The following is a 72,089-nucleotide window of genomic DNA, read 5'->3' on the forward strand; positions in this document are numbered from 1 at the left end:
TATCTCCCTTAAATTTAAAAACACACTTGCAGGGGAAAATAAAGCCAAAACAAAGCTACCAAACTAGTAACAGCCAGACACATCAGCAGAAAATGCTTTCTCTTTGATTGAGTTCCTTTAGCTACATCAGGAAACATTTGGACTTTCAGTCCTAGAAATAAAACACCTCTATTATGAAAGAACAATTTCTAAATGAAATCCTGATCTCACTCAATTTCAAATTTTACTATTAGAGTACAAGACAATTATTTCTTCTGAAGATATTGCAAGAAGTGTAGATAGATGTGATAATTCTAATAGGGGTATAGAATCATCTTTCTCTTGTGTAGCTTTATGGTTTATAGGCAAATAATAAGTCTTTGAAACTGGAGAGAGAAAATTTTCTGAGACGTTCAAATTTTCCATAAAGTATCTGCGCAGCATCTCCAAGGGGGATACCAATTTATTTTAGGAAAATGTATTATCGTACTGTTTTTATGATAGATAACTTTTCCAGATTCTCCAATTTAATTTGCAAAAACAAATGACCAGAAGAAATAACTCTCACCAAATTTTGTAAGGCTGTCTCTTTAGTTTCCAATTGTTCCATTCTTGCTAAAATTCCCACTATACAAGAATGTGAATCTTGAACTATAAGGGATAACTCCTGATAGTGCAAAGTAAATTGTGTCACTTGAAGAGAAAGCTTCATAATGACTTCCCAAATGAGGTCTAAAGTAATATTCTGGGGTTTAATTAAAGATAAAGAAAGTACCTCTGTTTTAGAAGCTCCCTCCATAAAAGGCATAGGAGAGGAAAAATCAACTGGCAACCCCGCTGCCTCTGCACAGCAAGGAGATTCTCCAGATCAATGCTCCTCTATTAAGGTGTCTCCCAGCGCCAACTCAGCTGGCTCTGCGATGTCATCTGCTCATGACAGAACACCTCCATTTCCGTCAATACTGGTCACAAAGACCCCAGGTTGAGGATGCCGATAGCACTGCTCCAGATGAAATGAAAGCCCCAAGTCACGGACTACAGCTAATGAAGAATCACCCAGCAAACTATCCAGCAACTGTTCTACAGAGCAAAACTGAGAGTCCCAGCTCCAGAGAAGGTGTTTATCCATTGGGCCCTTCGGTGTTGAGGTAGCTGACAAATCTGGGGTCACTCAAGCTTTGCCCTTTCTCTTGCCAATGGAAGAAAAAGAAAACAAAGAAAAGGTAAGAATGCCAACTATTATAGGCAACAGGGAGTCCACAGAGCAGTTTCCTTTAGCATGTGGCCATCTTGAAACCACCCTTCTGACTAGTATTTAATACAGACACACAAACACACTAAATAACATTCCCTCAATAGTTTACTTCTCCCCAAAGAGTTTAAGTTCTAATATTTCCCAAAATAATACTTACCGATTTTCTTCAGCTACCTGCAAGGTGATCCTCTCCTCTCAGTGTTCCACAAGATCTAATATGATGCTACCAATCAGCTCACAAGGCTCACAAATGTACTTAATTTTTTCTATTTGTGGAAAACAGAATGAGCTAATTCACTTGCTCTCACTCCTTTTTCTGATCCCAACTGGTATTTTTCTCTCTATCCTGAAAATTAATTACCTGAAATATCCTCTATGCTATTACTAGTTAATCTCCTCCTTAAACTTTACTTGATTCTATAGTATTTAATTTATCTAAATTGCTTCCTTGTGATACTCTGACAACCACCCCTCAGTAGAGGTGGGTGGGAGTTGGAGGTGGATGTAGGTCTATGCCTTCTTTCTAAAACTAAGTAGAAAAAATGCCTAAGAAACAAATAAAAAAAAAAAGGCCTGCCATGACATGCTTAATACTGGCCTGTGCATGCACACGCATGTAAGTGATCCCATGAGCAAGATGGCAGTCGGCAGCGCCCACACTGTCCTGGGAATGCCAGGGAGGTCGGCAGTAGCTGGCGGAGGCCGCCACTTTCCCCAGTGATGTCAGGGCTGCATAAAAGGAGATGAGCATTAGTGGTCGCAGCCATCTGCGACTGACGAGCGTAACACTTTCATTTGGATGTATCACCAAAAATCAACAAGTCCTTTGGAGCCCATTAATTGAGTGAATCTACTGGCAATGTATTTTATTTGAAAGGAAACCCCTTTATTTTTTTCCAGATATGATTCAGCAACCATGTTGAAGCACTCTCTTATGATAATTCTACCTTCTGCAAGAGATGGTAATACAGTTAGAAATCTCAACAAAACTGTCAGTTTATTACAATTAGGAGCATAGATAGAGGATAATGTGAACACCTGGTTAAGAGAATTCCCCTTTATGATAATATATCTAGTGAAAATCTGGAGATCTATAGGCAGATTAAAAGTGAATATAGGAAGCTTTTTTTTCTACCAAAAAGCAGTTTTTTGCTACTCAGTTGAAGATGGTGTTAAATCTTCTTTTTGACCTTTTTAGGGTAGGTAATAGATTACTACAACCTACAAAAAGGGAACAGTTGACTACTGATATTTCCCAACAGATGTATGCTGTTTTTTTAAGGAAAAAGATGAGAAAAGCAATGCTATTACTGGTCAGCAAGTTGTCCTGGGAGGTATGGAATGGGGGGAGACCCCTGGAAGTGGGAATCCTTTGATTCTGTCTCCACATTGAAGTTTGGGAATTTTTGTTATCTCAGCTAAAACATCTAAATGTGATTTAGATCCCTGTTGAATTGGGGTGATGGTAGCTTTAGAGAGTTAAGTTTTGCTGATTGTTATTAAAGTGGTGAATTTATCATTTATGGAAGGGGTAGTACTTGGGATTTTTAAAACATTTCTGGTATACCCATTGAAGAAAACGTCTAGTCTTTCCATTGATATGCCTACTACCTATAGACCCATTTCAAATTTGATTTTGTTTGGGAAATACTTGAAAAAGTAGTTCATGTCCAGCTTAAAGATTTTTTGGAAGATCAAGCAGTCTTACATCTTAACCAAAGTTGTTTAAGGAGAAATGTAGCATCAATACTGTTTTGGTCTTGGCTAATGATTTCCTTTTAAAGTCCAATGACTCTGTTATGGATGTGATTGCTATTTTTTTAGATCTCTCTTCGGCATTTGACCTGGTAAACCATTTTTTATTACTTGGCAGGTTAAAGGCATTGGGATTAGGGGGAACAGTGTTTGACTGGTTTTCTTCCTTTCTTTCTTGTCAGGAGCAACAGATTATGATTGGTGATAATTCCTCAGAGTAGGTTCAAACTTCAGTTGGGATTTCTCAAGGGTCAACTTTGTCTCCCATGCTTTTCAATATTTATTTACAACCTTTATTTTATCTTTTGTATATGTTTAATATTATGTTTAGGGTATTCACAGATGACATTCAACTTAACTTTTTGGTCTCTGAGAATCTTGAGGATATTTTGGAGTCAATTTCTTTTTGTCTTTTTCAAGTAAAAAATTGGTTGGTAGAAAATGCATTGATGCTTAATGTAGGTAAATCAGAATTACTTTGTGTTAGAAAAAAAAAACAAAAAACCCCTCAACCAAGAGATTTGACTGCTATTTCAGTGGGAGGGGATGTATACAATTTCAGGATTGTGTTCAGAATTTGGGATTTTATATGGATTCCTCCCTCTCTTGTCAACAACAGTTGAAGTCAATTTTGTCAGTAGAGTATGTGAAGTTATGTGAATTACATCAACTTAGACCTTTATTAGAGCAAGCAGATTTCAGGGCTGTCATTCAAGCATTTGTCCTAGCAACATTGGATTATGGGAATTCTGTTTATTTTGAAGTTGCCAATTCATTATTAAGAGAAATATAGTTGGAGAACTTCCCTGCTAGGTTAGTAAAACAGGCCCCAAAACATGATCATATTTCTCCATTGTCTTATCAGCTCTACTGGTTGCCAGTGGAGCAGAGGGTCAAATGTAAGGTGTTATTGTTGAATCTTTAAGTCTTTAAGGGGAAAGGCTCCATCTTTTTTGACAAAGTTATTCAAGGTTTAAATGCCTAATAGAATGTTATGTTCAGTAGATAAACATTATCTTGAATTACCATGTGCTAAGGCAGTTCATTTGCAAAAAACAAACTGGTGCTGCATTTCCAATGCTGGAGTCGTGCTCTGAGACAACTTGGCACCTGAACTACAAGCTATTTCCAATTACAAACTATTTTGGAAAACTTTAAAAACTTGTCTTTTCAAGGAGACATTCCAGTGAGTAATCAGATAGTGACAAGAGGCATGTTTTGTATGATTTTAGTTGTTTTAAGTGTTAAATGGATGCAATTTTATTGTTTTATGTTTAATTGTAAACTGCTTCAAGGAGAGGGTAATAGATGCCTGGAATGCCCTTCCGGAGGAGATGGTGAAAACTAGGGATGTGCAGAGTAAAAGTTTATGTTTATAAGTCCATAAGTCGAAAGGGGGTCCCATTTGCGGTCAATATGGACATATGGAGAATTCCATAAGTTGAGTCTATGTCCATACGTGCAAATAAAAATTTAAACCCCTCACCCTCCTTAATCCCCCCCCCCCAAGACTTACCAAAACTCCCTGGTGGTACAGCAGGGAGTCAGGACACCATTTCTGACCTCCTTTGCGAGGAGCACGTGACATCGGCGTCACGTCGGAGTGACGCGGCGTCACGTGATTCCCCGCGCGATCGCTCCGGGGGACCCTCGTTGCACCCAAAAGGAACTTTTGGCCAGCTTGGGGGGGTCAGGAGGCCCCCCCAAGCTGGCCAACTCAAACATTGCTCTCTGCTTCAACAGCAAGGTATAACAGGGAATTGGATACAAACAGCAACCAATGAGGGCCCTGATTTTTATCGTCTGGGAAACATATAAGCATGAGGTAACCTACATGGAACAGCACAAACTACCAAAAGCTTACTGGAAAGACTGGTCAGGAGGCCCCCCCAAGCTGGCCAAACGTTCCTTTTGGGTGCAACGAGGGTCCCCCGGAGCGATCGCGCGGGGAATCACGTGACGCCTCGTCACTCCGACGTGACGCCGACGTCACGTGCTCCTCGCAAAGGAGCAGAAATGGCATCCTGACTCCCTGCTGTACCACCAGGGAGTTTTGGTAAGTCTTGGGGGGGGATTAAGGAGGGTGAGGGGTTTACATTTTTATTTAGGACCAACAATCGCGATTTCCAACTTATTCAACATAGCTATGTTGAATAAGTTGGAAATCCGATCGTTTTCGCCTCATCACTTTTTTAAGTTAAAAAAAAAAATAAGTTGCGTTTTACATTTAAGTTCAAAATGAATGCACACCCCTAGTGAAAACCAAACCACTGAAAGAATTCAAAAGGGCATGGGATAAATACTGTGGAACCCTAAAGGCTAAAGGATAAAATGAAGAAGAAAAGAGTCCATGGAGTAACTGCATGGAGTAACTTGATGGTGCAATGGTTATTACCCTTAAACAATAAGACTTGATACTATTAATGCAACTCCATCATTGCTCTCTGCTTCAATGGCAGGAGGAAAAGGGGAATTGGATTCATTTAGCAACTAAGGGCCCTGTCTTTTACGGTCTATGGAAACAAGCATGGGGGTATCTTGCTGATGTGGTGGTTACTACACTTACCCAATAACACTATTACTTTGATGCAACTCAAACATTGCTCTCTGCTTGAACAGCAAGGTATAACAGGGAATTGGATACAAACAGCAACCAATGAGGGCCCTGATTTTTATCGTCTGGGAAACATATAAGCATGAGGTAACCTACATGGAACAGCACAAACTACCATAAGCTTACTGGAAAGACTGGATAGACCATTTGGTCTATGTTTCTATGTTTCTATACACTTGCTTGCTGTCTGTCCAAACCATTGGCCTGTTCCTTGTATTTCCAGTCTGTTGTCTATCCTGACTATGGCATGTTCCTCGATTCTTGCTCATCCCACTGCCCTAGGGACCCACCTAAGTCCTGTCAACTACAAGAACCCAAGGGCTTAATCTGTGGGGGAGGTGGCTTATTATAAGCAAAGCTTCAGTCTGTCCTGCTTCAGGATGCTTTTGTCAGCTGTCGGTGTAGGCCTAGTAAGTTTGCCTACGAGGCTGTGTCAACTACACCACAGCATTAAGGGCTCACTCCCATGCCATTCATCACAATTTTCCTTTTTATCATAGATACATTTTTAAAAGTTAAATGCTACCACAGTAGATTTCTTTAGTGGCCTCTCTCCAGTTATTAAATCAAATTTGATCATGCTGTGATCACTAATGCCAAGTGGCCCCAACAATGTTACTTCTCACACCAAATTATTTTTTCCTTCAAGGACTCGGTCTAAAATAGATTCTCCTCTTGTTGGTTTTTGTACCAGCTGTTCCATGAAGCAAAAATTCCATCATTCCTCCACACACAGGACATCATTGTCAGTAACAAACACTGATTCTCCTAAGCATGTACACACGTCTCTTCCCAGCTTTTAAAGGGACTGCGGCAGGAAAGTCTATGCAGTCCCTAGTGATAACATCATGCTAGCTTCCCTATATAAGAGAAGCTCTTCAGAAGCAACCTGCTTCAGGAACAGGTCTAGCTACTAGGGATGTGAATCGGGCTTCGGACGATTGAAAATATCGTCGATATTTTCAAAATCGTCAGAAATCGGGAGCTCCCCTGAAACGATAGGAAAACCCCACGATATTGATTGTGGGGGTTCTCTTATCATTTTGGGGGAGGGCGGGAAAAACGGCACACAAAAATAACCCCTAAACCCACCCCAACCCTTTAAAACTAATCCCTTTGCTTCCCTCACCCTCCCAACCTCCCAAAAAACATTTTACAGGTACCTGGTGGTCCAGTGGGGGTCCCGGGAGCGATCTCCCGCTCCCGGGCCGTTGGCTGCCACTAATCAAAATGGCGCCGATGGCCCTTTGCCCCTACCATGTGACAGGGTATCCGTGTCATTGGCCGGCCCCTGTCACATGGTAGGAGCACTGGATGGCCCGTGCCATGTTTAAAGATGGCGCCGGCCATCCAGTGCTCCTGGAGGCGCCGTGCTCCTTTGGCGCGCCAGCGTCACACGCCAAAGGAGCACAACAAAAGGGCATGCCCCTTTGTACGCCCCTTCATACACCTGAGGTAGACTGAAAGAAAAGGAACATCAAAACACATAACCAAATCAACGCATGATGGAATCGTTAAGAGGAAGGGATGGATTGTCAACACAACCCATTGAAATCTGCATCAACAAAGGTAAGTACAGCAACAAATACAAATACTTGAGAAAATCAAAAAAAAGTTACAAATCATTAGCTAATAGGGAAACCAACTTAAGTAATCTCATCCAAGTAAAAAGACTAAAAATCCAATCACATTAAGTCTGAATAAACTGTTAACTTTAACTTTCATTCTAGTAAATGCTCAATCTATAACAAAGAAATTCCCAATAGTAACTGACCTACAATATGACATCAAACCAAGTTTCATCACTATCACCGGATCGTGGTTAAAAAAATTTGACATTATCCTAAAAAATCAAATAGCACACAGAAATTATGATGTATTTTCAATCCCCAGGATAAATAAACGAGGAGGTGGCCTAGTTATAATTATTGAAAAAAAATTCAAGTGTAAATTGATTCCAACAACACCCCCTCGAAACCATGAAATTGCATTATTTGATACGGAACACACTAAAATATGCCTTATTTATTGCCCCCCAGCCTACTTGACCTAAACATATCCCCGCTAATCGAATATTTAACAATAAACCTAAACACTTCCAAACCAACCATCGCGCTGGGAGATTTTAACCTTCACATGGACGTGTATCCTTTAGCAAATATATGCCAGACACTAAACGATATGATGGCAGCACTGGGATTCACTTTAATTACAGATAAACCTACACACAAAGCAGGGCATGCACTTGACCTGACATCAACCATACATCAACCATAGCTTCCTTGAACACATGAACACTAATTATAGTCAAATTCCATGGTCAGACCATTCCCTAATTCAGTCCACTATTAAATGCATAAAGCCAAAAGAAATACAGAAAAATGAACCTTTAGAATTTAAATATTGTCCACCTTTTAACACTGACATACTAAAAAACAAACTAGAAGAAATACTAATTAACTTTGACCACAAAGACTGTGTAGCTGCAACAACAGAATGGCTGACGAGCATGAGTAAATTGGCAGATGACATTAACCATGAGCCCAAACAAAAAAACCCATGGTTTAATGAGAAGATAAAAGAAATCAAACAAATTCTGAGAAAAAAAGTGGAAAAAAAACAAATCAGCAGAAAATTTAACCAAATTTAGGAAACAACTAGCCTATTATAAAAAAGTAATTCTTGACGCAAAAAACCTATTCTTTTCAAAAATTGAAAATTTGCAAATAACCCAAGAACATTATTTAACATAGTTAAAAATCTGATTAATGATAAAACAGAGGCACCCCAAACCCCACAAGAGAATAATAGGGATGTGAATTGTTTTTTGACGATTTAAAATATCGTCCAATATATTTTAAATCGTCAAAAATTGTTAGAGCCGCGATAGAATAACAATTCCCCCAATTTATCGTCAAAAAATCGTAAATCGGGGGAAGGGGGAGGGGAAGGGGGAGGGCGGGAAAACCGGCACACTAAAACAACCCTAAAACCCACCCCGACCCTTTAAAATAAATCTCCCACCCTCCCGAACCCCCCCAAAATGCCTTAAATTACCTGGGGTCCAGAGGAAGGGTCCCGGTGTGATCTTTTACTCTCGGACCTCCAGTGCCTTGTAGAAATGGCGCCGGCACTACCTTTGCCTTATCATATGACAGGTCAAAGGTAGCGCCGGCGCCATTTTGTTTTTTGTCCCCTGACGTCAGGAGCATAGGAGATCGCTCCCGGACCCCCGCTGGACCCCCAGGGACTTTTGGCCAGCTTGGGGGGGCCTCCTGACCCCCACAAGACTTGTCAAAAGTCCAGCGGGGGTCCGGGAATGACTTCCTGCAATCGAATCGTTTTTCCATACGGAAAAACGATTCGCAGTAGGAGATCGCTCCCGGACCCCCACTGGACCCCCAGGGACTTTTGGCCAGCTTGGGGGGGCCTCCTGACCCCCACAAGACTTGCCAAAAGTCCAGCGGGGGTCCGGGAGCGACCTCCTGCAGTCGAATCGTGTTGCCTTACGGCCGGCGCCATTTTGCGCAAAATGGCGCCGAAAATGGCGCCGGCCGTACTGCAACACGATTCAACTGCAGGAGGTTGTTTCGGACCCCCGCTGGACTTTTGACAAGTCTTGTGGGGGTCAGGAGGCCCCCCCAAGCTGGCCAAAAGTCCCTGGGGGTCCAGCGGGGGTCCGGGAGTGATCTCCTACCGCGAATCGTTTTTCCATACGGAAAAACGATTCGATTGCAGGAAGTCATTCCCGGACCCCCGCTGGACTTTTGGCAAGTCTTGTGGGATCAGGAGGCCCCCCAAGCTGGCCAAAAGTCCCTGGGGGTCCAGCGGGGGTCCTGGAGCGATCTCCTATGCTCCTGACGTCGGGGACAAAAAACAAAATGGCGCCGGCGCTACCTTTGACCTGTCATATGACAAGACAAAGGTAGCGCTGGCGCCATTTCTACAACGCACTGGAAGTCCGAGAGTAAAAGATCACACCGGGACCCTTCCTCTGGACCCCAGGTAATTTAAGGCATTTTGGGGGGGTGAGGGAGGGTAAGGGATTTATTTTAAAGGGTCGGGGTGGGTTTTAGGGTTGTTTTAGTGTGCCGGTTTTCCCGCCCTCCCCCTTCCCCTCCCCCCCACTGGACCCCAGGTAATTTAAGGCATTTTGGGGGGGTTCGGGAGGGTGGGGGATTTATTTTAAAGGGTCGGGGTGGGTTTTAGGGATGTTTTAGTGTGCCGGTTTTCGATTTACACGATTTACACGATATTTAAAAAACCCAAACTGCGACGATCCGATTCCCTCCCCCTCCCAGCCGAAATCGATCGTTAAGACGATCGATCACACGATTCACATCTCTAGAGAATAAATGCAACGATATAGCACACTATTTCTCAGACAAAATCACAAGCCTTATAGCGAAGATTCCAATCTTAACAAAGCAGGAAATCAAGATGTACAAAAGAGACGTGACACAATGGTCCACATTTGATGAGGTATCCCAGATCGAAGTGGAATCCATGATAAAAAATGTGAATCCCCCCCCACACACATAAAATTGACATCATTCCCACTGTGGATATAAAAAACTAGCTGATATAACTTCCTACACAATAACCAAAATAATTAATCTATCACTTAGCGAAGGAGTAATGCCAGACTCACTTAAAAATGCAATAATAAAACCAATACTGAAAAAGAAAAACAGTGACCCAAATGTCTTAAGTAACTCATCAAACCTACCTGTGATTGCTAAATTAATAGAAAAAGTGGTACAAAAACAATTAGCGGAACATTAGATAACAATAACATACTCTACCCCTCGCAGCATGGCTTCAGAAAACACTATAGCACCAAAACATTACTAATTTCTCTAACAGATAATGTACTACGTGGATTTGATAGCGGACAACACTACATTATGAGACTATTAGATCTGCCAGCAGTATTTGACACAGTAAACCATAGCATACTACTGAAAAGGTTAGAAGAAATAGGATTACAAAACAAAACAATTGAATGGTTCACATCCTACCTTAACAATAGATCTTTTCAGGTACAGATAGAAAACACAATATCAGACAAAATCGAACTAAAGACAGAGGTCCCCCAAGGTTCAGCACTTTCGGCGACTCTATTTAACATTTACATGCTGCCCCTTTGCCACCTAGTGGCAGGACTTGGTATCATACATTACATATACGCTGACAACATTCAGCTAATTCTACCGGTAGAAGAAACAATTGAAAAAACACTGAACTTTGCAATGTTGTTCCTAGATATAATTAAACTACTAAACCAAATGGAACTAGTAATTAACATTGAAAAAACAGAATTTATACATCTTGAACGAAAAAACATTGAAATAATTCAAAATCCCTAGAGAATTGGATCAAGGAAGAGTGCTTGATGTGATTTACTTGGATTTCAGCAGGTAAATAAAATGAGAAACTTGGGAGTCAGCGCCAACATAGTGCAGATAATTGCAAACTTGTTGACTGGCAGGAGATTAGACAGGTTGTAATAGTAAATGGAATCTACTCTGAAGAAAGAAAGGTGTTAAGTGGAGTGCCACGAGGATCAATTTTGAGAACAGTTCTATTCAATATCTTTGTGAGCAACATTTCGGAAGAGATAGAAGGCAACATTTGTCAATTTGCAGATGATACTAAAATGTGAAATAGAATGGACATGCCTGAAGGAGTAGAAAGAATGAAAAGTGATTTAAGAAAGCTGAAAAATGTTTTGTCACTTCACTTTACCTCTTTGGCAATACTTTCTTCCTCTTGACCTTTTGCTTTCTTGATTTATTTCTTTGTCTCCCTCAGCTTCACCAGGTATTCTTGCCTGTGTTCCTCTTTTTGAGATCTTTTATACTTCTTGAACGCTGTTCTTTTTGCCTTCATTTTTTTGAGCCACGTCCTTTGATAAACAGATCGGTATCTTTATCCTCTTACGTTTATTTACTTTTCTAATATATAGATTTGTTGCATTTGTTATAGCTCCTTTTAATTTTGCCCACTATTGTTTCTCCTCACCTACTTTCTCCCAATCACCTAGTTCTTCCTCTAGGAACATCCCCATTTTGAAATTCAAAATTAATGTCTTCATGTGACCTCCTTGTATCTTATTTGCAATATCAAACCATACCTTCTGATAATCACTGGTTCACAGATGAGCACCTACATAGGCATTAGAAACATTATCCCCATTTGTGAGCACTAAATCAACTATCAAACCCTCCCCCCAAAAAAGATTGAAGCTCTATGGTGCACTTTTTTGTCTCACAGCCAAACACTGTGGGACATAGAATGTGGTGAGTGGCCCCAACTTCAAGAGGCCACTGTTGCCTTAAGGGCCTGGCCACTGAAGTTGTCCACTGAAAATAAAACATTGATCAGGGTTTAGGGCTGAGCCCTGGCTCAACCTGGGTCTGCCACTCAAAGTGGCCCCAATTCCTCAAATAAAAAAAAGTGTCACATTCATGTGAGGTGAACAGCCCTCCTATCCCACCCCCTAAAGGTTACAATAAAAGTCATTGGGGTTCAGAGTTCCTCCCCCAACCTCCTACCCAAATAGTCAAAAAATGCATTGGGTTATAGTATTCTGTGGGCACCCCTTCCCTCCAAAGGTATAATTAAAAATCATTGGAGTTCTGTGGGGTACTCCCTTCCATTTCCCCCAAATGTAAAAAATAAAATCTCATTGGGATTCAGGGAGCCCCCCCCCCCCACCATCTGCACCCTAAGGCACACCCCTACCTCCTGACCATCCTCTCACATACCTTCCCCGAACCTTAAAAATAAGATGAAGGTCAAAAAATGGGGAATGAGTGCCCTCTACCACCCGGCCCGGGTTCACGTCATTTTTCAAAATGGCAACAATCTAACCTTGTCTCTGTCATATGAGGGGGCAAGGTCAGATCAGCACCATTTTAAAAGCTGCAATTTACGTGCATGGGTATTCCAGGGTGCAGCCAACACTTACATATTTAACTTAATATTTTAAAAGTGAAGGCTTCAGTGTACATTGGTTTGTCAGCTGCATATCTTTAATGCTGCTCCTGATGAGAAACAAGTCTGTAGATCTTACGTTTTAGGGCTTACAGGACAGGATGAGGATCCGGGTCAACTTGGGGGCATGCATGATGAAGAACTAGAGGCGTCTGGAAGACTTTGATATTGACTGGGCTAACTGGTAGACTAATTGGAAAAACTGGGAATGTGCCTCGCATGAGCATGTTTTAAAATACGCTTACATACATGCGTTAAAGCTGGCAAAGTCCTATGAAAGATACCTGAAGTACCATATATACTCGTGTATAAGTCGAGAAATTTAAGTCTCAAAATTCATCTTGAAAAACATAGTCGCCTTATCCATGGGTTAATGGTCGGTTCACTCCTTCCCTCCCCCCTCCCCCATGACTATCCCCAGCCCGTTCACCCATGTACTGAAAATACAAGTGACGCAGTTAGAAAGAGGCCAGTGGCAGTAGGGCAGATTCTTCCTGCAACCCCTCCCGATCCCTTAACTCATCTGCTGCTAGCAGGACGACGAAGGGAGTTACAGTAGTTCAGGTACGTCCTCTCTTCTCTCTTGCCAGGGCCTGATTGGAGCACTTAGAACCACATGGCTTAAAGCGTGACACTGGGACTCTGTGGGGGAGGAGGGAGGATGCACCTGAGCAACTGCAGCTCCTGTTGTCGTCTTGCTAGTAGTGGGTGAGTTAAGGGATCAGAAGGGGGTGCGAGGTAGAAGCTGTCCTACTGCCACTGGCCTCTTTCTAGCTGCTTCAGTTGTCTTCAGCCCGCAGATGAATGGACCAGGGACAGCCATGTAGGGAGGGGGAGGGAAGGCAAGAATGGACTTGGGATATCCATGGAGGAGAGAGGGAAGAAGTGAATGATTGGGGATAGCCTTGGGGGAGGGAGGGAGGGAAGGAGTGAATGACTGGGCATATCCTCGACTTATCCATGAGTCAAGGCAAATATTTTAATTTTTGAGCCAAAAACTGCCCTTGACTTATCCATGAGATTGACTTATACATGATATACGGTAGGTTTGCTTGAGTAGCCTTTTAAAATTAGGAGCTTACTTATGCACGGTAGGTATATTTTAAATCATACACTCAAAAGTGTGCACATGATTTAAAATTCCAGCATATCTCCACTTGCATGCCAAAATGTGCATGTATGGGCCTACGTGCGCACATTTTAAAATTGGCCTGTATGTGTTGAATACAAATTAATCAGATGTCCAACAAATTTTACAAAGCAATACTTTGGCTCCTGGATTGCTAAAACCAAATCTGTTTCAGAGTAAATAATTTCTAGGACAGCTAATTGTGATATGAGGCTCCAATGCGACAGACTTGGGAGTAAATAGAAAATGTGGTGGATGAATGGAACAATGTACCAATAGAGGTGACAGAAAGAAAAACAATAACAGATCTGGAAAGCATGAATAAGTACGGAGGATCATTGTAACACAGCACGAGAGGTCTTTGGCTGCCAGAGGACAGACTAAACTGGACTCGGCTATTCTCCTACAGACTTTTAATATTTACAGGCAAAAATCAAACAATGAAGATCCTGCTTATCTCAGCAGGGCTGGAAACAAAAAATGAAGTAACTTTCAGATAAGCAGATTAAGCAAAGCTCTTTCTTCCTTCTTCTCAAATCTGGGGCTTCCTTTTCCTTTGGATCCTTGGCATCTTATCCCTCCCTCCAGGGGAAATATCCTACAGCTAGGATTCCCATGCAGCTGTCTTAGGGTGGACCAATCTAAATGCCTGGTCTTGGACTTTTAAGGAGGGTCCTTTTCAATCATTAATTGTGAAGAAGTGAGGCAGAGATCTACTGGGTGTATGACAGTGTAGCAGAAGTAAACTGGGTAAACTAAATGTATTCTTATCTGCTACTGTATTATATGTTTCTTTATTTTTCTAATGGTGAAGAATTGCAATGAAAGTTGCATATACACAAATCACATCAACAAAGATATTAAATGGCACCTCCAAGTATTCGTAAATTAAATAATTAAACGTTTGCAACCCTGTCTTAGGGGTGGATTTATGTAGGGGTTTTCACTTAAGTGAATTACTTTTCAAAAATAATTGCATACATTTTTCTGAAAATATTTTTTGTGTATTATAGCAAGTATAATTGTGTACAGATACATTTTGTGGGATCATTTTCAAAGTGGACTTAAGTAGAGTAAATCTGCTTTTAAAATTGGAGTAACTTGCATGAGTTTTTGCTGCTTAATTTAGGGGGACAGTTGGGAAATTACTCTCAAATTCTAATGTGGATGTATACATAGATATATGTGCAAATGATATATAAATGAACATGAAGTTTATGGGACAAAAATCTGGACTTGCAGGTTTTCAGAATAACTGATAATGTGAGTGCAATGGCTGAAACTTTTGGCTGAGTGCATTATCATCCACTGGAGGTCACCTTTGAAGCCCAAGGAACCATATTTTCTGGTTATAATCCTGAAATGTCCAGCTCATTTATTGTTTATGACACTTTTTGCAAACATAAATTCTCTTTCCTTTTGCCAGCTCTTTCCACTATACTTTTTGAAAGCTTCAGCTAAATCTCTCCTCTCCCATCAAATACATATTTTTAAAGCTGTATTCTATCCCTCCTTAGACACTTAGAGGGTAATTTTCAAAGGTATTTCTGCAGGTAAAATAGTGCTTTCCCTGCAAAAATGGTCCTTTAGAAAATTGTGTGACCGATATGCATATAAAATTATCTGCATATGCATTGTATGTGCATAATTTTACCCACATAGAGGAGAGGCAGAGGATGGAGTATAGTTCGGGATGGGGTATTGCATATGTTTAGATTTTAAAAAGTAGGAGGTCAGTATTCAAAAGGGTTTGTCTGGCCAACTCCTAGATTCATCAAATTGCTATAATATCACATGCATAACACCCACAGTAAGAAAGGGGTGTGCCTCTGAGATTCTGCTTTATAAAGAATCCTTTCTCAAAGAAAAAAATGGAAAAAGTGCAGGTTCATCAAGAAGTCAATGGCCTTCCCTTAATAATTCTAGTTTATAAAGTCTACTTGGCTTTGTAAGCCTGAGCAATTCTCACTTTACACTATACATAAATTGCCTGTCATATATTCATTTGATCTTTTTTTCAGTTTTATCCCTTGACTGTTCTGAGTAGGGGCTTAAAATGTTAACATTCTAGTACCTTGTTTTACTGAAAGGAAGAAGTTTGTACTATCTTTGATCATCCGTGATAAAGGCGATTCTAAAATGTTACGCTTCTGCTCTTGCTAAATTCAGTAGATCTCTTTGGCAAGTGTCTGTGCTCAGGAAGTAATGGAGAAGTCATGTCCAGTATCCTCACGTCCAGTATCCTCACTTCTTCTGTTCCCTTCTCTAATGTTGACACACAAATTACCAAGGCAGATCTTGCAGCCTTAATTCAAGAGACTAAACTCATGTGCTCTGATGTTGCTGGTACTAACTCTTCTCTGCAAAAATTATATTGCAGATATGAAAGGGTCAACATCACAGATATTCAGATAAGGGAACAAACTGACAGTCTTTTTGAGGATCATAATCTGGAAAAGACTGTCTGTGACCTTCAGGATAAGCATGGGGACTTAGAATACAGGCAGAGAAGGATTAACATCAAGATTTTGGGCATGCTAGAGAGAAGAGATTGAGAATACCTCTCAAATTGTACAAGAGATTTGTAATCAGATTTTGGGTCAGGATCCTCAGACTTCTATCAAAACTGAAACAGCGCATCATATCAGCAGGCATGCATAACACCTGTGGTAAGAGAAAGGGGTGTGTTTTTTTAGAATTACCACATTGTGCTTCGTATAGGTACAGTTTTAACACCTTGCAATATTTCTTTTTACAGCTCATGAAGTGCCCAGGCAGGTTATTACTATTGAGAAAGAGAGAAAGGGAGAGAGAGAGAGACTATTTATAAGGGCCTCATAGTTGTCAACTATTTATATCTCTATAGGAGGGCCAGCTAATAGCTTGTTATTATAGGTGAAACACGAACCATGGACACAGATAGAGAATAGGACTTAGGCATGGATTCATCATTCATTGCTGAATGATGAATCCAGAGAAAACAGGGGGCAGGCCTGTGAAAGTCCGCAGCCTTCCCATCACTGCGGTGTGCTGGGTGCCGGCTTTCGCACTGAATAGTGCCACTGTGAAAGGTAGTGCTATTCGGTGCGCTACTGCTGACGATAACGTTGGTAACATTATCGCCGGCAGTGAAGCCACCACTGACTCCGCCTACTCCCCACCCTGACTCCTCCCCTCACCCTAATTTGCATGCTATCACACGCAAAAATGGCCTGTAAGCCTTTGATAAATGACCCCATTAGATAGCAGAATACCCATACCATACTTTTTCTTATCTAAAGAAGAGAAGAAAGCTTTGTCCACAAATTTATTGGGTCATTCATCAAAATGCATTATGGCATTAACACTTGTGATAATAGTACTATCTCATAGTGCGAATGCAAATTTTTGGAACGGACGGAATTAGGGAGGGGTTTGGGTGGTATAAAAATGAGGGGCAATATCACACCATGTGATAGCATAACGCATGCTATTGTACAATTTTAACACCGGAAATTGATGGTACCCCGTTATTGAGTCTATCAAGGTAGGGAGAGAGAACATTGCAGAAATCTCAGCTTTGTGAGACTTTCCTTACTCCAAATGAAGTCAAATCTTCACCAAGGTGTACTGTACAGTTCATGCATCTCACTTTGTAAAACAATTGAGGAGCTACAGAAATTGTTTTTGACTTGAACAAAGTTATTAAAGTTGATTCCAGAGAACGCTTCCGATTCCCATCCAATCTTAACATAGTAATATAGAGGCCAATATTCAGCACAACTTAGCTAGATAAATACGTATTCAGCTATGTAGATAGCCAAATAAATGGTGGGCGAGATATGGGAATTCTGGGAAGAAGCTACTTATCTAAGAACATAACAACATAAGAACATGCCATACTGAGTCAGACCAAAGGTCCATCACGCCCAGTATTCTGTTTCCAACAGTAGCCAATCAAGGTCACAAGTACCTGGCAGACTCCCAAGGTGTAAATAGATTCCATGCTGCCTATCCCATGTATAAGAAGTGGATTTCTGCAATTTTACCATAATAATAGTTTATGGACTTTTGCTCCAGGAACTTATCCATACTTTTATTAAACACAGCTACACTAATAGCTTTCACCACATCTTCTGGCAACAAATTCCAGAGTTTACTGTAATTATGGGTTGAGTAAAAAAATATTTTGTCTTATTAGTTTTAAGTTAATCACCTAGTAACTTCATTGTGTGTCCCCTAGTATTTGTACTTTTTGAAAGAGTAAACAATTAATTAATGTATACTTGTTCCACTCTACACAGTATTTTACAGACCTCTATCTTATCTCCCTGCAGCCATCTCTTCTCCAAGCTGAAGAGTTCTTATCTCTTTATCTTTTCCTCATAGGAGACTCGTTCCATCCCCTTTATCATTTTAGTTGCCATTTTCTGTACCTTTTCTAATTCTGCTATATCTTTTTTAATATGTGGTGACCAGAATTGCACACAATATTCAAGATGAGGTAACAATATGGACCAAAACAGAGGCATTATAATATTCTGTTTAATTTTCCATTCCATTCCTAATAATTCCTAACATTCTATTTGCTTTCTTGGCTGCTGCTGCACACTGAGCAGAAGATTTTAACATATTATCAATGCTGACACCTATATCTTTTACCTGAGTAGTGACTCTTAATGTGATACCTTGCATTATGTAGATAATAATTTGGGTTACTTTTGCCTAAGGGCATCACTTTGAACTTACCCACATTAAATTTCATTTTCCATTTATATGCTCATACTTCCAGTTTTGCAAGCTCCTGTTGCAGTTTCTCAGATGCTCATGTGATTTAACAAATTTAAATAATTTGGTGTCTTTGGAAATTTGATTACCTCACTTGTTGTTCCTATTTCCAGGTCATTTATAAATATATTTTAAAAAGTAGTGGTACCAGAACAGATCCCTGGGGGATCCACTGTTCAACTTTCTCCATTGGGAAAATGTATCATTTAGCCTGACTCTCTATTTTCTATCTTTTAGCCAGTCTATTTATTTATTTATTTATTTGTTACATTTATATACCATTATTCTGTTAGTCACTCACAACGATTTATAATAAAATAACAATAAAACAGTGAATCAATAAATTAAAATAAAACAAGTTAAAATAATAATAATAATAATAATAATAAAAACAGTTAGCATTAAAAGAAATACAATTACATAGTAAAATAATAAAAACGGAGACCATAAAACAAACAAAATGTACAGAGAATGAATAGGCTTCTACGAATTGCATATCTTAAAATTTCCTTCTGCAAATATGACAGGCCATTAAAGTAACAGTTGGACTCTCATAAGCCTGTTTAAATAAAAAAAACATTTAAAAAATACATTTTACGATCTTTTTTAAAAGCTGCAAAACCTCTTTGCAATCTGGCAAGCAGTTCCATAATATAGGACCTGCAACAGATATTGCTCTGTCCAAGACCTCACTCAAGTGTGCAGTTCTTACTTATAGAATATTTAATAGATCTAAGATTTGATTGCAGGACATAGAGATGAAGGGAGGCAATTAGCCATTCAGTTTTATCATTGTTGATAGATTTGTGTATAAACATAACATGTTTATGTGTGCAGTGTGTTCTTTTTGAAAGTTGGTCAGACATTTGTTGTTCACTGGATGGAACCAAATTTGCTGAGTTTCATCTTTGAAATCGAAGTGTTCAAGCCCCTGAGGCAGCGGCTGTCAAGCTGCGAAACTCGGCCGGAGTCGGGCATTTTAAGAACACGTCTCTATTTTAATAAATATTGGAAAAGATTGAGGCATCTATTCTTTTTCGTTCTCCTACGTCCTGGTGTTCCTGCCTTCCGTGATGTTCCTTCCTACACCAAGCCTCGTCAACGCTCTCGAGCCTTCTGGTACCGGTAGGCCGGGGGTCCCTCAGATGCAGTACTCCTCGGTGGACTGCCTGCCGGTGGACGGTTGTCCTGTGCTTCTGAGCCGTCAAGTCCTGATGTGTGTTCCTGTGCTGCCCCGCTCCCGTCGTGGTCTGTGACCAGTCTGCAAGGGCTGTGTAGGGCGTGTAACGGACAGGGTGGTCCGCGACTCAGTCCCGCGGGTGGCCTGAGTAGGGCGCCCTGAGAGACAGTGCCAATGTCCATGCCTCGTGTTGCCTTTGTGGATGTCAAGAGTCTCGTCTGGATGCCGTCGGCATCGATCCCAAGTGTCTACATCATGAATGCCATTGCATCAGCCTTGCGCCCTCGCCATGAATGCCATTGCATCAACCCCGAGTCTTCGTGCCTTGTGATGCCGTCGCATCAACCATGTGTCTTCGTCTGGATGCCGTCGCATCAATCTCAGTCATAGTCATGTCTTCATGTCAAGGCCCGTCTGCCCTCAACCTCAGGCCAGGCCTGCTGCTCCATGCTGCTTGCAGCAGGTCCGAAAGGGCCCGGAATGGTTGGAGGACCATTCACCTTCCAGCATCCTCGGATGTTTGGCCATGGGAGCTTGCCGGCCTGGCGGAAGGTAGACCGTCAGCCATGCGGGGCCACCGTCAACCCTTAGCTCGTCCTGAAGGTTGGGGTCTGGCTAAGGCCCATGGGCACACTAAACCACCGAAGTACAACAGGCTTAGATTAGTAAATTCTCTGAAGATATGGTGTTTAAAATACAGGAGCATGAAGTTGGTTTGAAGGGATTGACAAGTGATGTTAGTACTATGAAATCCCAGATAAGTGTTGTGCTAGCCTCTCAGGCAGCCTTTGTTAAGGATAGTTTAATAATACATACATGTTTAGAAAATATTGAAAACTCATGTTGTGCCAGCTGGTCGCCACATTCCACAGCCAGCCCGACTCACCCCCCACCAAGGCTGTGTACCTCGTCCCACGGACGCGGCCCGAGGAGGCCACGGCAGCCTCCCTCCTCCTCAGCAATCCGACGCCAATGCCTTCGCGCCTTCTCCCATGTGATCCCTTAGATGCATGCGCACGGCTCGCCTTGACTTTTAAAGGGGCCACAGCGGGAAACTCACCTGCGGCCCCATCTGATGACATCAGCAGAAGGCCCTATAGAAGAGCAGCTCAGCCCTCCAAGCATCACCTCAGCAATGGCTCAGCTCCGTGTGGGTAGTGTGTTGCTCTTGCTTCAGTTCCTGATTCATAGAAACATAGAAACATAGAAATGACGGCAGAAGAAGACCAAATGGCCCATCCAGTCTGCCCAGCAAGCTTCACACATTTTTTCTCTCATACTTATCTGTTTCTCTTAGCTCTTTGTTCTATTTCCCTTCCACCCCCACCTTTAATGTAGAGAGCAGTGATGGAGCTGCATCCAAGTGAAATATCTAGCTTGATTAGTTAGGGGTAGTAGCCGCCGCAATAAGCAAGCTACACCCATGCTTATTTGTTTTACCCAGACTATGTTATATAGCCCTTATCGGTTGTTTTTCTTCTCCCCTGCCATTGAAGCAGGGAGCTATGCTGGATATGCGTGAAGTATCAGTCTTCTCCCATGCTGTTGAAGCAGAGAGCCATGCTGGATGTGCATCGAAAGTGAAGTATCAGGCACATTTGGTTTGGGGTAGTAACCGCCGTAACAAGCCAGCTACTCCCCGCTTTGTGAGTGCGAACCCTCTTTTCTTCTCCCCTGCCGTTGAAGCAGAGAGCTCTGCTGGATGTGTGAAGTATCAGTTTTTCTTCTCCCCTGCCGTTGAATCAGAGAACTATGCTGTATATGCATTGAAAGTGAAGTATCAGGCTTATTTGATTTGGGGTAGTAACCGCCGTAACAAGCCAGCTACTCCCCTCTTTGTGAGTGTGAAACCTTTTTTCCACATTTCCTCTTGCTGTTGAAGCTTAGAGCGATGTTGGAGCCACAGTAAGCATGTGTATGTTTATTTAATAAGGGTATTGACTCCAGGCAGTAGCCATCATTCTGGCGAGTCACCCACTCTTCATTGGCAGCCTCTTGACTTTATGGATCCACAGTGTTTATCCCACGCCCCTTTGAAGTCCTTCACAGTTCTGGTCTTCACTAGGGATGTGAATCGTTTTAGGACGATTAAAATTATCGTCCGATAATTTTAATATCGTCTTAAACCGTTATGGAACACAATACAATACAGATTCTAACGATTTATCGTTATAAATCGTTAGAATCGTGAGCCGGCACACTAAAACCCCCTAAAACCCCCCCCCGACCCTTTAAATTAAATCCCCCACCCTCCCGAACCCCCCCCCCAAATAACTTAAATAACCTGCGGGTCCAGCGGCGGTCCGGAACGGCAGCGGTCCGGAATGGGCTCCTGCTCTGAATCTTGTCGTCTTCAGCCGGCGCCATTTTCCAAAATGGCGCCGAAAAATGGCGGCGTCCATAGACGAAAAAGATTGGACGGCAGGAGGTCCTTCCGGACCCCCGCTGGACTTTTGGCAAGTCTCGTGGGGGTCAGGAGGCCCCCCACAAGCTGGCCAAAAGTTCCTGGAGGTCCAGCGGGGGTCAGGGAGCGATTTCCCGCCGCGAATCGTTTTCGTACGGAAAATGGCGCCGGCAGGAGATCGACTGCAGGAGGTCGTTCAGCGAGGGTTCCGGCGCCTCGCTGAACGACCTCCTGCAGTCGATCTCCTGCCGGCGCCATTTTCCGTACGAAAACGATTCGCGGCGGGAAATCGCTCCCTGACCCCCGCTGGACCTCCAGGAACTTTTGGCCAGCTTGTGGGGGGCCTCCTGACCCCCACGAGACTTGCCAAAAGTCCAGCGGGGGTCCGGAAGGACCTCCTGCCGTCCAATCTTTTTCGTCTATGGCCGCCGCCATTTTTCGGCGCCATTTTGGAAAATGGCGCCGGCTGAAGACGACAAGATTCAGAGCAGGAGCCCGTTCCGGACCGCTGCCGATCCGGACCGCCGCTGGACCCGCAGGTTATTTAAGTTATTTGGGGGGGGGGGTTCGGGAGGGGGGGGGATTTAATTTAAAGGGTCGGGGGTGGGTTTTAGGGGGTTTTAATGTGCCGGTTTTTCGATTTTTCGATTTTTCGATTTTTCACGATTTTTAACGATTTTTCACGATATTTTACCCCCCCCAAACGGCAACAATACGATTCCCTCCCCCTCCCAGCCGAAATCGATCGTTAAGACGATCGAGGACACGATTCACATCCCTAGTCTTCACCACATCCTCTGGAAGGGCATTCCAGGCATCCACCACCCTCTCCATGAAGAAATACTTCCTGACATTGGTTCTGAATCTTCCTCCCTGGAGCTTCAAATCGTGACCCCTGGTTCTGCTGATTTTTTTCCTATGGAAAAGGTTTGCCGTTGTCTTTTGATCATTAACACCTTTCAAGTATCTGAAAGTCTGTATCATATCACCTCTGCTCCTCCTTTCCTCCAGGGTGTACATATTTAGATTCTTCAATCTCTCCTCGTACGTCATCTGATGAAGATCCTCCACCTTCCTGGTCACCCTTCTCTGTACCGCCTCCATCTTGTCTTTGTCTTTTTGAAGATACGGTCTCCAGAACTGAACACAGTACTCCAGGTGAGGCCTCACCAAGGACCTGTACAAGGGAATAATCACTTCCCTTTTCTTACTCGATATTCCTCTCTCTATGCAGCCCAGCATTCTTCTGGCTTTAGCTATCGCCTTGTCGCATTGTTTTGCCAACTTCAGATCATTAGACACCATCACCCCAAGGTCCCTCTCCTGCTCCATGCACATCAGCCTTCCCCCCCCCCCCCCCCCATCGAATACAGTTCATTTGGATTTCCACTCCCCATATGCATGACTTTGCACTTCTTGGCATTGAATCTCAGCTGCCATATCTTCGACCACTCTTCCAGTTTCCTTAGATCTCTTCTCATTCTCTTCACTCCTTCCGGCGTGTCCACTCTGTTGTAGATCTTAGTGTCATCCGCAAAAAGACAAACCTTACCTTCTATCCCGTCCGCAATGTCGCTCACAAAGATATTGAACAGGACCGGTCCCAACACCGATCCTTGCGGTACACCACTTAAAACCGCTCTCTCTTCAGAGAAGGTTCCATTTACCATCACACATTGTCTTCTGTCCGTCAACCAATTTGCAATCCAGGTCACCACCTCGGCACTCACTCCCAAGCTTCTCGTATCCCACTTCCGTTTCAGTTCTTGATCCAGCTCCTGCTCCAGCTCCCCTTTTGCTCCTTGGACTGCTCCTCTGGCTTGACTTTGGCTTGTATCCTGGATTCTCCTGTTTGCTACCTGACTTGACTTTGGCTTGTCTCCTGGGTTCTCCTGTTGGCTACCTGACCTGACTTCAGCTCATCTCCTGGATTCCCCTGCTTGCTGCCAGTCCCGACCTTGGCTTGTCTCCTGGATTCCTCTTCTTGCTGCCTGCCCTGACACTGGTCTGTCCGACTCTGCTTTCATCCAACATTTGCCTGGAACCTTCACATGTAGATCCGTACCTAAGTCCAACCGGCTCCGACACCCAAGGGCTCAACCCACAGGGAACGAGGGCTGGTAGTAGTGAAGGTCCTGTAGGGTCTCCTCACCACCCAAGGCCACCTGCCAATGGTGGGGACCTACAGCGGGCTCCACTCCCTGTAGGTAGCATCAACTCCACCTTGGCCCAAGGGTCCACATCGCAACCAATATTTATATGTAGAAAACGGGCACCCAATGTTGAGCATCCATTTCCCTAATGCATGCCCAGCCATCTCTCCTGGGCACATGATGCAATATTTAAATGAGGGATTGCGATAACAAGGAGGCACTAGGGAAAATTGTGCATCCCTAGTAGAGATGAGCTTTGTTTCTCTGGCTCGGGTTGGGTTTTGGTTTGGGCGCTTCGTGGGAAAACTCGTTTTCCCACGGATTATTTTTTGCCTAAAGCAAAACCGGAACCTGAATCCAAAACTGGAAAAACAAATTTAAAAAAAACACAAATCGGGAAAAAGAAACCACCCCGACCCTTAAATTTTACTTTCTTAAACCCCACCACCACCACCACCATCCCGATCCCTCCCCAAGATTTACTAAAAGTCCATGGTGGTCCAGCGGGGTCCCGCGAGCTATCTTTCCCTCCATGCCGTCGGGCTGTCGCGCCTGCTATGACTCAAAATGGCGCCGATAGCCTTGCCCTTACGATGTCACAGGGTCTATCGGTGCCATTGGTCAGCCCCTGTCACACTGATAGCCCCTGTGACATCGTAAGGGCAAGGCTATCGGCGCCATTTTGAGTCATAGCAGGCCCGACAGCATGGAGGGAGAGATCGCTCGCGGGACCCCGCTGGACCACCAGGGACTTTTAGTAAGTCTTGGGGAGGGATCAGGATGGTGGGGGGGGGGGGGTGTAAGAAAGTAAAATTTAAGGGTTGGGGTGGGGGGTTTTTTTGTTTTGTTTTTTAATAAATGTACCCCTCCCCCCGCACTAACCCGAAAAATGAATTTTCCCCGAAGCTCAGGGAAAATCCGTTTCGTGGTTCAGGTCCCCCCAAACCACAATGAATTAGGCAATTTCATTGAAATTGCTTAATTCGTAATAAACGAATGCACATCTCTAATCCCTAGTGCCTCCTTGGCATCAGGTGCACAGGAGAGTAGGGATGTGAATCGTTTTTGAACGATTAAAATTATCGTCAGATAATTTTAAAATCGTCCAAAATCGTTAGAGTGCACGATACAATACAAATGCCCCCGATTTATCATCAGGGGCATTTGTATTGTATCGTTACAAAGGGGCGTATTTGTATTGTATCGACTTCAAAGGGGCGTGGGATAAACACTGTGGATCCATAAAGTCAAGAAGCCGCCAATGAAGAGTAGGTGACTCGCCAGAATGATGGCTACTGCCTGGAGACAATACCCTTATTCAATAAACATACACATGGTTACTGTGACTCCAACATCACTCTAAGCTTCAACAGCAAGAGGAAATGTGGAAAAAAGGATTTGCACTCACAAAGACGGGAGTAGCTGGCTTGTTACGGCGGTTACTACCCCAAACCAAATAACCAAATTACTACCTCCACCTTCCTCTATTCCTGATGCCTTTCAACTAGCTTGATCACTCCATTCTTATACTTCACTTTCAATGCATATCCAGCATAGTTCTCTGCTTCAACAGCAGGGGAGAAGAAAAACTGTTACTTCACACATCCAGCAGAGCTCTCTGCTTCAACGGCAGGGGAGAAGAAAAAAGGGTTCGCACTCACAAAGCGGGGAGTAGCTGGCTTGTTACGGCGGTTACTACCCCAAACCAAATGTACCTGATACTTCACTCTCGACGCATATCCAGCATGGCTCTCTGCTTCAACGGCATGGGAGAAAGACTGATACATCATGAATTTCCAGCATAGCTCTCTGCTTCAACGGCAGGGGAAAAGAAAAACTGATACTTCACGCATATCCAGCATAACTTCAATGGCAGGGGAGAAGAAAAAAGGATTCACACTCACAAAGCGGGGAGTAGCTGGCTTGTTACGGCGGTTACTACCCCAAACCAAATGTGCCTGATACTTCACTTTCGATGCATATCCAGCATAGCTCTCTGCTTCAACGGCAGGGGAGAAGATAAAAAACCAATAAGGGCTGTATAACATAATCTGGGTAAAAACAAATAAGCATGGGTGTAGCTTGCTTATTGCGGCAGTTACTACCCCTACTACCTCTAACTAATCAAGCTAGATATTTCACTTGGATGCAGCTCCATCACCGCTCTCTACATTAATGGTGGGGGTGGAAGGGAAATAGAACCAAGAGCTAAGAGTAACAGATAAGTATGAGAGAAAAAATGAGGGAAGCTTGCTGAGCAGACTGGATGGGCCATTTGGTCTTCTTCTGCCATCATTTCTATGTTTCTATGTTTCTATGTTTCTATGTTAAATAGAGCGCGGGAAAACCAGCACACCAAAAAACCCCTAAAACCCGTATGACATAGTGAGGGCAAAGGTAGCGCCGGCGCCATTTTGAAGATTGGCAATACGGCCCGCGTGCAGGAGGTTGCTCCCGGACCCCCGCTGGACTTTTGGCAAGTCTTGTGGGGATCAGGAGGCCCCCCCAAGCTGGCCAAAAGTCCCTGCGGGTCCAGCGGGGGTCTGGGGGCGATCTCCTGCACACGTGACGTCGGGAGCCAGGAATCAAAATGGCGCCGGTGCTACCTTTGCCCTGTCACATGATAAGGGCAGAGGGCCACCGGCGCCATTTCTCAAAGCAGCCATGGCCAGAGAGCTGGAGATCGCGTCAGGACCCCCCACTGGACCCCAGGTAATTTAAAACATTTTGGGGGGGTTCGGGAGGGTGGGGGATTTGTTTTAAAGGTTCGGGGTGGGTTTTAGGGTTTTTTTGGTGTGCCGGTTTTCCCGCCCTCCCCGATTTACGATTTTTAACGATTATTAAAAAAAAAAAACACGACGATAAGATTTCCCTCCCCCCCCCCAGCCAAAATCGATCGTTAAGACGATCGATCACACGATTCACACCCCTACAGGAGAGGTGGCTATCAGTGCAGGTTGGGTCCATTTTCTCCTGCTATAGCATAATATATACACGCACAAGATACATGGCCTGGACTGAATATCTAGTTCATTTATATTAGGCACTCAGAATTTATTTTTTTTTTACCTGAGACTTTTCTTTTACCAGAATCGGCTTTCTGTGGTTCCTCCTACATAGTATTGTGATGATACTAATAGGAGAAATCACAGAAAGCAGGACTTTTTGTTTTTATCAATAAACTCTTGTGTGCGCCATACCTTTACGCCAGCCCCGTAATTTCAATTTTTTTGGTCAAAAAGTACAGGTGTTTCCTGATGTATCCAACTTTCCACAGCCCCGGGCTGGCATAAAATTTGCTGCATTGTAATGGGTTCATTGGCCACACGGGAAATGTTTTGCATTTTACAGATATTAGCCAATAGAACATAAGAACATAAGAAAATGCCATACTGGGTCAGACCAAGGGTCCATCAAGCCCAGCATCCTGCTTCCAACAATGGCCAATCCAGGCCACAAGAAACTAAGTCTATTCCATGTTACCATTGCTAATGGCAGTGGCTATTCTCTAGGTGAACTTAATAGCAGGTAATGGACTTCTCCTCCAAGAACTTATCCAATCCTTTTTTTAAACACAGCTATACTAACTGCACTAACCATGAATCTACATGGAATTTACATGTGATGAGAGCTATTAGCTATGAGGCAATTTGGACACATGTTTTGGACATGCTAATCCCTGTATTGCATTGGGAGTTATAGACTCATGTTCAAAACGCACATCAAATCGCATGTTAAGCCATGTGCTAGCTGCAGGGCACGATATTGCATCGGCCCCAATGAGGGCTAAGAACCTTTGGGGTAGATTTTAAAAGAAGCGTGCGGGCGTACATGTGTGTGTGCTACCTGGCGCGCGCTCATAGATGTCCGTTTTTATAACATGCTCACGCAGGAGCGCGCATGTTATAAAATCAGGGGTCGATGCGCGCAAGGGGGTGCACAAAATTGTGCACCCTGTGTGTGCCGACGCCCGCGGCCTTCACCCGTTCCCTCCCAGGCCGCTTCAATTTTGGAGCAGCCTTAGAGGGAACTTCCTAACCCCCTAAACAAACCTTCCTACCCCTTCCCCTAACCTATCCACCCCACCTAGCCCTATCCTAAACCCCCTCCCCACCTTTGTTTTATCTTCTGCGCCTACCTCCGGGGAGGTGCAGATTGCGTGCGCCGGCAGCCTGCCGGCATGCGATCCCCCAGCATAGAGGCAAAAGGCCGCTGTGCTGGGAGCATCTGCCCCGCCCCTCCCCACCCCTTTTTCGAAGTCCCGGGACGTAGACGCATCCCGGGGCTTTACGCATGTCGCCGGGCCTTTATAAAATAGGCATAGCGCGCGTAGGGCTTTGAAAATCTGGCCCTTTGGTTTTTTAATTTTCCTATAATTAGATTATTATCTGTCTGAATTGTTTAAGAAAGACCTAGGAGAGATTTAGGGTATATCAGAGAGAAAGCTGCCAGCTATTTCCCAGATATACTATATTCCTAGTAGGGATGTGAATCGTTTTTCAACGATTAAAATTATCGTCCGATAATGTTTATATCGTCTTAAATCGTTATAGAACACGATACAATAGAAATTCTAACGATTTATCGTTTAAAATCGTTAAATCGTGTTAGTGCGCACTAACTCGAGTTAGTGCGCACTAACTCCCCGTTAGTGCGCACTAACTCGATTTAGTGCGCACTAACTGAAAATGATACAAATAAACACTTTCCAGGTCACTGAAGGTCAGTTAGGAATGAATATGTGTTCCTATTGGCTGGCTGCCCTCTTATCTATTGATGTTACCAAGGTTACCACTGAGGTGATGGTTGGGGGGATGGGAAATGGAACTGGAACTGGAAACTAACGAACACCAACAGAAAATGAAACAAAGTGTTCACACTTCCCAGGTCAGTAAAGGTCACTTAGGAATGAATATGTATGTATGTATTCCTATTGGCTGGCTGTGCTCTTATCTATTGATGTTACCAATATGGTTGGGGGGATGTGAAATGGAAACAGTTGGAAGCTTGACAAAAAAAGTAATGTAATGATCAGCACTCACGTGACTAGAACTTGTTTGTTTATTATTTTTGTTAGCAGGCACCTGAAATGCTAGTGCATGTTGAATTTGCCAATCACTGTGCATTTTAGAAAGGTGGTCCTGGCTGGAACTGTACACAGTTCAAATATATGTAATTGATTGTTGGTAAGTGTATTTTTTAAGTAGCCACACTGGCACCAGTATGTTTACTTTTCCTCCTACTTAACTCACTAGCTCAGCTTTGTAAGAAGGGCTTCTCTGCTTGTGTGTTGTTTTTGTTTGGTGTGAGGAGAGCAGAAACATCAGATCTTTATTCAATCTACTACAGTCATCTCTTACAGTGCCCTATCCCTATTAATACCAGGAGTGTTGTGATCTTCCTGCACACAGTGCCCTAACCCTGATACCAGTCTGAGACAGCTCCCTCCCTGCATTACTAGTGAGAGGCTGGCTTCACAGACAGGGGGGAGCTGCCTGACCCTCACTCCTGACTTCCCCCATGTCCCAGCTAGTGAATGGTGTGTGGGTGAGGGTGGGGGGGGGGAGGATGGTGAAGTCTGAGAAAGCTCCCTCCCTGCATTACTAGTGAGAGGCTGGCTTCACAGACAGGGGGGAGCTGCCTGACCCTCACTCCTGACTTCCCCCATGTCCCAGCTAGTGAATGGTGTGTGGGTGAGGGGGGGGGAGGATGGTGAAGTCTGAGACAGCTCCCTCCCTGCATTACTAGTGAGAGGCTGGCTTCACAGACAGGGGGGAGCTGCCTGACCCTCACTCCTGACTTCCCCCATGTCCCAGCTAGTGAATGGTGTGTGGGTGAGGGGGGGGGGAGGATGGTGAAGTCTGAGACAGCTCCCTCCCTGCATTACTAGTGAGAGGCTGGCTTCACAGACAGGGGGGAGCTGCCTGACCCTCACTCCTGACTTCCCCCATGTCCCAGCTAGTGAATGGTGTGTGGGTGAGGGGGGGGGTAGAATGGTGAAGTCTGAGACAGCTCCCTCCCTGCATTACTAGTGAGAGGCTGGCTTCACAGACAGGGGGGAACTGCCTGACCCTCACTCCTGACTTCCCCCATGTCCCAGCTAGTGAATGGTGTGTGGGGGAGGGGGGGGGGGGAGGATGGTGAAGTCTGAGACAGCTCCCTCCCTGCATTACTAGTGAGAGGCTGGCTTCACAGACAGGGGGGAGCTGCCTGACCCTCACTCCTGACTTCCCCCATGTCCCAGCTAGTGAATGGTGTGTGGGTAAGGGGGGGGGGGGGAGGATGGTGAAGTCTGAGACAGCTCCCTCCCTGCATTACTAGTGAGAGGCTGGCTTCACAGACAGGGGGGAGCTGCCTGACCCTCACTCCTCCGGGGTATTGTGATCTTCCTGCACACAGTGCCCTATCCCTGATACCAGGGGTGTTGTGATCTTCCTGCATGCAGTGCCCTATCCCTATTAATAACAGGAGTGTTGTGATCTTCCTGCATGCAGTGCCCTATCCCTATTAATACCAGGAGTGTTGTGATCTTCCTGCATGCAGTGCCCTATCCCTGATATCGGGATGTGTGCAAGAAGATCACAACACCCCCAGTATCAGGAATAGGGCACTGTGTGCAGGAAGATCACAACACCCCCAGTATCAGGAATAGGGCACTGTGTGCAGGAAGATCACAACACCCCTGGTATTAGGGATAGGGCACTGTGTGCAGGAAGATCACAACACTCCTGGTATTAATAGGGATAGGGCACTGTGTGCAGGAAGATCACAATACCCCTGGTATCAGGGTTAGGGCACAAGTTCTAGTCACATTGACTGATCACATTACTTGTTTTGTCAAGCTACCAACTGTTTCCATTTCCCATCCCCCATATACTGTCAGTAGGAAACTTGGTAACATGAATAAATAAGAGGGCAGCCAATAGGAATACATATTCATTCGTAAACTGACCTTAACTGACCTGAAAAGTGTCAAATTGTATCATTTTCAGTTAGTGCGCACTAACTCCCAGTTAGTGCGCACTAACTCCCGTTAGTGCGCACTAACTCGAGTTAGTGAGCACTAATCGGAAAAAAACGATTTTTAACGATTTTTTAACTAAAAAATCGTGCCTAAGACGATTTTCTTGCCCTGCCACACGATTTCTATCGTTAAGACGATATGGAAAACGATTCACATCCCTAATTCCTAGTAAGAAGAAAGTTGTTAGTGGGGAGAAGGGAGGAATTGTTGATAAATAGTCCGGATTTGTCTCTTTTTCTTGAATCTTCCGTAGATGATATTTCCTCAAGAGCCACTCTGTCCTACTGTGCTGAGAAGGATAAAGAAATGATTCTTCAGAAATATTTTCTGAATAAGAATTTCCAGTTTTGTGTTAAAAAATACAGGTGTTTCCTGATGCATCCTGTTTTACATAGTACTGAAAGGAACAGCTTTTTCCTGATGAGGTAACATCTGTTAGCATTGGGAGCCACTTTATTTCTTAGGTTTCCATGCAAATATTTAATTGCATATCAGAATAAAAAACGTGTATTTACTGATCCTATTCATTTGGAAACATTTCTGAGGGATAAAATGGAGAATAGATGTTTTGATTGAATTGTATATATCCAGGTTGTAAATTGGGGGTTATTATATATTTTTTGATGTATTCATTGCTGTGCTGATTCCTTTTACCTCTCTGTTTTATGCTTTGCTGCCACTCTGTAATGTGGATTGGATTATGCATATGCCAGATGTAATTTTCTTGGATTAGTGAATGTTTTTCCTTTGTCTTTTTGAAAGGTGCATTGTATGATGTTAAATTTTTCTGAAAAAATGTAAATAAAAAAAGTAATTTTGCCTGAAGAAAACAGGGAAAATCACAAGCAACAAGGAGTAAATCTCCTTTTAACCTTCCACTCTTTGAAGTTCTGTATTGAAAAACTGCAAGCTATGCAGGTAATTAGACAATCATGCTGCCACAATAAATCACTTCTCTAAAGAGACTGATGCACCCTGACATACTGAGTCTAAATGGACAGGCATGCCTGTAACTAAGGATCTGTTGGCTGGCTGATAGGAACTTCAGATGCATTTCAAACAGGGAAAAGCAGAGAATCCTTCACAAGCATCCTCTTCTCCTCAAAGTCCTGCAAAGGCTGTCATTTATTCTAGCAGAGTTTTCTAAACAGTTCTGTGACAGATTAGTGTTCCAGTGTTAATCACATTTTTCTGTTTATCTGCTTTATCATCTCTGCCATTTTCATGGTGTTTATTTTTACTTCCCCAGCCCATAGATTTATCTGCCTACCCATATCTGGCATTTGTCTGCATTGTAGACTGACACACTTTGACATACTGACACAGACACTTTCTTTACATAACGGGGTACCGCAACTAGAGCTCATCTTCAAGTGGGTAAATTTCAAAGTGACTTATGCACAAGAAACCCTGTTTTATGTGCATAAGAGTTTCTGTGAAAATCTATTGGGGGATGTACATGAAAAACTACTTGTGAAACTCAATGTTGAGGGAATCTTTACCTAAACTCATGATAGGTATTCCAGGGAAGAGGAAGGGAGTGGAGTTGGGGAAGCGAAAAGGATTTACACGCAGATGTCCATTGATTTACAAGCACAAAGTTACACCTGTTTGGTAGCAAGGGTAATTTCGTGCATGTATGTGTTCTGCCCGTCGGTCGCACACGGCTGCGACCTCTGTTGCTCACATCTCTTTTCCCTACACCAGCGATTGTTGGAAGAATGGCAGCCTCTGCTTGCAAACACCGCCTTCCCCGGCATCCCCGGGACGGCGTGGGCGACCCCGTCTGCCATCTTGAATCTGGGATTAACTAGGGCACGCGCACACGCATCAGGCCCTCTTATACACGTCATGGTGGGAACCTCAGGGGCGTCCCCTCTGCATGACGTCACCCGTTATCCGGCCTTTGCTTCCTATGAGTTAGCAAGGACTTGCTTCCTGCTGAATTGTACTCCACTTGGAGATGCTTTGCTATTCACTACACTGAACTGTTCCTGAACTCCGGGGCTTGGATACTTTAGATACCCGCTCCTCGGGGGCCTTGTCACATTCTGGCTATCTGCTCCTCGGAGGGCCTTCCTGCCTGGAGAATCTATCTACTCGTGATTGAGACTCAGCCTCATTCAGCCTTGAGAGTACGCTTCACGTTTGCTACCATCTTGCTGACGGAACCTCCGGTGTACCTCGTGTCTCGGACCACTACCGTGATCGCCTCAGCAAACCATCTTCTACACTTCAAAGTGAGTACTTTTATCTCTCCAGCTCTGCTGCCCTCCTGCACTTCTCTTATCTACGACTGTGTTGATTCTTGGCATACCCTGCGCTGCGGGCCACTACTGGATCTACCCTGAGAAGTGTATCATCTAAAGGAGGAGTTCCCTGGCGTACCCTGCTTCGCAGGCCACTACCAGAGATATCATCACTGAGCCACCTTGCTACTCTGGACTGTGTCTTCCTTCACACTCTGTCGGGTAGATTTTAAAAAATTGCTCGATCGCGTACTTTTGTTTGTGCACCAGGTGCAAACAAAAGTACGCTGGATTTTATAAGATACGCGCGTAGCCGCACGTATCTTATAAAATCCGGGGTCGGCGCGCACAAGGGGGTACACATTTGTGCAACCTGCGCGCGCCGAGCCCAGCGCGCGCTGCCTGTTCCCTCCGCCCTCCCCTCACCTTCCCCTCCCTTCCCCTACCTAACTCACCCCCCGGCCCTATCTAAACCCCCCCCTTACCTTTATCGCACGATTTACGCTTGCGAAAAGCAGACATAAATCTGCGCGCGTCGGCTGGCTGCCCCATCCGTGTTCTGGTCCCGGGGGCTGGTCCGGAGGCCGCGGCCATGCCCCCGGAATGCCCCCGGGCCGAAACCACGCCCGCATCACCGCCCCCAAAACGCCATGTCACGCCCCCGAAACGCCGCGTCGTTCGGCCACGCCCCCGACACGCCCCCTCCCGCCCCTTTTTAAAAACCCCGGGACTTATGCGCATCCCGGGGCTCTGCGCACGCCGGTGGCCTATGCAAAATAGACGCGCCGGTGCACGAGGGCCCTGCACACGTAAATCTGCCTGGGTTTACGCGCGCAGGGCATTAAAAATCCGCCCCTGTGGGTATTTCATCTACGTTCCAGTCTAATAAAGTCTCCTTGCTATCTGTGTCTGTCTCAGCTGAGGCCACGCCTATCATGGTGAGTCCACACAGGGCTCCTCCCTGTGGGTGGAGACAACTCTCACTACAATCCAGGGTTCACAACCATACCAGAACATTACAGTATGTGCATGCATACATCTGGTAAAACTCTGAATTTTCAAAGCAGATGCAGGCAAATAAAACTGGTTTGAACATTTGGTATAAGCCTGTAATTAAAAAGTATATGCAGACTTTAACCCCCTCTCTGGTTGATTTTCAAAGCTACTCACGGGCATAAAACCTACTTTGAGAGGCTAATTTTCAGTGGTCTACATAGGGCTAAAATTTTCATGTGCAAACTGCAAAGTACATGTGTGTACCAATCAAGTTTTCAAAGTGGATTTATAAGTTTCCTTTGAAAATTAAATGGATAAACACAAAGTCAGTACTGCATACACTCACTGCTCATTAGCAGGTATAAATTGAGAGAATAGTGAACTGTCTACAGTCCGGAGAATTGATGGACCAGAAGCAGCATGGATTCATCAGAGGAAGGTCCTGTCAGACAAATCTGATTGACTTTTTTGACTGGGTAACCAAGGAATTGGATCAAGGAAGAGCGCTCGATGTCATCTACTTGGATTTCAGCAAAGCTTTTGATACGGTTTCGCACAGGAGACTGGTGAATAAAACGAGAAGCTTAGGAGTGAGTGCCGAGGTGGTGACCTGGATTGAAAACTGGTTGACAGACAGAAGACAATGTGTGATGGTAAATGGAACTTTCTCCGAAGAGAGAGCAGTTTTAAGTGGTGTACCGCAAGGATCGGTGTTGGGACCGGTCCTGTTCAATATCTTTGTGAGCGACATTGCGGACAGGATAGAAGGTAAGGTTTGTCTTTTTGCGGATGACACTAAGATCTGCAACAGAGTGGACACGTCGGAAGGAGTGGAGAGAATGAGACGGGATTTAAGGAAACTGGAAGAGTGGTCGAAGATATGGCAGCTGAGATTCAATGCCAAGAAGTGCAAAGTCATGCATATGGGGAGTGGAAATCCGAATGAACTATATTCGATGGTGGGGGGGGGGGGGGGGGAAGGCTGATGTGCACGGAGCAGGAGAGAGACCTTGGGGTGATAGTTCTAATGATATGAAGTTTGCGAGACAATGCGACAAGGCGATAGCAAAAGCCAGAAGAATGCTGGGATGCATAGAGAGAGGAATATCGAGTAAGAAAAGGGAAGTGATTATCCCCTTGTACAGGTCCTTGGTGAGGCCTCACCTGGAGTACTGTGTTCAGTTCTGGAGACCGTATCTAGAAAGAGACAAGGACAAGATGGAAGCGGTACAGAGAAGGGCGACCAGGAAGGTGGGAGGGTCTTCATCGAATGACATACGAGGAGAGATTGAAGAATCTAAATATGTACTCCCTGGAGGAAAGGAGGAGCAGGGGTGATATGATTCAGACTTTCAGATACTTGAAAAACTTTAATGATCCAAAGACAACGACAAACCTTTTCCGTCAGAAAAAAATCAGCAGAACCAGAGGTCACGAGCTGAAGCTCCAGGGAGGAAGACTAAGAACCAATGTCAGGAAGTATTTCTTCACGGAAAGGGTGGTGGATGCCTGGAATGCCCTTCCGGAGGAAGTGGTGAAGTCTAAAACTGTGAACGACGTGGGATAAACACTGTGGATCCATCAAATCTAGAGGGCATGAATAAAGTGGAGGCAGCAAAACACTGCACGGAGCGGCAGTAGCCACAGAGGCATTCACGGAGCGGGATGCCAGTGGCCAGCAGTTAGTGCTCCACCTTCACGGAGTGGAAGGATGGAGGGCTGCTATCTCCAAAAAAAAAATAAAAAAACAAACACAAATAAAAACAGGGGTGGGTAAGAGTATGGGGCAAGGGTGTGGCCTGCTTGTTACAGCGGTTGCTACCCCTAATTGAGCTGGATGTCACTTGGATGCAAATACGGCGTTGCTCTCTAAATTGGTGGTGGGATGGAGGGGAATTAGGGCTGGAGGGTACTGGACACCAATAGTAACAGGTGGGAGAGAGAAAAAGGGAAAAAAATGGATAAAGTGCTTAGCTTGCTGGGCAGACTGGATGGGCCGTTTGGTCTTCTTCTGCCGTCATTTCTATGTTTCTATGTTTCTATGTTAAATGTATGAGTAGACTTATGTGCATACTTTTGAAAATCAAAGTATGTACCATTTATGTACATACTTTTGAAAATCAAAAGTATGTACATAAATGGTATCGCCCTCCCAACTCTGCCCTCTTGGAAAGCCTCTGTCTAGTATGTCTAAAAGCAGACAAGGAATCACCTGAGTACTTTTTTGCACAAAACTGCCAGGCAATTTTCAAAAGCCCATTTATGCACAAACCCCCCTCCCCCCATGTTTTATGGAAGTTAATCCTTTTGAAAATCAGAGCCTACATATCAGTGAAGGGGGCTGAGCATGTAAAAGTACATGTGAAACATGATTTTATGTGTACTTTACTCACTATTATGGTAAGGGTTGTGGAGAACAGAGTTGGAGTGGAAAAATTTGCAAAAGCATGCACATAAATCGCCAGGTACAGTCACACCTTCTCTGGACCAGGTGTATCTTTGCGTGTGTATGTCCATATGCATGCCTGACAAACCTGTTCAATTTCTAAGCAGATTTATGTGCATAAGTCCACTTTGAAAATTCAGGTTAAAGTCTATGGGGAAAATAATATCCATGAATGATGAGAAACACAAAGTTGCTAAATATACAGTATTTTTATTTATATATATATCAGAGCCAGGCAAGTCGCCTCCTTGAGTGCCAAAAGCAGGTTGGGTTTTCAATATATTCACACTGAATTTTCATGAGATGCATTTGTATACACTGCCTCCATTGCATGCAAATACATCTCATGTATGTTCATTCTGGATATCCATAAAACCTTACCAGTTTGTGGCACATGAGGACTGTAGCTGCCTGCCCCTGATATATATATATATATATTAGGGATGTGCAGCAGGGACGGATTCATCCCATTCGATATTCATATTCATCAGGACCCAAATCCATTGCCTCCGTTCTCAGGGGACCCCGATCCGTTCATTAGTTACATATGTATTCATTTCCCAAAAAAACCCCATCCAACCCTTTAAATTTAATTTACTACAACCCCCCACACTCCTGACCCCCCCCCCCCAAGACTTGCCAAAAGTCCCTGGTGGTCCAGCAGCAGTCCTGGAGTGATCTCCTGCACTCAGGCTGTCGGCTGCCGGTATTCAAAATGGCGCTGATAGCCTTTGCCCTTACTATGTCACAGGGGCTACCGGTGCCATTGGTCGGCCCCTGTCACATGGTAGGAGCAATGGATGGGTGCTCCTACCATGTGACAGGGGCCGACCAATGGCACCGGTAGCCCCTGTGACATAGTAAGGGCAAAGGCTATCGGCACCATTTTGAATACCGGCAGCCAACAGCCCGAGTGCAGGAGATCGCTCCAGGACTCCAGCTGAACCACCAGGGACTTTTGGCAAGTCTTTGGGGGGGGGGGTCAGGAAGCGGGGGTCCTGGAGCCATATCCTGCACTCGGGCCGTCGGCTGCCAGTATTCAAAATGGCGCCGATAGCCTTTGCCCTTACTATGTCACAGAGGCCAACCAATGGCACCTGTAGCCCCTGTGACATAGTAAGGGCAAAGGCTATCGGCGCCATTTTGAATACTGGCAGCCAACGGCCCGAGTGCAGGAGATTGCTCCCGGGCCCCTACTGGACCACCAGGGACTTTGGGGGGTCAGGATGGTGGGGGTTTATTCGTTAGTGATACATTGTATTCGTGGGGGTTCGCCATAGGTTTCATGACTCCTACGAATACAACGAATATGGCATATACGTTGCGGATTGCCAATACGTTGCAAACGAATGCACACCCCTAATAGACTTATGTGTATGTACGCTGGTAATATTCTACAGTGAAAACCTTTAGCACTATGACAACCTCTCATTTAAAATAATTTTTTCTGAATAAAAAATAAAAAATGGCTTCTTATCTCATTTTGCATTTATGATATTGCTATAAGTGTGGAGGTTTCAATACTATTCTTTTACATACTGATCACCTGTGAAACATACCACAAAGTGGTACTCTGCTTATACTAAAGCTTCAAAGCCCACCTACTTCCCTTTCTCCTTCTTTCTTTTTGTAAAATATTTTATTACTTGAAAGAACTGTAAGTGAACATAAGCTCAGTTAAAATTTGTTTTAGAACTCCAAAAATTGTGGGAGAGGACATTTTTCAAACTACCCACATTGCTCTAAATACCATATGTACTTTTTACCTATTGTCTTTGCATCAGTTTTTAAAGGGAAAGTAAATTATCCAAATATTTTTCCTTTGAAATTTACCACAGAAACAAAATATAAAGTCACTTGCACCTGGTTGTTTTTACATATAAAATGTTGCTGGAAAATTATGCACAAATTTGAAAATGCACTCTCTGAGTGTCCCTTTCCTCCTCCAACTTAAACACGCTTCAGGGCATGCCTCTTCTAAATGTAGGAGGTCGGCCGGGACAGCCACTGTCCCGAAGACATACACACTGGCAACCGGCTGACTCGCGTAATTGGAGTGGACTGGAAGGGAACTGGGGAAGGCCTGATTGCGTCACTGCATGGAGTTTGCAAAAGTACACCCCCTCTTGCACGCGCCGCACGCACATGCGGATTATAAAATCTGGCATGCATGTCTGCGCGGCTACCAAATTTTATAACATGCATGTGCTGGCACCCGAAACGGAAGCCATGTCTAAGTATATTCAAGAAAACCTGGAAAGAGATTTTATCCACCCAGCTTCATCCCCTGCCAGAGCTGGATTCTTTTTCGTTGCAAAAATGACAGGTCTCTCTGTCCTTGTATAGACTACCGCGGCCTCAATGCATTTACAAGGAAAAACAACTACCCACGCCCCTTGCTTCCAGAATTCTTTGACTACCTGCAGGGCACAGAAATGTTTACCAAATTTGATCTCATGGGAGCTAACAACCTGATTAAGATTCGAGACAGAGACGAATAGATGACCACATTTAATACCAATGACAGGCATTATGAATATCTGGTGATGCCCTTCGGCTTGGCTAATGCTCACATTGTATTCTAATCAATGGTCAATGAGATCTTCAGGGGCTTTCTCTACTCCCACATGGTCATATACTTGGATGACATCTTCATTTTATTCAAGTCACTTTCCGCTCACTGCGACCATATGAAGCAAGTTCTGCAGAGACTGCACAGTCACCACCTCTGTGCCAAACTAGAAAAATGTGAGTTTGAGAAAGAAGAGCTCCCCTTTTTTGGGTATTTTATCTCTCGCCAAGGTCTCAAGATGGACTCTGCCAAAGTAAAGGCCATCCTTGCAGTGTTTTCTGTGATTTTCCAATTATTACAGGCAATTTATTCCCAACTACTCCTCCTTGGTGGCTCCTCTGACTGCCTTAACAAGGAAAGGATCTAACAACTAGAACTGTCCTGAAGAAACCCCTTGAGCTTTTGAGCATCTTCAGATGGAGTTCTGGTGAGGTCGATGCCTTCATCATCCTGATCCAGCCAGACCTTTCATTTTGGAGGTAGATGGAACCACCCTTGGGTTAGGCGCTGTCCTCTTACAGCATAACCAGAATGATGTTCTCGTGACTTGCTCTTACTCCTCTAGGAAGATCTCCCTGGTGAAAAGAAACTATAACATAGGAGACCAAGAACTGCTGGTGGTTAAGATAGCCCTCAAGGAAAGATGGCACCTGTTGGAAGATGCCAAACACCCTGTAATCATCTACATGGACCACAAAAACCTTGAGCAACTTGTGCAAGCCCAAAGGTTGAATCCCAGACAGGCCCGCTGGTGTCCATTTTTCAATCAGTTTGATTTCAAGTTGAGATACTGTCCCACTGACAAGAACCACCAGACAGATCCACTTTTCAGGTCATTCAATACAAAAGGGGCACCAGAATCCTTACAACCTATTATTGACCTGGCTAAGATTGTAGTGGCAGCCACTCTCACTGTCCTTCCTAGTAAGACAGTGGTTCCTTGGCACCTATGACAAAAAGTTCTTGAATAGTCTCATGACTCCCACCTGTATGGACATCCCAGCATTGCCCACACCATGGAATTGATCGTGCATCAGTACTGGTGGCCTCAGCATTATGTGAGTTCCTGTTCCATGTCTGCTATGCAGAAGCCTGACCGGGCAAGGCCATGAGAGTTGTTTCTGCTGCTGCCAGCTCCCATGGAACTCAGGACCCATGTGGCTATAGATTTAATCTGTGAATTACCCCTTTACAGTGGACACACCACTATATAGGTGGTTGTCAGCAGATTCTCCAAGATAGCCCATGTTGTCCCCTTGCCCGGCCTCCTGTCAGCCTCTAAACTTGCCAAGTTTTTTGTACAGCATGTATTTTGACTTATGGACTCTCTCACTGCATACTTTCAGACCAGGGGATCAAATTCATGGCAAAATACTAAAAGGGCCTACGTCGGAAAATCTCTATCATCCTTGATTTCACCTCAGGTTACCACCCCCAAAGTAACGGCCAGACTGAGTGAGACCCAGGGCCTCAAGGCATTTCTTAACTCCTACATAAACCAGAAACAAGATATTTAGGCCTCCTTGCTTTCCTGGGAGGAGTTTGCCCATAACAACCGCATCAGCAGCTCCACCAGATCTTTACCATTTTACATCATCTCTGGACACCATCTGCTTACTGCAACACCAATCCCCACATCTGATACTTGTCCAGTAGGCACCATGGCAGGGCAGGTGTTGTGCTCCACTACTTGCAAGCCCCAACCGCGAGCATCTTCACTCACCTTCCACACCGGTCGGGCTGGCACCCAACCACCTTCCCAGCCTGACGCCACTGAAGGGCGCTTCCTTCTTGTGGCCTAGGCTTCCCTGGGACCGCCGTTGCCATCCCATGTGGCCCGACGCTGCTCTACGCAGCAGGAGGGGCCGCCACTATTCTTTGAGGCAGGGAAGCCATTGCCAGGACACCTCTTCACATGGTGGGAGTTCCGCCATCGTCTTTAGCTTCTTTGTGGCATGGAAGTCGCTCCTGGGATGCCTCTTCCTGTGGCAAGGAGCCACCATCGTCGCTGCTGCCTGAGCAGTAGGGAAGCCACTCTTCTTTTCATTCTCCTGTGGCTGGAATGCCGCCAATGTGGTCTCCCCACTTCTGCCTGTCCCAGACCCTCTAGGCGCATGCACACGCCTCAGTACAATATTTAAAGGTCCAGCGGCAGGAAATGCCCCGCTGTCCCAACAGTGACTTCATCAGTCCTTGCCTTTTCCAGCCCTATGAAAGGGCTCAGCTTCCATTCCTCGGGGCCTTCGCATGGATCCTCACAGTTGTCTGTGATTTCTTCCCCATACAAGGTTCTCTGTGGTCTCTGTCTGTCTTGATGATCCTCATGTTTGATGTTCCTGGTCTCCAGTGAATGTTGCTGGTCCTGTTCTTCATTGGAGCTCCTTCATCATCTCTTCGGTGTCCTGATGTTCCATGTTCCTGATGTTCTATGTTCCTGATGTTCCAGTCCTGGTCCTGATGTTCCCATCTTTGGCTCTTCATCCTGCTTCTAGGTTTCCTGTTCATCTAACTTTCCTGGTGTGCCACCATCATGGTCCATGACCAGCCATGGGGGGCTGTGTAGGGCACTTCATGGCACAAGGCCTGTCTTCACATCCGCAGTGCAAGTCTCCAGAAAGCACTTGCTTTTAATGCTGAAGTCTGTTCCTGAATCTGAGTTCTGAATCCTTGAATCCTGAGTCTTGAATCCTGTTCCCGGTCTTTGTAGTTCCTTGTTCCTACTTCTGTTCATGCCTAGACTCAAGCCAGAACCTTCTCTACTCAGCATGGTCCACGACCAGCCACAGGGGGCTGTGTACGGCATGCCTCGGTGCAGGCCTCTCCTGAATCTTCGTCATGTTTCCAGTTTCAAGTCTTCATCTTCTCGCCTGGAGTCTGCTTCTCTTCCGGCATGGTCCATGACCAGCCATGTGCAGCTGTGTACGGCGCGCTGTGGTGCAGTATTCACCCTGTACTAGTGCCTGAATCCTGAATCCTAGTCTGAGTCTTCCAAGTTCCTTGAATCCTCGTCTGAGTCTTCCAAGTTCCTGAATTCCATGTCTCATCTTATTCCTGCCCTCAGCCTCCTTCTGGCCTCACACACTCGTTCCCAAACGGCAGGTCCAGAAGGGCTACCAAGTGGCCGTAGGGCTACTCTTGAGACCAGCATTGTGTTACTGTGTCTCATCTGTGCGTGCATGTCCAGTGGAGGTCTGAGCCTGCTTTGTTCTAGTTCCTCAATGTTCCATGTCTCGATCCTGGTCTAGCCTTGTTCCAGCTCCTGCCTGTGCTTGGACATTCTCACCTCCCATGGTATGTCTTGGGATTCCTCCCTGAGCCATGCCATGGTCCAAGGGCTCACATCCCTCTAGAACAAGGGACCGCACCCCCACGCTTACAACAGCAAGTACTCCAAGACCAATGGGTTAAGACCCAGCAACATTTGTACCTAGAAGCCTGACAAGCTAAAATTCAAGCAGACAAGAAATGGCATCTTGCATCTGACCTCCAGCCTGTTACTTTGGTATGGCTTAGTGCCAAGAACCTGAGGCTTAAAATGCCCACTATGAAATTTTCCCCTCGATTTGTGGGACTTTTTCACATTGTGCAACAGGTGGGCCCAGTTGCTTATAGGCTCAAGCTCCCAGCATCCCGACGCAATCATCCCTATGCATCCACATCTCCTGTTGAAACCTGCAGTCCTCTCATGGTCAGGCCATGATAAAGGGAATGGAACAGCTCCCCTATGAGGAAAGACTAAAGAGGTTAGGTCTTTTCAGCTTGGCGAAGAGACGGCTGAGGGGGGATATGATAGAGGTGTTTAAAATCATGAGAGGGCTAGAACGGGTAGATGTGAATCAGTTTTTTACTCTTTTGGATAATAGAAAGACTAGGGGGCACTCCATGAAGTTAGCATGTGGCACATTTAAAACTAATTGGAGAAAGTTCTTTTTCACTCAATGCACAATTAAACTCTGGAATTTGTTGAAAGAAGATGTGGTTAGTGCAGTTAGTATAGCTGTGTTTTAAAAAGGATTGGATAAGTTCTTGGAGGAGAAGTCCATTACCTGCTATTAATTAAGTTGACTTAGATAATAACCACCGCTATTACTAGCAATGGTAACATGGAATAGACTTAGTTTTTGGGTACTTGCCAGGTTCTTATGGCCTGGATTGGCCACTGTTGGAAACAGGGGTGCTGGGCTTGATGGACCCTTGGTCTGACCCAGTATGGCATGTTCTTATGTTCTTATGTTCTTATGTAACGGAACATAAATGACATAATGATAGGTAAAGCCCTCACCTTCTGTACATGATCATTTATACATTGCATAGCTAGGTGTAGTATGGTGCATATGTGTTGGGGTGCATGCAACCACCAAGAGGAATGCAAGCATGGAAGGACGTGTGCATTTTGCGGGAACTGCACCAGGTAGCACAAGCGCTTTACTCAAGGCTGTAAGAGAATGTGTGTGTGTCCTGGTTGGAACTAATTACATGCTGGGATTTCATTGGATTTCCCTATAGCTTTTCCAAGTGAAACCAAGGCTATCAATACCTGCTAGCATGGAAGTAATACCAGGACTGGATCAACATGTCCTGAAAATCTGCATCCAGTTGGGAAACCTAGTCTGCAGTGGCTCTGAAACTGGTGATGCTGTGGTGTCAGCTGTGTCTTGGCATGCCCATGTGAAATTAAGCCTACCCAGTACAGGTGTATTGCTTCACATGCACACGTTTCTCAACTACAGAATGTGGCAGTAGATTATGAAATCTGTCAGTGAAATCTTATCTTGTCTACCTGTACCTTTAAGGTGTTCCATTAAGCTTCAGAGCTATTTGAGATGTACAGCATTTCTAGAACTGTACCTATCCATGCTCAAGGAGCAGCTGGGGTGGCATTACACTTGTGACACTATTTCATCCACAAGTGAGCGCTAGGATGGGGTCCACTGGGGAGGGCCGGCAAACTACACGGTGCTAGCTAGGCCATAAACAGTCATGCTACACATGCCTTTTTTAGTATCACTATCAAGCAGAACACATTATGGCAGCCACATGTTTTTGATGTCATCTTTACTTTCACAATTGTTTTTCAAGTACAGTCTACTGCTCCATTGTCAAGACAAATCCTGAATAGGCATATGTGTTTTCTGTCACACAATAACCTACACAGAGAAGCAGTGAGAGAAAGAAAGATGATAACGAGGAGAGCAGCAGCTAACAATCTACTGGCCTCCCTTTCCTGGAAGGGAATGTGGTAGGTGAGGCCTATCATACACAGTAGTGTTGTATAAGGTTTTGGCGAAGTTGGTAGCCACTTAGCATGGTGTCCTCAGCTTGTGCGGGGACACATGAGGAATCCGCTGGGAGCTCAAGAACCATACCCATTCTTAGTCCATGGTATAGAGCGATATTATGGAACACACAGCAAAGCAGCACTAAAATCCGCAACTTTGGGTGAGGCATACATTAAAGCTCCACCCGCCTTGTCCAAACAGCAAAAGTGACTTTTGAGAACTCTGAAGGTGAGTTCGATGACACAGAGGGTAGCACATAAGGTCTCGTTGTCCTTCATTTCTGCCAGCGTGTAGGGAATGGAGATGGGGGTGAGAAGCCAGGTCCTGCAACCGTACCCAGAATCTCCTGCGGCAATGACAGATTTAAGCCTTCAATCATATCATTGTCACTGGCTGGCAAACCACAGAATCCTATAAGACTGTATAAGGTAGACTGAACCTTCCCTTGAGCCTTAAAGGGTGATTTAACTAGCCTAAGTGCATATCACATTGTTCTAGGCCAGTATATGTGCAGGATAGTAGTAGGCCAAAGTAGCTCAGCTCTTCAGGACTACTAAATCACATCTGGGTATTCCAACAATTGCATGCCAAGCCCTCACAACCGAGCTAAGGCTACTGGTATGTAACAAGCTACCAAACTTGAAGCAATACATAAGAGCTGCCACACCTGTGTATGCTGCCAAAATGGTACCTCATGGTGTGATTGTGAATGTCCCTGCTGCCTCTGCAGTATGTCCTCCATTTAAACCAATTTGTGAGGCCTGACACAGAGAATATGTCAGGCCACCAACATGCATAGGACTCTTATTCTGGTTGAGGTGTGTGAGGCTCAAGATGAAGTGTGGTCAACAATGTGGATGACGCCTCACTAATTGGCCACATGTGAGTGTGCAGTACCAGCAGTGTGCATACCTCAAACTTGTCATTAACCAGTGAGATTTAAATAGCTCCCAATGCAATGATAGGAACAAGGCCATTTTGCAAATGAACATGTTGCAAGTGTATAGTGCCTGCCCACACACAAAGCTTTAGGGCCAGTGCATTGTTTGCCATCACAAGATTTGCAGGTCTCTTTAGCATGGGGAGAAAAAGTCAGGCCCTGGGGCAGTGGCCTGCAGACATAACTGTACAAGCCACTTGTCATGGCAGCGATGCTTTTCTTCCTCCCCAAACCACCCCCCATGTCAGTGCTGTTTGCCACAAACATATACCCAGAGATGGACTATAGAAAGAAGCGTCTCTCTTACTTATGAGCCAACCGTCACCATACAGGCCATTGTCAAAATTTTCAAAGAGCCCCTATTGCCTAAGTATAAAGGAACTATGCACAGCTCCCAGGTACCTGGCCACCACATTGAGGATGCACATTCGAGCATCACAGACCACTTGAACGTTGATGGAAAGGAAGAGCTTTCTGTTGCGGTACATCTCCTTCCTGTCATGGGGTGGAATGTTAGTCTCTTCAAGTCCATCAAGTCCTGACTGTCCCGAGGAAATTCTATGTAGCGATTAATGCAGTCAGAGACTGCTGTGATGACCTGGTCAAGACAGCGTGAAAAAGTGGTTTGGGACATTCCCCCCATGACCCCTACTTTTGTTTGGAAGGAGCCGGTTGCCATGAAATGAGGGTGTCTATCAGTTTGGTGAGGCCAGGCACAGTGTGGGACCTTGTAGTGACTGGATCCAAATCCCCACGGATTTCTTCATATAATGCAGGATAACCTGAGAGCTGAGGCGATACCTGCAAACCACATAGTCCTCTGGCATTCCCATCAAGGATGTTTGTGGAGGAAAGATGCATTCCCTGTAACTCCTCTGCCGTGGCCATCTGCATGCCAGGCAATGCCCTCAGCCCCAACCCTGTGAGGCCAGTGCCTTTGCCTGCAGTGCAGGGACTTCCCTAGGAGGGCTTGGAACTGGCCTTTCCAATTCTTGAGGTTGCTGTTCTTCTGCTTGTCATCTGCGGTGAGTCTCCCGAAGCATCCAATATCCCCCATCAATTAAACTTGCCACAAACATTAAGGCTTTAGGAAGCTAGATCAGGTAAGAACAGGTGTTTTTATTGTGCTGGAAGGCCTGGTATGTGTGTCTGTTATCATTCCTCTTTTTATTGCATGCAATAATTGTTGAGATAACACCCACAATCTACGATATCGGCCGCAATAATTACTTTCTCCACAGTATCGCAAAAAAAGGTTTAGTTATTTCCGGCATTAAATCCCGCAATAACGTGCATTACTCTATCGCATACAGTGCTAGCCGACCCTCAATTCAATTTACTCTACCCAAACTCCTCCCACTAGAATACTATTTTTTTATTTGCATATACATTTTGCAATGCAGTATTTATCGCGCTCATTAAAGCCCTAATGCGTGCGATAAGGCCCTAACGTGAAATGATAAATGAGTTGACCAAGTAAGTAAACAGGTTAACTCTAATATTCAGAGTTAGCCAGATGACTTAGCTGGCCAAGTCTGGTCTAGCCAAAGAGCTGTCCTAAAGTTAGCCGGCTATAGTTTGCCGGGTAATTATAAGATAGCCAGCTATATCCAATAGTTCAGCTATATTATTGAATATGCCTCCAAAGTTAGCTAGATAAATTTATCTAGCTAACTTTGCTATCCGGACTGTGTCTAAATATGGACCTTACAGTGCTTCACAGTTCTATTTTTTTAAGTATTTTTTAAGTTTACTCTCTGCCTCCAGTGGCTTGCTTATATACCACTATAAAGGCATGTGCACCACAGTAGAGAACTTGTTCTCATTTTGATGGTGTTTAAAATAAGTTTTATTCTACTGAAGTACACACCTTTATTTTTCATTGATTAATGATGAAGTCTTAAACGTTTAAAATTTCCTAAACATTTTGAATAGCTGTAAAACAAATTAAAACTATGTTTTCCTATAATCTGCTGTTATCTGTTGACTCTTGTCAAGTCAAGTGAGACTGACAATTGACTGATCGAGGGATACATGGGTGATTGGACACTCAACTGAGAGGCAATGCCTGCAGAAGGTTTCAATCTTAATAACGTTCTATTACACATACTTCCTGTGGCACAGGCAAAGCTAGATTTGATTTATATTTGATAGATCTTCTCCACCCCAGAACTCTATTGCTTTGAAAGGTGTTGCTGCAGAATCACCTGAAGTGATTTGATTTTATCACTGCCATGAAAGCAGTAAATGGTTTCAGGTGCTGGGAACCTTTCTACGCTGTGCTGGGTGATAAGTGAAATCATTTGTTAAAAATGTTTTCTTTCTGCCGCTTTAACTTTATGACATAATCCTGGAAAATCTATATTCTGTGCTCAACAGGGTATCTCTTGCTTTATACAGTCTGTGAGGTACAGTACTAAAAGACAGATTTGTGAAGTTGTTCTGAAGTACTCTGCATTGAACCTTTTAAACAGTGTATCTTACAAGCTACATGCAATATATTATATTTTACACATATCTGTGGTATTGGGCACAATTTGGTCTATTAGTAAAAATAAGGGGGGGGGGGGGCGGAGGGTTGCACAGCATCTGCCTTATAGGCATGCAATGAATCTCATTTCTACAATTTTATTATTGTTTAGTGTTAGTAAACATCTTCCATCCAACCTGTTTTGTAATCATAGGATTTCAAAAATATCATGCTTGGCATCTGTACCTCTGGATGATTATACACATGGAATAATAGTTTTAGAGAATAATGAAAAAATGCTATTTTTTTTACAGAATTATTTAAATTGTGATTATTACCCATTTACAACTGAAAAATGTTAAGAAAATAATGCCAGGGCTAGAAAAGAGGAAGCAATAATAGAATAGGTTGCAGTTCTTCTAGTCAGATTCTGAAAACCCTGAATGGCATAATTATGTTGTAAACCACTGTTAATTTTATTTGAGAAGATAGGGTATAAATGTGAAATGTAATATAATGTACGTATATAGGTTTGCTATAAACAGTCAATGGAAGAAATCTTTATGAAAATAAGGGGTGTATGCACTAAAGCTTAGCATACATGCTAAGTCTAAATAGGAGTCTATAAATAAAGTTTTAGCATTCAATTCAGTAAAGTTTTAATGTGCACCTTAAAATGGGATTTAACATGCTATTCAATACATGTTATTGAGGATATGCTGAAACATCCTCAATAGCATAACCTCAGTACTAGCATTGAAATTAGCACAAAAGAGAGTAACATTCATAGTATCTGGCAAGAAGTCCCTTCAAATAACCATCATGAAGGTCAAGGGGTTCTATTTCCTGATGGATCTATCCTCTCACCCCAGGTAGGTCTTACTATCTGATGCAGAGCAAGGATGATAGAGGAAGGCTAGAGCAAGCTTCCCACCAGTCAAGCTCCTCAAAACTATCAAGAGCAAATTTAAGTTCCATGGGAAAGCATTCTATCAAGCTTGCAGAATAGCTTGAGATACTAGCATAGGGCCCATGGAGATCCAGAGTTAAACAGAAAGAATGGTCCAGGAAAAGTGAAGACTATAAGCCATGTAGCATGTATATTTACAGTACACACACTCTTCCTAGAGGAGAGGCCAAGTGATGACCTGGATGCCCTATGACCCAGGCCTCTGGTGAGCAAGGTAGCACTCTCAGGTGCTGCCTCCTAACCCAGGAGAGAACACTAAGGAGGAGGAGGGTGCAGCTAAGCAGTAGCCAGCATGGACACCTGGAGGAGGAGGAGAAGGTGGAGAAAAAAACCCAGCATACCCTGACTCAGTCACGCACACCACAGCTCTGACAGCATGCAGCAGGGTTGGAGGAGGGCAGCTCAGCTGAGGTGGACCTCTGCTCTCAGAAAGAACTGGAGATATGGGCCACTCCAGTGGAGAGGCCTGTAATGGACCTGAATGCTTGAGTAGTGGAGGAGATTGGAAGCCTCTGGCATGACTTGCATGGTATGAGGGATGTGGCAAAAGAAGAGATGCAGGGTATGCAGCAGGAGATGTAGGATATGAGGCAGGAGCAAAATGGCATTCATGAACAGATGGAGGCCCAGACGTTAGTGTCGAGGGAGATGATGCAGAGGATACCTGCCCTGGCAGCTGCAGCCTCCATCAGCTCCATACTACATCATTCTTCTATGAATGCAGTCCCCCAGTAGTCTTGGTAGCTCAGCTAAACAATATGTGTATGGTGTTTTATGTTCATTGCTTATTATTTATGTATTCTCTGTTCCTTGCTGAGAATGGCAGATCAGCTGCTTATACATTTTATAAATAAATAAATGGCACCTCCCCAGTCTAAAGTCCCATCTGCCCAAAGGGTTGCTTCACCTATTCCTCTACCACTTCTGCCACCACCATCTGCAGTGATGCAGCCCGCAGCATCCCACGTCTCTGAGGGCACAAGCGACTAGGGAGGATAGGCCGACCACTGCTGCTGGCCCATCTTCATAGCTGCATCAGAGCCCCTCCAGCCCCTTCAGCATCTTTCCTAATGAGCCAATGCTCCGAGGTCTTATACCCTCCAAAGTCAGCTTAAACTGCAAGAGAATCTCACTATGAAACAGCACAAAAATTGGGCAGGCTAAGGCAACAGAGCTGCCCCCAACTTGAAAAAGAGGGCGGACAAGGATGGCCAAAAATCAATGATTTTATTCATCATCACATTGAGCACTCCATGAAATGTATGCACTTTTGCCTTCTAATTAATTTTTTTCACAACATGTAAATAAATGCATCCTTCTTGCATTGTAAAAAGAGCTTAAAGGCAAGCACTATACATAAACTGTGACCTTCTGTTTTGGCCCTCACCTCAAGATCAATCTAACCGTTTAACCTGAGTCTTGCCATATTTCAGATCGCATTCAATGTTTTTGTGGTATCATTAGATGACATTAGACAAACCTGGGTCCACATCCCATTTTTCAAAAAGTTCCCAGATTTATGTTTTGGCATGGCTGTAACCTACGTAATGGTCTAGTTTAATCAGAATTGAAACCTATACACTCATCATTAAACACTCCCCCTGCTGGAAATTCCCCTTGTAGTCAGTGCTCAGCCTGTGTCCATTGTGTCACTATATCTTCCTTCACTAATCCTCACAAATAATAAAACATATATTCTTAAACACACATCTAACTGTATGTCTAAAGGCATTGTGGTTCTCAACCTTTTTCCCATCGTGACACACCTGACAGACCACGCTCACATCTGTGACACACTGCTCATTACAATTCATGGCGGAAATAAAAAATAAAGGCCCAGTATTATTTTTATTGTTAAGAATGACACAAGGGAAAGATAAGTACTCTGTCTGAACAGAAATTGCATAAACATCCCATACCAAAACAGCATCAATTTCCAGCACTCAAACTTACAAGGCAAAACTGAAAATATTACACCAGGCCGTAAAACTCCAATACTCTTCCTATTAGGAAAACAGACCAAGCCAGGCTGCTATAGAGTCCTATACAGAAACTACACGCCAGCAGAATACTTCACCTCAGTCACACGTTCAGATCCTCACCTAACAAAGAATAAAGAGACCATAAAGCATAAATAGAAACATGCCAAGGAAAACTGAATTGGAAACCGCAACAAGCCAGAGATTCTTTGTGCAGTGTAACAAAGGAAAAAGAGAAACATCACCAGTGTCATAAAATAAATCAAGAAATATAAAATCAATAGCAGTAAAACCAGCTGATGAATGAAATATCAAATAATTAAAAACTCATTCCAAAAATTTCTAGAGACCAATAATATATTTCCAAATCGCAGGTACAAAGACCCAATAATGAAAAATAATAATGATAAAAAAAATGCTTTGCTCTGCATACCTGGGAATGTTTGATATCCAGGTGCCCTGAGATTGTTTTGAGTTAGCAGGAGGAGGGATGGTTTGCTTGCAACTTTCTCCTCTCTCTCAGTCACACAGAAGCTCTCTCTCTCTCACACTGGCTCTCAATCACACACATTTACACAAGCTTTTTCTCTCTCACTTATATACGTTCTTAAACACACATTTACACACATGCTGTCTTTTCACTCATACACACACACAGGCTTTCAATCACACACTTACATACACACATTCTGTGTCTTTCGCTCACACACATAGACTCTCATTCACACACTTACAAACATGTTCTCTCTCTCTTTCACTTACACACAGGCTCTCGATCACATACTCTCTCACCTACACAGGCTCTCAGTCACAACCAAACACACATGCTCTTAGTCATACATACACATGATCTCTCTCACTTACACATACAGGTTCTCAGTCATACACTTACATTCATGCTATCTCTCTCACACACAAAGGATCACAATTACACACACACAGGTTTTCAATCACACACTTACACATACAGGTTTTCAGTCACTCACTTACATACATGCTGTCACTCTCTCTCTCTCTCTCACACACACACACACACACACACACACACACACACACAGGATCTCAAACACATATGCATGCATGCATGTTTGCTTGCTTGCTCACTCTCTCTCTCTCTCTCTCTCCCCCCACCTAACTAGGAGAAGTAGTAGCCTCCTCCACTTCCAGTCCTCACGGCCTCGAGAAAAGACTCCCATTAGCCGCCGGGGCTGACGTTGCTCTTCTTGTGTTCTGTGCCGCGCTGCTCATTCTTAAGGCTGCGCCTTTCTTTTTCGGGACACACTGCTAGCACTAGCATGGTCTCTTCTTCCCGCGAGCGCGGCCACTGCATTCCACTTCCTCTTCCGGACCATGGGGGGTGGGAAGAAGAGACCATACTGGTGCTGCTGACTCCAGCACTCCTGCTGCATTCTGCCCGGGCTATCAGCTTTTTAAGCCCGGGCAGAGGATGAATTCCTATTTCGCTTGGGCAGGGGGAGCACTGGGTCAGAGGGGGACCGGGAAGGGTAGAGTGTGCTTCGGGACACACTGGTGTGTCGCGACACATCGGTTGAGAACCGTCTAGTCTACATCATCACATGCCACTGCCCCTGCCTGTATGTGGAGAAAACCACTTGCCCCCTAAAAACAAGAATTTTTGAACATTGAGCCTGCTTATGAGCTGGCAGAGCAGAAGCCCCTTTGGTAATTCATTGGCAGGATAAATCCCATAATGTTTTAGATATGCAGTTTTTTGCTGTTGAACTGCTTCATCCACATAGTAGGGGATGAACCAGTTCAATAGCAGCAACTACCCTGATCCGAAAAGAGCACGGTTGGATCTTCAAAATTCCATCCTTAACACCTCTAGGTCTGGACCATGAAACTGAATGGCATTCATTTCTTTAATCTTATGCCTGCTCCCCACTGTCATCTGCTGTTTGTGGTCAGGTAGATACTAGGGATGTGAATCGTTTTTTGACGATTTAAAATATCGTCCGATATATTTTAAATCATCAAAAATCGTTAGGGCCACGATACAATACCAATTCCCCCTATTTATATTCAAAAAATCGTAAATCGGGGGAAGGGGGAGGGCAGGAAAACCGGCACACTAAAACCCCCTAAAACCCACCCCCGACCCTTTAAATTAAATCCCCCACCCTCCCAAACCCCCCCAAATGCCTTAAATTACCTGGGGGTCCGGAACGGCAGCGGTCCGGAACGGCCTCCTGCAATTGAATCGTGTTGTCTTCAGCCGGCGCCATTTTTCAAAATGGCGGCGCAAAATGGCGGCGGCCATAGACCAACACGATTCGACTGCAGGAGGTCGTTCCGGACCCCCGCTGGACTTTTTGCAAGACTTGTGGGGGTCAGGAGGCCCCCCCCAAGCTGGCCAAAAGTCCCTGGGGGTCCAGCGGGGGTCCGGAAAACGATCTCCTGCCGCGAATCGTTTTCCGTATGGAAAATGGCGCCTGCAGGAGGTCGTTCAGTGGGGGTTCTGGACCGCCGCTGAACCCCCAGGGACTGCAGGAGATCGTTTTCCGGACCCCCGCTGGACCCCCAGGGACTTTTGGCCAGCTTGGGGGGGCCTCCTGACCCCCACAAGACTTGCCAAAAGTCCAGCGGGGGTCCGGAACGACCTCCTGCAGTCGAATCGTGTTGGTCTATGGCCGCCGCCATTTTGCGCCGCCATTTTGAAAAATGGCGCCGGCTGAAGACAACACGATTCAATTACAGGAGGCCGTTCCGGACCGCTGCCGTTCCGGACCGCCGCTGGACCCCCAGGTAATTTAAGGCATTTGGGGGGGGGTTCGGGAAGGTGGGGGATTTAATTTAAAGGGTCGGGGGTGGGTTTTAGGGGGTTTTAGTGTGCCGGCTCACGATTTTCACAATTTTCACGATACTTTAAACACCCAAACGGCAACAATACGATTCCCTCCCCCTCCCAGCCAAAATCGATCGTTAAGACGATCGAGGACACGATTCACATCTCTAGTAGATACTGTGTGTAGCAGCTATTCTCAAGTTCAATGTTGCAACATGTGTCACAAATGTTAAGGTGGTTTGTCGCTACTTCTGCAGCCAGAATACTGTAGTCTCTGGTCTCCTGCTGTGCAGCTTCTCTTCCCTCCCCCTCCTTGCTCCAGCAGAATGTAGAGATCTCTTACTGAGCCTTGGCTGTTAGCATTTTGAAGCCCAAGCGTAATGTAGCAACAGAGCCATTTGCAGCAGTAAGCAGCTATCTTGAAAAAAAATCCCAGTGGGTGATGGCTGCATGTGCAGTATTGCCTCTCCTTATTAGCATGGCCTGGAAGAGAAAGTAAGATGGATCCACACGGAAACAAAAGGCCATGCCACTGTCATAAGCAGGAAAAGGTGAGAGGACTGATTGAGGAGAAGGAACAATGCAAGCCAAATTTGAAGAGGTACAGCACCAGCACCAGAGACCCCTAAGAAAGAGAACAATTCCCATTGGCCACAGGGGCTTGAGGAGAACAGGCTGAATGTTGCGTCCGTCGCTGCTCGACACCTTTACTCCGCCTCTTTACTTCTGTGGCGACTCTCTGCTGTCTCCCTCCAGGGTCCCCGGACCGGCTCGATGTTGCAGATCCGCCATGTTTGCCTGATGACGTAGGGCGCGCGCTCTGACTGAACTACCAGCAAGGCGCAAACTTCAGGGGCGTTCTGTTCATGAACCCTGTCTACTCTGCCTACTCACGTTCTACTGTAGAACTCACGTTCTACAGTTTCTCAACAGCTCAGCCATCCTGGATTGCTGTTCAGTACCTGAGGGACTACAGCCCTGCCAGGCATATCAGCTCACTACCGCCACCTCTGGTGGCTTCATCACCTGTTTAATAAAAGAACTAGTGTGTCTTTCTCCATACTCCATACAAACTCCATACAAACTCACTATCAGATTGAGTTAGCAAGGACAGAAGGACGAATACGGATATGTTTCCTCCAAGCTACTCTGCCTCCTCGGACTTACCAGAGGTACCCTCTCCTCTGGGGCCTCGCTCTCTCTTTACCTTTCAGATTACAGGTAGGAACTGGTACTCACTCCTCGAGGGCCCATGTTCCTGGAGACTCTGAAGATTCTCTACTGCCTGGAAGATATTGCTACTACAAACAACTGTGAGCTACCATCGCTCTCTCAGAGCTTACCCTGGAACCAGGTACTCACTCCTTGAGGGCCTATACAATTCCAGCTCCTGAGCTTCCTTGAGACCTTATGTGAGTTTTGTCATCTAGTTCTGTTCATGAACCCTGTCTACTCTGCCTACTCACGTTCTACAGTTTCTCAACAGCTCAGCCATCCTGGATTGCTGTTCAGTACCTGAGGGACTACAGCCCTGCCAGGCATATCAGCTCACTACCGCCACCTCTGGTGGCTTCATCACCTGTTTAATAAAAGAACTAGTGTGTCTTTCTCCATACTCCATACAAACTCCATACAAACTCACTATCAGATTGAGTTAGCAAGGACAGAAGGACGAATACGGATATGTTTCCTCCAAGCTACTCTGCCTCCTCGGACTTACCAGAGGTACCCTCTCCTCTGGGGCCTCGCTCTCTCTTTACCTTTCAGATTACAGGTAGGAACTGGTACTCACTCCTCGAGTGCCCATGTTCCTGGAGACTCTGAAGATTCTCTACTGCCTGGAAGATATTGCTACTACAAACAACTGTGAGCTACCATCGCTCTCTCAGAGCTTACCCTGGAACCAGGTACTCACTCCTTGAGGGCCTATACCATTCCAGCTCCTGAGCTTCCTTGAGACCTTATGTGAGTTTTGTCATTTAGTTCTGTTCATGAACCCTGTCTACTCTGTCTACTCACGTTCTACAGTTTCTCAACAGCTCAGCCATCCTGGATCGCTGTTCCAGTACCTGAGGGACTACAGCCCTGCCAGGCATATCAGCTCACTACCGCCACCTCTGGTGGCTTCATCACCTGTTTAATAAAAGAACTAATGTGTGTCTTTCTCCATACTCCATACAAACTCAACAAATAAATAAATACTCAAGCCTAACTGGTGGTCCCTCTTGGGATATCCTCCCAAGGGCGTGGTCATCTGCCACCGGCCCAGGGATCCATCTACAACTATATCAAAGACTACAGATTGCTACTCCACAGTCTGCTAGTACAGAACTCCTATCTGATGCTCCTCCCATCGAGCATCAGATCCTGACAGATTGCTAACTCCCTAGCAAATCGCTAACAGATTCATTATAGATTGCTATCTCCCAGCTCTAACACAGAGCTTCTCACAACAGATTGCTAACTCCTCCTTCTTTGGAGTCAATCATAATAGATTGCTAACTCCTATCTGATTGCTCCTCCCATCGAGCATCAGATTCCTAACACTGAAGCTGCTGCTTTCACTTATGTTTCCAGGAGGAGAGAAACAGCATATGTGTGTGTACGCCTGTGTGAGGCTGAGCAGGTGAGAGTGAGGTACAGCCTGTATATGCATGCCTATGTGAGACTGAGCATGTGTGAATGAGAGACAGCCTGTAGATTTGTGTTTCTCTGTGAGACTGAATATGTGAGAATGAGATGCAGTCTGTGAGTGTTTGTGCCTGTGTGAGACTGAGCATGTGAGAGTGAGATACAGCCTTTGTATGTGTGCGAGACTGAGCATGTGTGAATGAGAGACAGCCTGTGGCGTGTGTGCCAGGATGAGACTGAGCATGTAGAAATGAGAGACAGCCTGTATGTGTGTGTGCCTGTGTGAGACTGAACACATAAAAGTGATAGATAGCCTGTATGTATGTTTCTCTGTTTGGGACTGAGCATGTGAGTGAAAGACAGCCTGTATATGTGTGAGCCTGTATGAGAATGATCACATGAGAGTGAGAGACAGCTTGTGGGACTAAGCATGTTAGTATGAGACAGTGTATGTGTGTATGTGCGTTTGTGTGCCTGTGTGAGGCTGAGCACATGAGAGTGAGAGACAGTCTGCAGGTGTGTATGTCTGTGTGAGACAGCCTATGGGTTTGTGTCTTTGTGAAACTGAGCACATGAAAGTGAGAGGTAGCCTGTGTGTGTGTGCCTGTGTGAGAATGAACATGTGTGTGTGTGTGTGTGTGTATGTTTAAGACTGAGCAGGAGTGAGTGAAAGACAGCCTGTATGTTTGTGTGAGTGAGATTCAGCATCTGAGCATGAGGGAGAATGTGTATGCATATATGAGAAGAGAAAAGAAAGTTTATGAGCAGCAACCCCACTCTTTTCCTCTTGCTAATCCAAGTCAATCTCAGGGCACCCTGAAATGAAAAGGTCCTACGTATGGAGAGCTGGGGATTTTTTTATCCTTTTTAGTTTTAATTATTTAATGTTTGTGTCTGCTGTTTTGAAATGTTTTATTAGTGTTTGGGAAATTTTTATGAGATTTAATTGATGGATGTTATTCTATTCTTCAGCTGTTATGAAATTTTATTCTTTTAATTAGTATGAATTTAATATCATAGTGTTGCGCGTCCCAGCCTCATGGGTGCCGCGACCGGGCCTGCTCACCTGGCACTGCCCTCCACAAGTGCTGGCCTGGCTGCTGCCGGCATCCCCCTCGCTCAACATGGCCTTCGTCAGCATCCTCATCCCTGCAGGCCTCGCAGTGGAGCTCCCGTCGGGAAACCCGAGAGAGGCATGTTCAGATGACATCACCAGAGCCCTGTATATAAGGTAGGGCTCAGATTCCTGATCCCTGCCTTGGCAATCGGGTTGACACAGTTGGCATACTAGTATGCCTCCTTGTGTTCCAGTGTTCTCTTGTTCCAATGTCTCCTTGTTCCAGCGTCTCCTTGTTCCAGCATCTCCGTGTTCCAGCATCTCTCCATTCCCAGTGGCTCCGAGTGTTCCTGTATCCTTCTCAGGTAGTACCTCCTCAGACTGACCTCTGGTACTGACCTCTGCCTGCCTGACCATTCTCCTGTCTGCCACCCAGAACTGACCACCGCCTGCCTGACCATTCTACTGCCTGCTGCCCGGAACTGACCACTGCTTGCCTGACCATTCTCTTGTCTGCCACCTGGAACTGACCACTGCCTGTCTGACCATTCTTTTGTCTGCCACCTGGAACTGACCACTGCCTACCTGACCATTATCTTGTCTGCTGCCTGGAACCGACCCTCGAATGCCTTGACTATGCTTGAACTGACCCTGGTATTGACCCTTGTTTTGGCTGACTTCTCCTGCACTGATACTCTGGCTCTGACTCTTGAGCTTCACTCTGATACTCTCTTCTGGTCTACTGTGACTATCAGACCAACCTGCTTGGAAACTAACCACGGCCTCCACTTGACTAGATCTGCAGGCACTGCCTGCCTCGCCTGGAGAACCTTCCTGAACCTTTACCTCCCTGAGGTCTCCGGAGCTTCCAGTTCGGGTCTGGTCCATCCACTCTGTATCAACCATGCACCCTTGCTCGTGGTGGACACACACTTCCGCTACCTCTCCGGGAGACCACCAGAGGCCCAACTAAGTCCAGGTGGTCCAGGTATTCAAGGGCTCAACCTGCGGAAACCCCGGAATGTAATTGGTGAAGCTCCAGTTAGCCTCTGTCTCCTTGTGTGCTCTGCCTCCTGGTGGCAGGCACTCTGTGGGTCCGACCAGAGGGCCGTACCAATCCTGCACCAGGCCAAGGGTCCACCTCCAGTACAACACATTGATTTTATATTTCTTGATTTTATTTTTTTTTTTTCTGAAGAATAGTGATTTCAATTTTCCATTTTGTACTAAATATAGAGTCTGGCTTGCTGTGGTTTTCAGTTGTTTTTGTCTGCACGTTTCTATTTAGACTTATGCTCTTTTTATTCTGTATTTGGTGAGGGTCTGTCTGTATTTTGCATGAATGTCTGAGATGAGGTATTCTGCCAGTATGTAGTTTATATATAGGGATCTATAGTAGCCAGGCTTGTTCTATTTTCCTACTATGAGATGTATTAGTGTTTTAGGGCCTAGAAAATATTAGCACTGCTGCCTTTTCATAGGTAGAGTTGTTACGTGCTGGCAGTTAACGTTGTTTAGGTATGGAGGTTTACTATATTGTTGTTATAATCCTTTTACTCATGGCTTTCTGAGTGCTAAGCCCATACCGAACACCTTACAATAGGCCCCATACCATATGGATTTGAAGCATCTTTTTTTTTTTTTTACTTTTTTGTAGGGTTTTCTGATTGGCACCACAACAGTGCATGTAAATAAATTATGTGTAAATGATATTTTTTTACCTCAGACTGTAATTTTAATGTAATTTTTTATGTAAAATCTATTATAAATGCATATATTTTTATTGTGTCGGGGGGAGGGGAGGGTTTGCAAGGCTGTATAGTTCACAAGACAGACTTCTTCACCCACTGGGCCAAGTAGAACCCAGCTCTTGTCCTCCATTTCTGCTGGAGTCCAGCGAGAAATGGCAATTCTCTTTCTCTTCTGGGCCAGTGATAACTGATTCTATCTTCCCCTGCTGAGCCCAAAATTGACAGCAGAAGAAGAAGGGTTGGTGGCCCCGCAGGGGACACAGCATGCACCTTGTATAGAAATTTCTGTAATTTCTGTTCAATAAAAGTAATAATAAGGCTTTTTTTTTAGTTTGGCTGTGGGAGAAGCCACCCCAGTGATTCACCTGCCCGTGTTGGCAGACTGTACCTACTGTGAGTTGTTGTTTTGATTTGGAGCACTGAATAAAACAGCATGAATTTAAAGAAGACTGTTTACTCATACTTATTAATGGAACAAGAAGACTGTCCTTGGTTAACATTGTTTCTTTGTACTATCATTTGGATGTATATCCTCTTTTGACTCTACCACATTCTTTATTAATATATGCACCTTAACCATCTGAAATGTCCTTGTATTAGTGTTCCTTTTCTATATAGCCTACTGTTGAGTCTGGCAGTGCATTTCCTGCAATTCCTTCTGACTCAGGTCACCTGCCTCCTCCTCCTTCTCCTCTTTATCCAGATGACCTTTTAGTCTCTCTGGAGAAGGCATGGCTCTGGTTTTGGACAGGTTATGAAGCATGCAGCAGGCAAGTAAGATCTCATAGACATTAGGGGGGGTTGTAGAAAAGGCATTCCTCAGATCTGTCCAGGCAGAGACAATGCATTTTGAGTAAGCCAAAGGTTCTGCTGTTGGGCTTGGTCTGCTGGTGGGCCCTGTTGTAACGAGACTCTGTAATGGCCTGTGGATTAGTTAGTTAGATCATGAGAGGGGTTTTGAGTGGATATCCTGTATCACTCATAGGGGAGAACACTGAAAAAAACAGAGCTAAAAATACTTTAGAGTTGTGGAGGGAGATAGTTCCCAGGTCAAAGTTGAAGTGGACCTCCTAGGCCAATGCTGTAAGTCCACCTAGAAATGAGGAAGACCAAAAGAGGAGGTTAGTTGCTGTGTGATGGTAGTGGTAAGTGCATTCCCACCTAGCAAACCAACCCTCGGTGATGTGCCCTTCCTGGAAGTAGTCATGAACTCCTGACTGCTTTAGGATGTAAGCATCATGACTGGGTCCTTGCAACCTAACCATGATGTCCAAAATGATGCCTTAGTGTAACATACCACTTTCATATTGATGGAATGGGAGCCCTTGCGATTGCAGTAGGAGACCTTGTAGTCCCCTGGAGCCCTTATAGGGACATGAGTGGCATTGATAGCCCCAGATAAAGCATGCAAATTGGTATAATATAGTCATTATTTGCTGTTGTTGCAGTCTGCTCCAAGGGAAATAGATATCTATTGGTGTGCTCTCCAGAGAATTTCAGCCAGGAACTGATCTATATACATGGGGCAGCAGAATGGCTTATTCCAGCCAAGAGCCCTTGAGTGTCTGGAAGGTGCCAGAGGCCAAAAATGCCAGGGTGGTAGTATCCTTGACATATACAAGCAAGGCATGGCCGCTAGGGCACAGTTTTTGGATCTTTCAGAAGAACAAGTCATGTGCAGTTTCAGAATCAGCAAGGAAAGCATACTGTACCTGTGCCAGTATTTAGAATAGGTACACCCTCATATGTGAGCTCTTGCACATATCCGCTGACACAGCGTTTTAACTTTTGTCCACGTTATTTATTTATTTATTTATTTATTTATTTATTTAAAAGTGTTTGTATACCATCTTTACAAACAGTGTTTAATCAAAACGGTTTACAGAACTAAATAAAAAACAAATGTAAATAAAGATTTAAATTTAAAAGAACATAAAGATTATCAAATTATAAAAGCTCAAAATTACAAAAATATATAATAAAAATAAAAATCTAAAACAATGAATAGTTTACATAAAAAATAAATCAATATATATTAATGTTGTGCCCTGTGTGATGGAGAAGTAGTTATGTTATTTAGTGTGTGATATATGGAAAGCAGATTGAAATAAATGTGTTTTTAGGGATTTTTTGAAGTGTTTGGAGTTGGATATGGATCTTAAAGAGTCTGGTAATGCGTTCCATAAGATTGGTCCAATGACAGAGAATGATCTTTTTCTGGTGATGTCAAGACGGGCCTGTCGTGGTGATGGGATGTCTAAGAGGTTTTTGTCCAGTGATCTTAGATGTCTGGTGGGTTTGTAAATCCGGAGAATGGAACATAAGGTAATTGAATTAGGAGTGTAGATGAGAGAGTGTATAATGGACAGGATCTTGAATTGTATTCTGTATTTAATTGGTAACCAATGTAATGATTGAAGTATCGGAGTGATGTGATTTTTTATGGAAGAGTTTGTTAAGATACGTGCTGCTGCATTTTGGATCAGTTGAAGTGAGTGAAGTGTGTTATCTGGGAGACCTATATAAAGAGAATTACAGTAGTCAAGCCCAGAAAAGATGAGTGATTGAAGTATAGTCCGAAAATTATTAAAAGTGTGACCGCTCAGCCAACTTTAATCACGGGGTAACCTTCTTGAATTGTGTTTTCAAACTGCCGCTCTTTTAAACAACAACAGTAACTTTTTTTTGGAGATTTTTTGAAATTTTTTTAAACCACTGAAGGTAATTCCATTTGCTCCAACTTAAATAATGAAACTTTTTATGGAATAAAGAAACGTATTTTTCCAGAACCATAAGCTAGAGCCCAGAGCACATCCGCTCTGCTCCGCTGAAATGCCTGACACCGCTGGTGTTTCGAAAGTTTCTTCCTCAGGGGCTATGAACAAAAGTTGGAGAATCAAGCTTCAATGCAGTAAAGTAGCCCAATAGCATCTGATGACAAAGCAGACCTTCTCTTTTGGATTCATCTGCTCTTGTGTTGCTATTGTGCTCCTAGTTAATGTTTTACATGTTTATATAATACAGATTGCTCATGAATGTGTCACATACAGGTGTTAAAGCACTTTTTTGCTCTTGAAAATTCATCTGTAAGTTTGTACCTGAGGCAATGGGGCATAAGGTGATTTGCCCAAGGTCATAAGAAACATCAGTGGCATTTGATCCCTGGCTTCTCTGGCTAATCTTGTGCTCTAACCACCTTACTATTCCTTCATACCTTGCTAAATTGAATTAAGCAATGAAATTGTCTTTACACTCAGTAATGCTAACACTTTTCTATATATCCCTGAGGTGCAGTTATATTTTTACATTAGCCTCCATTAGGGCAGAAAGAAGTGATATCTCTTACCCCTATCTCATTAACTGGGATAAGTGAGTCCTTCCCAGAGATGGGGTGAGTTGGACCCAGTGTTATGACTGGGGTAGTGGACCCTTGGGCCGGCCGTGCGGAGAGGTGATAGAACGTGAAGTGAACTCCGCAGAGATGGAATGACCGGGAGGCGGCACAGAGCCGGGAGACCGAGCAAGAGCTTTGCCCTGGAAGCCCAAGGTCCCTCCAGGAGGAGCCCATGAGGACCCGGTCCACTGGGACTTAGGAGGGGTCTCCCGGGATGACGGGTCAGCAGCATGAAGACAATCCAAGTACAGGGCAGGCGGCAGACGAGGAACACCAATAGATGAACCGGAGTCAGGAGCCAGGAAGATAGTCCGAGGGCAAGGCAAGGCTAGAACTGGGGTGAAGAACTGGAGCAGGAGCGGAGGCTGGCTCAGGAGTGGAAGATGGATCAGGAACGGAGCTGGATCAGGAACGGAAGCTGGATCAGGAATGGAAGCTGGATCAAGGCTGGAGCAGGAACAAAGGCAGGATCAAAGTTGAAGCAGGAACGGAACAGCAACTAGCTACTCACACAGGAGTGAACCTCATTGCAAGGTTTTCCTCTGGAGCAGGGCTAGGGTTAAAATGCCCTGCTGGCGTCTGACATCACTCTGGGGGCCGGCTGAGGTTTCCCGCGCCTGCAGCTTTAAGAGCTACCTCTTCATGCGCGCGCGTATTCAGTGGGCGGGGTCGGGCCGGAGAGCTCGACGGTGTCTCCCTCTTGGAGACGCCGCAGCGAGGAAAAGCCTGTACAGGCCTGGAATGAAGCCAGGGAGGCTAGCTGGACCTCGGAGTCAACAGCGGAGGTAAGAGCCGGGTCGCAGGAGTCGTGACCGGGATCGCAACACCCAGGTAATATTTTTCTGGTGTACAATGGGGTAGTGTCAAGCCTAGAGGTCCTGTACTTCCAATTGATTGGGGGTAGAGACAAAAGCAGAGGGGCCAGAACTTCATTAGAGAGCATGGATGATTAAGAACTAAAGGGTTTGTATCTTCAATCTAAGGAACTAGAGGGCAGAGAGCAAAGTCTGATGGATCATTCTTTTCACTTGGAAGAGTTTACAGAAGTGGTCATTTTTCTCTCATGCTAATGGAGTGCAGAAGTTATCATGTCCCACTTTGTGGTCAGCCCCCAGAGGATAACACTGATGCATTACCAGCTGCAGTAATGCACATCACTTACCCCAATGATAGTGATTTAGCATTACCTCCTGCAAAATTCCTTATGCACATAAGTCCATTTTGAAAATGATCTAAAATAATGCTCACAATCTCACCCTTACAAAGTTACATCTGCTATTTGCAGGGCATAACTCATGTGTATTAATGTGGATGCATACTTTTTAAAATTAAAAGCATGCACTTAAATCCCAAATCTGCCCCTTGGAATCAGGGCCAGTGCTAGCGTTTTGGCTGCCCTGTGTGAATGATTACTGTGTTGCCCCCCCCATCTCCATTCTGTTTTTGTTTGTTTATTTTTTGTTTTTTTCCCAATAAACAGCACACAATCGAAACTGTCAGCCTATTCTCTGTCTCAGACCCCCTTTCCCCACTGGAAAAAAAGCCTTGACAATCCAAACTTTCACCTATCTTACCCCATCCACAGGTCCAAAAATCCCTAAATTGTGCAGAAGTGATCCCCAAGTGCTCCACCTATCAGTACATAAAAATGGCACTGGCTAGGCCCTGTTGCATGCATTGTTGTGGTGCCACCCAGAAAACTCTACAAGAAAGACATTTGGAACCCATATGGCATTATGCCTATTGTAATGAGTAGAAGTGTGAGTTTGTCCCTTAAAAGGCCTGGAGTAAACTGAATGACAATAAGATATAGCAGTATTTCCCAACCGTCTCCTGGAGGCTCACCTAGCAGTCGAGTTTTCAGGACATCCATAATGAATATGCATGAGATAAATTTGAATACATTGAAGACCCAGGGCATGCAAAATTACCTCATGCATATTCATTGTGGATATCTTGAAAACCCGACTAGCTAAGTGTGCCCCCAGGTGAGGGTTGGGAAACACTGAGCTATAATAATCTTCTTGTATTAAAAAAGTATTAATTGTCAGCACTCAAACAAGAACAACCCTATGTATGAAAAAAACAACACTGCAGATATTACACCAGGCCCTAAAATACCTCCTATTAAGAATGCAGAACAAACCAGGATTTTGCTTTATAAATCCCTACATAGAAACTACATGCTAGCAGAATGTGCCACCTCGGTCACAGATGATGAACACAGACAGACCCTCACCAAATACAGAATAAGGAGACTAGGGGTGTGCATTCGTATTGACCGCATATGTAAAACGCTACGCATATTTTTTTTTTAACTTAAAAAAGTGATGTGACATAAACGATCGGATTTCCCACATATCCAACATAGCTATGTTGGATATGTTGGAAATCGCGATTGTTGAGCCAAAATAAAAATTTAAACCCCCTCACCCTCCTTAATCCCCCCCCCCAGACTTACCACAACTCCCTGGTGATCGAGCGAGGAGTGAGGACGCCATTTCTGCAATCCTTGGCGAGAAGCATGTGACGTCGGCGCCACGTCGAGTGACGCGGCGTCACGTGATTCCCGGCGAGTTCGCGCCGGAAGGCTCGTTCGGCCCAAAAGGAACTTTTGGCCAGCTTGGGGGGGTCAGGAGGCCCCCCCAAGCTGGCCAAAAGTTCTTTTTGGGCCGAACGAGCCTTCCGGCGTGACAACGCCGGGAATCACGTGACGTCGGCGCCACGTGATTCCCGGCGAGTTCGCGCCGGAAGGCTCGTTCGGCCCAAAAAGAACTTTTGGCCAGCTTGGGGGGGCCTCCTGACCCCCCCCAAGCTGGCCAAAAGTTCTTTTTGGGCCGAACGAGCCTTCCGGCGCGAACTCGCCGGGAATCATGTGACGCCGCGTCACTCGACGTGGCGCCGACGTCACATGCTTCTAGCCAAGGATTGCAGAAATGGCGTCCTCACTCCTCGCTCGATCACCAGGGAGTTGTGGTAAGTCTGGGGGGGGGGGATTAAGGAGGGTGAGGGGGTTTAAATTTTTTTTTTTGCACATATGGACATATACCCAACTCATTTAATTTTTTTTATGTCCATATTGACCGCAAATGGGACCCCCTTTGGACATATTGACATATGGACATAAACTTTTGCTCTGCACATCCCTAAAGGAGACCATAAAGTATAAATAGAAATGGATAGACAGAACTTGAACTGGAAACGGCAACAAACCAGACTATGTATGTAATGCATCAATGAAAAAACATAAATAATCCGATAAATCATCAAGAAATATAACTCAAGCATAATAAACCATACTAATAAAAAGAATATTGCCGAAGAGCTGACAAATAGAATAACATCCAACAATTAAGAACGCATATAAAAATGTATAATTTTTCTAAACAGCAACATAATATTTCAAAATAGCAGAGACATCAAATACCCAATAATTTTAACTAATAAGAATGGTAAAATCCCCTACTTTCCATACCTGAAAACATTTGATATCCTGTCACCTTGAGCTTGTTGTGAATTAGTGAGGATGGCACAAACATTTTTCACATGCACACACAACCCAGGCAGACTCCCATTCACACAAATGCACACACAATCCAGGCAAGCTCCCATTCATACAAACATACACACTCACACACATACAAGCCAGACAAGTTCCCATTCACACAAACACTCACATATACACATACACAATCCAGGCAAGCTCCCATTCATACAAACATACACACTCACACACATACAACCCAGACAAGTTCCCATTCACACAAACACTCACATATACACATACACATACACAATCCAGGCAAGCTCCCATTCACAAAAACACACACAGAAGCCAGGCAAACTCCTATTATTGCAAACACACACACACATACACATGTGCATGCGTGTGAATATACACACACATAATCCAGGCAAGCTCCCATTTACACAAACACACACAACCCAGGCAGACTCCCATTCACACAAGCACAGACACACCACTGCTTCCATTCCTCTTTTTACAGGTCTTCCCCCCTCGCCCAAAACTTCTGCAGCTGTTTCTGCTTTTGTTTCCTCTTTCAATTGGTTTCTCTGCCTAACAAGCCCCCCCCCCCCCCCCTACTGGCTTAAATAGGCCTGAAGGCAATTCTGCCTACCCTGCTGATACAGCTGTTTCTGCTCTCGGCCACAGGCACCAGTGACACAGAACAAGAACTGGCTAGATCAAAACCAGCTATTCAGAGATGTTCTGCAATGCCACTCCATGCACCTCTGCTGAATGCAGCAGCCGTGGCTTCAGGGACACTCAGGGAAATCTAATTGTAAAAAAAAAAACAGTGCTGGCTTCAGTGGCGTAGAGAGGGAGGGAGAAGGGAAGAGGGAGGGACATGTATGTATTTATTTATTTATTTTTAACTTTTATATACCGATGTTCCTGTATAGGATGCATATCGCACCGGTTTACATAGAACTGAACTGTTGCCGTGGGGCAATACATGGAACAAGAACATACATGAAGTACAGTTAAATTATAGCGTAAAAGTAATAGTAATAAGAGTAATGGTAATAGTAATATAAAAACATGAAATACCATAAGATAAAAAATTGCGACATGCTCTCCAAGTCATTTTTCCTCATTAAATCTGTGCTTCTACCAACTGTCTCAAGCTCCGCTCTTCAGCACACCAGCCAAGCGGGACTCATGAGGGCGAGGCTGCCGTGAATCTGCTGGCTTCCACTTCTGTCACTGCCCCCCCCCCCCCCCCCCCCAGGTGTGCTGCACCATACATATGCAGAGTACGCACACCTGGTTGTGCTGGCCCTGCCTGGAATGTCTGTCTTTTGGGTGCATAAAAGTATGTGAGAAATAAGGTTCCCAGCATACTTCTATGGGCACAAACCCTGGGAAACTTTCTAACAAGTCATTTATGTTCATAATCCTACATCTTTATGCATAACAGGCTTTGAAAATTACCTCATTAAAGTTTTCTTGAAGATAACTAGGGATGTGCATTTGTTTTTTACAAATTAGACAATTTCAACAAAATTGTCTAATTCATCCTGGTTCCGGAGAATCCAAAAACAAAAGCAATTTTTCCGAAATTTCAGCAAAATTCAGTTTTTGGGTTAGCGCGCACTAACTCCTAACCCGAAAATCGAGATCCACCCCCCCCCCATAAAAAAAGCCCGAACCGCGGGAAAAACTAAATTTCCCACGGCAGCCCGAAAACAAAGCCCGAACCGAATCATTTTACTGCTGCACATCTCTAAAGATAACAATGGTATTAAAATGATATATTAACTGCTTCTTTTCATGCAGCATTAAGAACATAAGAAGTGCCCATACTGAGTCAGATCAAGGTTCCTTGTGCATAGCATCCTGTTTCTGACACTGGCCAATTCGGATCACAAGTACCCAGCAGATTCCAAAAAAAATATACCTATCTCTTGTTGCTTGCTTGCTTGCTCCTATTGAATCCTGAGTCTGAATAACTACATAAATCTACAATTTTTATATAGTTGTCACTGTTAACCATGGATATTATAATTGCCTAATATATATGCATGTGTTTAAATGCTTATAATAGGTGAGATAAACTTTGTTCATCTGATTACAAAGTATTTTGAATCCCTACTAAAGATTATGCAGTTTGTATCCTCGTTGCACTATTGCACAGAAAATCTAACTGTTTTACTGTAATACACTATCTTGTCCTTTCATCTTTCAGAAAGAGGAAACATGTCAATGATCACCATAGTAATACATGCATTTAATGGACTTTTTCAGCAAATGATATGAAATGTGATTTTATGTTTTGTTTTGCTTTCTCTCTTACATTTTATTTTATTTGGAAGAAAGTGAGCATAAATTGAATGATGAATTATCTTTAACTGCTATCAACATCTGTACCAATCTTTGGGAAATAATGAGGGACATGGCAAATTCAAGACATGACTGAGCAGCCATAATGTTCTGTGCCTTTCAACTAGCTCTTAGAGCATTAATAGGAAAACAAAATCCCTGAGCCTAGTGAAAAACATTGGTTAGATCCTAGTTGGTTTCACCAATCATGCTTCCGAAAAGTTCTAACAAGTTGAGTGTTCATGCTTGTAGTAACGCTTTCTGCAAACATTTAAAATAGAGCTTAGACAAGTAGAAGGTCGGGTGAGAAGAGAGCTCCTGATATCGATTGAATTACCTTAAAAATGATGCCACATACGAAGAGAAAGGGGAAAGTCAAAATGGAGACCCGACCACCCCGATCTCTACCCTTTCTCAGCCGGTAATTGAGGGCTTTTTCTCACCTCAGAGCACTGGAACCCCAGGAGAAGTGTCCGCTGTCGGTGTTGGGGTAGAGCAAACGCTGACGCTGCTAGATCTGCACATCTTGCTGAGCCCTGGGGCTCCCGTGACGCCAGTGCTGCCTCATCTCGCATTGTCCCTGAATTTGGGAGAGGCTGTCTGTCTGGAGAAGGCGGAGGCACTTGACCCCATTGGGGGGAATACCAGGGAAGAAGGCGCGAGACCGAAGGTCAATGGAGATAAGGGTGTGGTTGAAGTCCCGCTGGAGTGAGGAAGGAGTAGCAACGGAGAAAAAAACTTGTGTTTGTGCCCGCTGACCTCTACACCTGAGGAGCACAATGGCTTGGCGGCAGCCCCAATTTTAAGGCAGGAACACCGTTTACAAGGTGCAATCAGTGCAATGGTTACCTTGAGTGAAGATAAAACACCTAAAATAACTCTGGAAAATGTCTGGACAGTACTGATGGATTTTAAATCATCAATTGTGAGTTTAAAAAACGATATTATCTGATACTCAAAATTGTAGAGTTTTATTTATTTATTTATTTAGCATTTTTCTATACCGACTTTCCAATAACAGAGTTCAAATAGATCCATTGATATCAGCACACTCTGAGAAATTGCAAGGCCTAGAAAACCGGGTCTCCCAGATGGAAAAAGTTCAAGCTGGATTAATCCAGGGTGAACTGGTGAATATGAGAAAGATAGAAATCATGGCAAATGAATCAAGATACAAGAATTTAAGAATACTGAACTTTCCAAGTGTTAAGATCATTTCTCCGTTTGAGCAGTTTAAAAAATATATGATTGAAAACTTACAGTTACCTCCAGAAGCTATTCCCTCTGTAGCTAAGATATTCTTTGTGATATCTGGAAAGAAAAAGGACAATGACCTGCAAAATAGAGTTCTGCAATTACATAGAGTGAGTAATCTCACAGATTTTCTGGAACAAACAATGGATGAGCAAGTAGAATATCGTGGGACTTTATGCATAAGATGTATCCATGCTGCAGACAGAGATAAAATATTAAAATTATCTCTTAGGAATAGAGATAAACCTACCTTATCTTGGACAAAAAATCTGGATTTTTCCAGACATAACCAGAGCTACACAATTAAGTAGAAAACATTTTCTCCAGATGAGCCAGGAGGTTAAAGATCTCGGTGCTCAGATAATAATTTATTATCCCAGTAAATGTGTAGTAAAATATAACAGCGAGAGATTTGTGATTTTTTGATCTGCCCGGGTTACATAAATTTCTTGATGCACATTCCCCCAAATAATGCCACCTCACCTTGATCACAGGAAATAGAAAAGAACGTCTCTAACTTTCTAATGCCTTATTATTTACCTTATTTGTACTATTTTTGAAATCTGGATCTCCCCATTTCCTTATAATGGGTGTATTACTTTAAGTTGAATATGTATTGCCTTATGGTTTGTTCTTCTTGAGTATATATTGTGTTTAATGTATTTTGAATTAGTCAATATGTATCATGTATATTGACTGTAATAACTTTACCCTTTCATTGACAAGCTGTAATTGCTGTCTATTTTGTTTAAAAAGCATAAATAAAAAAAAAAATTAGAGCTTAGAGAAATAATAATGGTAACCCCTGCCCCTTACTTTTGCTAAACAATGTCTTTTGTTGAAATGTTCTTATAAAAAGCGAACTGTTTATAATTACAATTTGTAGAAAAGCTGTATTTTGCAAACATTTATTAATATTTTGTAAGTAAGAAAGCAGAATGCATTTAGACATTATTTACCAAAAAAGGAGCAGTATTCAGGATCCCTTCTGTATGAATGATACTCCACTTTCTGTGACCTAAGAGGTACAGCTGCTGTCACTTACTGCTTGATATCTCTTTTTTTTCTGTCTGGATATCTCTTTTTTTCTGTCTTGATATCTCTTTTTACAATGGATACCATGATCTAGGACTCACAGCTGGGATCGCTTCAGGGTCATGGGTGTAGCAAGCCCTGACCTTGTTATATAGGAAGTGAAGTTTAAATTAGAGCTTGCTCGCAGCATTACATAGCTAGTGTATCAATTAAATCACTCCGCTGTGGCATGGGCAAAAATAGGACTAATGTTTCTGATGCCATTAGGTGTATTTTCTTGGGATCTATATAGGTTAACTCTGCATTGTGCTCTAATTGTGTCAGCCTTCTTGACATTTTCCTGTATCTTCCCACAGAGTCATTTGCCTCCTACCAGCTATCACAGATTTATATTGTACCAAAGGAATCTAACACCAGCTATTTCTTGAGGGAAAGTAAAGGCTATGTGAGAACCTTTAGGGGGGGATCATTGTACTCAGTATCTTTAGCAGTTTACTCCAATACAAATCATTAATACAAGTCACTTTCCAGACTAGTCACCCTCAAATATCATGAAAGAAGGCATAATATCCCTCTAATCTTTATTTAGTGCTGGTTAGACCTGCTATTTGTACTGATTCTTTGTTCAGGGTCTAGATGTTGACAATAAATAAATTACATTCTCCAGCTGGTAAATTGCACCACTCTTAAGAAGCTTTCTGAGCAACAAAGCAAAGTGATGGATCTGTAGCCCTAAGAGGTTTATTCATAAATAACCCCTCCGTTTCATTGAAAAGTATGTTTTGTCTACACAGTTAAAGATATATTTACTCTTGAACCTACAGATAAGCTTTTATTCCCAAGCAAAAGACTGTTTAAGTACTTCACACAGTTTGAGAGGTTACTATTTCAAAACATCTTCCTGAGGGCAAGGAAGAATGATACCAGACAAGATTTTTTTCATATTTTCCTCTTTGCCTCACAAATTCTGCTTTTCATTAAGACCAAGACAGTTATCTGTGCTTTGTACTTCTGTCTCATTTTTATTAACATTATATTTTAACCTTTAGAAATTTCCAGGGCTGGATATAAGGAGCAAGCAGCAGTCTCATGGCAGACTTTGTGCATCTTTCTGTGTACACTATTGGTTTTGCACAATTTTTACCTAATGCTAAAT

This window comes from Rhinatrema bivittatum, chromosome 9 (genome assembly GCF_901001135.1).
Source record: "Rhinatrema bivittatum chromosome 9, aRhiBiv1.1, whole genome shotgun sequence".
Taxonomy (NCBI): domain Eukaryota; kingdom Metazoa; phylum Chordata; class Amphibia; order Gymnophiona; family Rhinatrematidae; genus Rhinatrema; species Rhinatrema bivittatum.